Consider the following 72,089-nt stretch of genomic DNA (forward strand, 5'->3'; position numbering starts at 1 on the left):
ATTAAAGAGACGGAAAAAATTGACAAAAAGACCAAAATGATTTTTTAAGAAGCTATGTTACGACATGTTACAACAAAAATGCAACATAAAACATATAACATATAACAACATGTGACATGTAACATATAACATATAACATATCAACATTTTATGTACATGCAAAAAAGAAAGAGTCGGTTATATTACATTCTAGTTAAACAACATGATCTGTTATAATAGAATGCGACATACAACATATAGCAATATACTTTCATTTAGGACATATTACAATAAATAGACTTTAAATTCTAATTAAATAAAATCCTATTTTCAAATTTTTTTCAACATTTTTTTTCTAATTTTAATTGACTAGCCTTTATGTATTTTATGTAAAAATGTTTATTTTCGAACATGTTCTTCATTTGCGAACATGCTCTTTTTTCTCGAGCATGAAAATGTTCATGGTTTTCGAACATGATCTTTTTTTTTTACTTTTTTTTAATACTATTAAAAACATAATAAATAATAGAATAACTTAGTTCTATTTGTTTAAATCAGTCAAATAAAAGCAGTATCAATAGACATTTATTGTTTCAAAAATCTTATATTTTCGAACATAATGATCACATGTTATCCAACAAAAAAACAAAATGCTTTTTTGAGAAGCTCATTATTATGTCATGTTACAACAAAAGGCAATATGTAGTATTATGCATATGGCTAGATGTATGCATATGTGCGAGGAGTTCAGTGGAGTGATACTAAGTGACTTGGGAGTCTTGTAACAATCCTCGGGACGCGTATGGATAGGTGTGGAAGATAGTATTGGGTCCGTATTACTGAAAACATAAGATCAATACTCTGGTCAAGGAAGGGTTTCATGATGTAGTATTCTCTGGTGTCTTTAGTTTCTTTTCATTTATGCTTTCGATGTTTCCGTTGTAATCTTGAATGATTTGTTAAATGATAATGTCTTAATCAACTCTAGTTCTATTTTGAATGTTTGCTATTATGAGGTTGTAGGTGTATGTTACAACTCCTTGGTTTTGTTTGAAGGATTCAGATTCTCTAATGTCGGGTGAGGTCCGGTGTAGTTGTTAGGAACCATGAGGTGAAGTTGTTGGGCTGTCTTGGAAAAATTGATTGGTTATGAAGTCAGTGGAGTTTAGTCGATCCAATTTAAACCAATACCTACAAAAAAAACAAGTAAGTTTTAAAAAAAAATAATAATAAAGAACGAAAGTTCTAAATTAACGTCGAAACCTTTACCACATTCAATTTATACCGACAAATACATAAAAATAAATACGTAGGAAATTAGTTTTCATTAAGTTAACGAACTAAAGTTATTATTTGTGACGCAACTCATACGTAAAAAACGTATATAAAATTAAGCACAAAACTGTAGAAAAAAATTTATGCCAAAATATAGACAAACTCAAATATAATACGTTTTTTATGTTAACAAACAAAAATTGTTATATGCGGTCCGACTCATACGTAGGAAACATAAAAAAATATGTCAAAACATAGACAAACTTGAATTTATACCGACGTGTGCATAAAAAAGGTAAGTTTTTTTTTATTTAAAAAGATTTAACGAACGGAAGTTATAAATTCACGTTAAAAAGTTGACCATCTTAAATTTATACAGACACATATATAAAAATAATAACATAATTTCTTTTTTTAGATTAATGAACGAAAATTATTTTGGAAAATCAAATTATATATTTTACGGAGGATAAACATGAAACTTAAAAAATAAATGAGTGAAAATAACATTTTACAAAATTCAAAGTGAAGGGTGAAAATGAAATTCTTAAAAGTAAAGGGTGGAAAAGCCACAGACTCTTAAACTTAAAATATAAAAAAAATTATATAAATGGTCCCTATGGTTTATCCATTGTCACACATTCAATCTCTACTACCTAAAAATGTCAAATTATCCTCATACTAACAGACTTAAACTATAAGTGTTAACAAAAATGACAATTCATGCAAGTTTTGAAAACCATGGGGATTATGTATGTCAAAACAAATTAGTAAGATTGAGTTTGTGACTTTTGGTAAACTATATGAATCATTTATATAATTTTATCGATAAATTTTAATAATTTCATTTATTTTAGATCATATTTCAAATCATAAGGAGTCAAAATAAAAAAAATTCAAAATGGTCAAATCATAAGGAGTGAAAATAGAAATTTTCAAAATGAATATATCGTGTAAAATGGATGATTTTAAATTCACCATTAAAATGTGTAAATCATCTAGAGTTCGGGAAAGTTTTAAGAAACCATCTAATTTTAGAAAGTCAAATAATGATCATTTTTATATAAAGTTTTCTTTTTATTTTAGTATGTTAACATTTTAACTGTATTCATGAAAAACTATTTTCTTTATGATTGATATTGACATGGACATCGACATGTTAACTGTTAACTGAAATTATTCAAAACACTCCAACATCTAGATCTTATGAATTTAAGTAAGACGAATGGCCCATTTCATCGTTTAACTTAAATAGACAAAATGGGTCTTATTATTTCTAGTTCATTAAGAACAATGGCTAATAATTGAATGTTTTTTCTACAAACTAAGAATCTAACAAATGAATCTAGTGCTTAGATTGATCCTATGGGGAAGAAAAAACCCTGACAAAAGCTACGATTCCTGGGTTGTAAATCAAAACATTTTTTTTATTATGATCTATTGATTATAATAGATCATACATCGTTAAACGAAATCAAATACGGAAGTTAGATCAAATTTTAATTTTTCGAGAAACATATATCGATTAATTGATGTAAATTTAAGGTGAGATGTAGAACAAATTAAAATCGAAAAGCAATGAAATGATTGAGTAAATAATGTACTGTGAGGCTCATTTGTGTTTTGATTTGAGTTTCAACCACTATATGTGTGTGTATTTTGTTTGATTATGTGTGTAAGATCGATTTTAGTTTAGATGTGTGAAAATGGATTAGAAAGTCTAATATTGATTTTTTTTTTCAGAAACTGATGACAACAGACGGTGGTTACTATGGGTGGTGGCGAAGGAGGGCGACCAAAGAAGGGAGAGGAAAGGGGGTAGGGTAGGTAATATATGGATGAGGTTTTATTTATTTATTTTATCTTAAATTATTTAAAGGAAAAAAATTAAATTAAATATGGTAAAAATATCATTTTACATTAGTCAGGAACAACCAAATAGAAAATTTAAACTAGGACAACAATGTAAAAAACGTCAGAAAGAAAAATCAAGAATTTGATAAACCATATAGAGTGTGAAGTATCTATGACTTTTGTAAAATACAAAAAACATGAAAAATAAAATAAAAGATAAAAATAGGATATTAAAATAAAGTTAGATTTCATGTTACTTTTTATATGATTGTATATAGTATGGTATGCATTTGATTAACGATTTTCTTGCAAAACACATGTCTTGTGTCGATTTCACTTTAAACACCATCGATAGCTCTCTTGTGAACTTCACTCATCAGTTTTAGCACAAAAAACTACTGACTATATTATCATTTGTTTAGAGTTGAGACTTTCATCTTAGAAGTTGGAAGAACTTGTAGGATGGAAGATAATTCGCTTTATGCGCCTCTGCAAGCTAATCTACCCCATGAAACAAACGAAAATGTTACTTCATTGGCCAAAGCTAGAGTGTTAAGTAAATTCACATTCTGGTGGCTAAATTCATTGATGTAAAAAGGAAAAACAAATTTCTAGATGATAAATACATCCCAAAGTTACAAAAATGTTCGGTTGGTTTGAAAGAATGAGATAAGCCATTTAAACATTATGTTTGTTGTATACAACTAGAAAACTAGATGAAATTAAATTGATAAATGAAGAAAAAAAATTATAACACCCAAAAATCATGGCAAAATTTTTATTTTTAAAACCATTCCAAAATCCATAAATTACACAAAAACATAGTTTCCAAAAACCATAATCATGAATCAAAGTATCCCAAAATCATAAGTCCATAAGAATCTAAGATGATGTGCACAATCATGCCTTCGACTTGTCCATGTCCTATGATGTACCTAAAACCATAAAATCAAACTGTAAGACAAAGTTTAATGAGTCCCCCCCCCCTTCCAAAAAAAATACCCCACACCACAAAACATATACAAACATGCATGTTGGGTCTGCAGTCTCTCGACTGGATTACCCCTTGCCTATAGTCTCCTGATTGGATTGCCTATAGCCTACAGTCTCCCAACTTGATTGTCTCTGGCCCACCGTCTCCCGACTGGATTACCCCTAGGTTTATTAGCCTAGCGCACAAAGCAAGACCACCTAAACCCACTCGTACTATGTCGACATATGCAACAGATATAAACACATAACCAACAAATAAAAGTAATCATATAAATCCATTAGTATAACATTTAACCATCATATCATCATCCTATATACCAGGATACATAACCTAGTGGGCCGTCATTGGTGCCTTTGACTCACGAGTACAGTAAGTACAACTCACCTCACAATCTGAACGATAGCTAAACTGATCACTGCTCCAAACAATGGCTTTACGGGTCACCTGTACAACACGCAGCGACCAAACCTCATTCTACTACTTAAAATACCCCAAAATGACCTAGGGTCAAACTTGGTCAAATTTAACGGTCAATGGTCAAAAGTCAAAAGTTAAAAGTCAACCGCCAGTTGGTCCCTACCCCTTGACCATCCTTGGCCACACTGTGGCAAGGAAACGACAAAACAAACTAGCCCTAGCCCAATCGCCACGTCGTGACAACCTAGGGCCATGTCGTGGGCACTGGTCCCTAACAACTTAATGGGTTAAGTCATTTCTACGATTATAAGGGCTCCAAAGGTTAGATCTGGTCCATTTTATGGTCTAAACAGTTAAAGTTTCCAACTTTATCCCCTTAGACTCTCCAAGAGATAAAGATCTCAACTCTTATGTCCAAAAATGGCAAAAACACAACTTGGATTAATCATTAAGCACTTAATCTTGAAGACCTTTTGTCCAACGATCCTAAAAAGGTTTCTAGCACCATTACAAACATAAAAATCTATGTTTTTCAGAAATGCATGTCTTGAACTCCTATTAGGTCAAAATGAGGGTTAATGGCCAAAAATCCATGCATGACACCAAAACTCATTTCTAATCCAAATCTGAAGCACCAAATACTCCAAATGGCTTGAAGATTCACTAACTTGCAAAATCTATGAGATCTCACCACTAAAACCCATCAATACATGAAGAAAAAGGACAAAATCTAAAGATCTAGCAACTTAGCAAGGAAAAAGGTTGGGTCTTGGACACTCACCAAGGTCCAGAAGATGTGCTAGCTGATGTAGATGATGCTTGCAAGGTAACTACCACACCAAGCGCTTCTTTCTCCTTCAAAGATCACTAAAACACCAAGAATGAGTTCACAAAATGCAAATGGAGGCTAGGGTTAGGGTTTTTGAGCTTGAGAGGCTGAATAATCATAAAACCCTAGCCTTAATGTTATTTAAATAGGGCCCAAACCCCAAACATTAGGGTTTCTTTGCAAAAACACCTACCATGTTGTGGCGGGTCATTTAAACCCGCGATCCAAAACAATACCGCCACACTGTGGCCACCCCAAAAATAAAAGTTAATATTTAAAAATTGACTCATACCTAGAACTAGTGTTATAGGAAATATGACTTTTATGGGTAAAGACTTGTAAGTACATTGCCTATATTGGTAAAAAGAATAAAGTATGTTACTATTTCTTGCAATTTGCTTAAAATTATTTTAATAAAACTAATTTATAATAATAAAATAATCTTCCATTCCATCAAGAAATTAACAAAAAAAAAGCCCTTTCCCCTATGGATAGAAATCAGAATTCACATTCCATTGTATGATAATGCTCCATTCCATTATGTGTTGGATTATTATTATTATAGTTGTGCAAGATGGATCGAATTGGAGTTTGGGACAACGACATCTATTTTGTTTAGGAATAGCACTTTTGAAAAGAAGAAATATACTTGTACTTGATGAAGCCACAACTTCAATGCAATTGACACTATTATTCATAAAACAATTTCGGGAAGAATTTCAAGATTGCATAGAAATTACAATCGCACACAAAATCCCAACTATTATTGACTGCTTTTATTATGAAGGATGGTGAGCTTTTGACTTTTTTCCTATATATATGTTTCTTGTCTGATGGAATGGAATGGACCCCTCCATGTTGAAGGAATATAATTCCATTACTTTGTGATTCTATTCCATCTAAGCAAAACGACTGATTTGATTACCGTGTTTGTAAATTACAGGAAAGGTGATGGAGTATGATAAACACTCAAGATTGATGAATGAACTAGATTTTTTATTTACACAGCTTGTTAATGAATATTGGTCACAACATAAAACCTCATGATCAGATTGTTAGGTAAGATCAAATAATAATAATAATAATAATAATAATAATAATAATAATAATAATAATAATAATAATAATAGGATTAATTTAGCAATGATCATATCATTGAGAAATTTAGAGTTATCACCATTGTATTTACCTTTCAACGAATGAGAATGAGGTGGTATGCTTTTTTTCTGCAATTTCGGATTTGGGTCTAGAAACTTGATTTCGATATGATTTTAGGGTTTTAAATCGTTGAAATCATAAATAATAAAAGGTTGTTTCCGTTTCGATTGTGAGATTATTTTTATGAGATTTATATAAGAATCTATGTAAGGATTTGGAATTGTAAGAATTTATGTTGTGTTGTGGTTTGTGGTTAGATAGATTTAGATCTATAATAAAATCTTGTTTGGTTCGTAAATACATCAAAATAATTTGAATGTATATAAAATAAAACACAAAATTAACTTTTTTTTTTTTTTTAAAAGTCTTTTGCCAAACATCTTTTAGCTTTATCTTTTCTCCTAAAAGGGCTTTTAACCTTTCAAACCTAACCCATAGACCCCCTAAATTAATCTATTATATAGCTAAATCAAGATTGGGCCCCAAACCACATATGGGCCTTAGGCTGTGGCCCAGATTGTCCACCCTTACGGGCCGGGCGTGCCATGTCACCTTATATCTGGGTCGGCCTTGCCTCCAAGATGACGATTCCATGACATGCTGGATGAAGTTGAGGTGGCTTCACCCATTAACTTGTGACATATGCTTTGGTATTTGTACACTGGAAGTGGGTTAGGAAAGATTTGATTATTTGTATTGTAGATTGAAAAAAATAAAAATAAAAAACCCAATGCATAGAAAATCTTTGTTTGTCAAGAGAGGTAGAGATATTTAGAAGTTTCGAAAATCTTAAATTTTCCAACCAAAAAAAAAAGAAAGAAAGATAGTTATCATGTGTTATATGTTCGAAAATACAGTTATGTTGGTGAATATTCTTTTAAATAATGAAATTTAATATTCATTTCTAGAACGAGGTTGGATTCTATGACTCACATATCTCAAATCACATAAAAATCGATTACTCGTGAATATTGCAAAACACATGTCTTTTGTCGATTTCATTCTGCATAATTGCTTTTGGCTTTTGTGGAATTCATTATTGATTTAGCTGCTATGGTGGTCCGATCTCTGTAGCTATAAACACCACCGATTTTGTTATCTGAACTTCAGTCCACACATCAGTTTTACAACAAAACTACCTACTACTCTATTCTCCTTTCCACATACCTTCATCGGAGAATCTCCTTTCTACAGACCTTCATCGGAGAAGAACTTGCATAATGGTAGATGGTTCACTTTATGCGCCTCTGCAAGCTAATCCACCACCAGACGAAGATGTTACGCCGATGGCCAACGCCGGAGTGTTAAGCATATTCACATTCTGGTGGCTAAATCCGTTGATGAGCAAAGGGAAAAGTCAAGTTCTCGACGATAAAGACATCCCAAAGTTACGAAAGGAAGACACAGCAGAAGATTGTTATTCCAGTTTCATGGAGACGCTGGAGAAACGGCGAGCAAAGAGTGTTTCCGGTGGTCATGGTGATTCCGATCCGCCGGTCTTATCGACGTTGTTCGCTTGGCAACGGAAAGAGCTCGTAATCACTGGTATTTTTGCGCTGATAAAAGTGCTCGCGTTGGCTTCAGGTCCTTTGATTCTTCGAGCTTTCATTCAACTTGTTCAAGGGAATGAAAGTTTCGAGAACGAAGGGTATTTTCTGACGTTAGGGTTATTTCTAGCCAAATGTCTAGAATCGATATCGGAGAGACAACTAAAGTTTCGGAGTAGAGTCATCGGACTCCAAGTCAAATCCATGTTATGTGCAGCGATTTATAAGAAGCAACTCCGGCTATCAAACGATGCTAAATTGATTTACTCCTCCGGTCAAATCATGAATTACGCCACCGTTGATGCTACTAGAATCGGCGAGGTTCCATTTTGGTTTCATAACATATGGACAATCGCTCTTCAGATATGTCTAGGGATTTTCATAATCTATTATTCAATCGGAATAGCAACGATCGCAGCTTTATTGGTAATAGTATTAACAGTCGTTGTAAACATTCCGCTGGGGAAATTACAGCATAAGTACATAACGAAACTCATGGGGGCGCAAGACCGGCGGTTGAAGGCCATAACAGAGGCGATTTCAAACATGAAGGTTCTCAAGTTGTACGCTTGGGAGACGCATTTCCGGGAGGCGGCCGAAGAGTTAAGAAAAGAAGAGATGAAATGGTTATCGGCTGTTATGATGCAAAGAGGGTTTTTCATGCTTATGTTTTGGTCGTCTCCGGCGATTGTAGCAGTGGTGACGTTTTGGACTTGTTACTTGTTGGGAATCGAGCTTAATGCGAGTAACGTGTTTACGTTTCTGGCAACGATTCGGATCATTCAGGAGCCGATTCAGGCTATTTCTGATGTTGCAGCTGTGTTTATTGAAGGAAGGGTTGCGTTGACTCGTGTTGTTGAGTTTTTACAGGCGCCGGAGTTGCAGAGAGAGGGGAAGAATCATGGAAACATGGAAGATCGAGCTGTAGTAATCAATTGTGAATCGATTTCATGGAATGATGATTCTTCGAAACCGACACTTGTCGATGTAAAACTTGAAGTTTTGACCGGAAAAAAAGTGGCTATCTGCGGTGAAGTCGGCTCTGGTAAATCGACTCTTATCTCCGCCGTTCTTGGAGAGGTTCCGAATATAAAAGGCACAGTACGATCTCTTCTTACCTTTTCATCTGAGATTAATTCGTGTATTTTTAATTTGAATTAATTATTATTTTATTAAATAGGTTCAAAACATAACGATTACATATTATATTTACGATCAATTAATTAATTAATATCCATTTTATATATAGATCATTACATCTAATATATAACTAGTCAATGAAACGAAACAGAATCTGCATAAACGTGGATTAAAATTGTCAATTTTTTATATAATTTTGATGGTAAGAAAAATAAAAAAACATCAAATCTCATTTATAACAACTTTTTTCATAACATATTCTCCAACCCAGCATTATTTTTTTTTTTTTTTATAAAAAAATAATATAACATCTAATTTGATTTTATATTATTCCTTTATATACCAAATTGATATAGGAAATGGTGTTGACTAAAAATAAAAACCTTTGAGTGGATCCATAAATGATGATCCCAAAAAATAACGGCACAGTCCAAATCTTTGATTCCCACTAAACGGTGGTGGGTGGCTGTTATAATCACATGTAGGAGAAATAGAATATTACTTTAAAAAAGAAATAGACATAGTTTTGAAATGAGGCTAATAATTGATGTGTTTTGTTAAAAAGTTATGATATGTATTTTTTAATTTAAATAATAAACTAAATATTGTAAATGTTTTGTCAAAACACATAATAAAAAATATCAATAGTTAAATTGTAAATTTTGTTTTTAGTTTTACAAAAGAATTACACATGTATTGTAACATTTGTACCTTTAATTTCTTATAATATTGTTAATTATTAAATGTTTATTGATATAAGGATAAATTTTATAACATGTAAATAAATATTTATTTATATGTGGTTAATTGCATTATAAAACGGGAAATTAAGTGAACATACAACTCTAGATGAGTTTATTTATTTATTATTATTTTTTCCTTTTTTATTAAGAAAATAATTATATTTTTAGTTTTGACATAAGTAATTTTTCTCGTGAATGTTCCAATTTGAACTTGATTTTTAAATTTTGGAGTTATTTTTTTACAATTTGCTTTAAAGAAATATTTTTACGTATGTTTGAAATGTCCGGTTCGAAATAAAATGTTTGATTTAAGTCCTAATATCATATATTAACTTTTTGTTGTTAAATTATAGTAAAAATGGTTTTTTTTTTTCTTGAAATTCTAAAATTGTTCATTAAATTTTAGACTTTTTATTGAAATTTTGAAGTTTGTGTTCAAAGTCTAAAACTTCAATAATATACAATCTATTTTTTGTAAAAAAGGTGATTTTTTTTTGGTCCGTACTTTTCTATTTTGGACTTTTACTTTTCTATTTTGAACTTAATGGTTATTAAAGAAAAAAAAATGGTTCTTTTTTTAAATACTCAATGTACTATTTTCTAAAAAGAATTACTAAATTATTTTTATGTCAATTAAAAGCTATTATATTTTCTGATTTTGGGATATAGATTAATATTTTACAACCAGATAATACAAGAAAACCGAATGTATAGTCTGGATGGAGTTACAGAAATTAAAATGCAGAACAATACTTACAAATTCTGAAAATATATAATGCCATATACTTATTTTAATTCCACATAGGATACTGCAACATTAATTTTTATAAAGAACATGTACTGATTTTTACGGATATAAAAAAATAACATCATAATTTTTTTAAACGCAAAACAATTAAAAATTACTTGTTGAAAATTTTTAGTATATCACAATAAAGTTGAAGGTGTTAAATTTTGTCCCCGACAATGGCTTAAGATATGTAGCTGAAGTTTTGCTATGTAATCAAAATTTGATCTTCAGATTGAAGTGAACGGGAAGGTGGCATACGTTTCGCAAACGGCATGGATCCAAACAGGGACAATTCGAGACAATATACTGTTCGGAAATTTGATGGATGAGGAGAAGTATCAATATGTAATAACCAAATGCTCACTGGTGAAGGATATCGAGATGTTCTCATTTGGCGATCAAACAATCATCGGAGAAAGAGGCGTAAATCTCAGTGGTGGACAGAAGCAACGAGTTCAGCTTGCTCGAGCATTATATCAAGATGCCGATATATACCTCTTGGATGATCCATTTAGCGCGGTTGATGCACATACTGCATCAAGTTTGTTCAAAGTAAGCATCATTTTCACTTCTCTCTTCAATCTGCAACGAAAATGTAAATCGTTGAACACGTTTTATTTCTAGGAATTCATAATGGAAGCTTTATCGAGCAAGACGGTGTTACTTGTTACTCACCAAGTCGATTTCCTGCCTGCTTTTGACGATATCCTGGTAAGCTAGCTAACGAGTCCTAAACCCTAATTTGTCGTTTTAGGGTTTTTGTTCTCTTCTATTCTTAATCGGCTTTGAATTTGTTAACAGTTAATGGAGGACGGGAAGATTGTTGAAACAGGAACCTATGATCAATTGCTTGAATCTAGTAAAGAGTTCCAAAACCTTGTGATTGCACTTAGCGAAAATTCTGGTTCAGATAATCACACAGCCGATGGATCTAAACAAAAATCTGAGTCCCCAATTCAAGAAATTGAAAAAATTAAGTCGATAAAAGAGATAGAACAGTCAGTAGGGGAACAACTGATTAAGAAAGAAGAACGAGAATCAGGGGACACAGGTTTAAGACCATACAAACAATATCTTACTCAGAGCAATGGAGTCATCTTCTTCTCTTTGTCAGTTTTATTACATTTGCTCTACATAATCGGACAGTTCTCACAGAATCTGTGGTTGGCTAAGGAAGTGCAGAATGTAAGTATAAGCCAGATGGAGTTGTTGTTGGTATACATGATCCTTGGTATTGTGATGATGGTCTTTTTACTTGGGAGATCTTGTTTTATTTATAAGTTAACTATAAACACATCAATTGCAATGTTTAACAAGTTGATTACATGTCTTTACCGAGCACCAATGTCCTTCTATGACTCAACACCTGTGGGAAGGATCATTAGCAGGGTAACTCTTTTTTACCTAAACTCATACATATATATTATTAATTTATCGTGCTTGAATGATTTGCAAGAAACTTATGTATCTATTCTTGTTAGGTGTCCTCGGATCTTAGCATTGTGGATCTTGAATTGGCAACAAAGCTTACGTTTACCGTAGGCACAACAATGAACACGTACTTTAGCCTTGGAATCTTGGCAGTCCTAACTTGGCCTATCTTGGTCATTATCATTCCAACGGTTTATGTTACCATACTTCTGCAGGTAAAAAAAAACAGTGTTCCTAGAGTTGAGGCAAATTTGTAGAAAGTTAGGACCTAATTGGAATAATTTTTGTCTAATGTTAACTCTCCAATTTGTTTACACAGAAATTCTATTATGCATCTGCAAATGAGTTGATGCGATTAGATGGCACAAGTAAGTCATTAGTCACTAGCCATCTTGCACAATCCATTGCTGGAGTGGTTACCATTAGAGCTTTTGGCGAAGAAGACCGTTTCTTTGTAGAACATTTGAACCTTATTGACAACAATGCAAGTCCATTTTTTCATAGTTTTTCAGCAAACGAGTGGTTGATCCAACGTCTAGAAATGCTATGTGCGCTTGTTGTTTCTAGCTTTGCACTAGCCATAACTTTGCTTCCGTTTCAAGCGTCTGACTCAGGTTAGTGATATCAAAGTATAATCTTAGTGCTAAACTCTAACATATATAGAGGCAGAATGAGATGAGACTGTGTCTAGCAGATGTGGAATAGTAATGAGAACTATGATGCTTCTTTAACAACAAACATTGTAATCACAGGACTCATTGGAATGGCTCTCTCCTATGGGCTCTCATTGAATGTTTTTGTTGTTCTTTCCGTCCAATTCCAATGTCAGCTATCGAATTTGATAGTTTCGGTTGAGAGACTAGAGCAATACATGCATATCCTTAGTGAAGCCCCGGAAATCATAGAAGACAACCGACCCCCAAGCAATTGGCCAAGTTCTGGTAGAGTCGATATCCAAAACCTAAAAGTACGTACAATTTTCAAACTTTTTTTCCATGTTTGTTTGGTTCAATGGAATGGAATGGACATAGGAATGGAATAAGCAAGGTGATGAAAATGGTTATTGCTTTTTGTGATCAAGTTTGTTTGGTCTTTAGGAATGAAATGAATTCTCTTATGATTTAGAAGTAATTAAATAAATAGAAGGAATCGTCTATTCCATTCCATCACACAATCGACAACTCCATCATTTCAAATTCCTAATTTTATGACTTATTTGATTATTTATACAATGTAGATAAGATATCAACCGAATTCCCCATTGGTTCTTCAAGGAATTAGTTGTGTATTTGAAGGAGGAAACAAAATTGGAATTGTTGGAAGGACAGGGAGTGGAAAAACAACTTTAATCAGTGCTTTGTTTCGCCTAGTTGAACCTACAGAGGGAAGAATCATTATAGATGAATTAGATATTACCACAATTGGACTCCATGACCTTCGATCAAATTTTGGTATTATTCCACAAGAACCAACTTTATTCAATGGATCCATTCGATATAATCTTGATCCTCTTGGAGAACATAGTGATCAAGAACTATGGCAGGTAAATTAAAACACTTGATAGTCAAAATTATTGTCAAATTGTAACACTTGTTGTCTTTTTCTAGGTTCTTGAAAAATGTCAACTTCGAGATGCAATTCAAGACAAAAAAGATGGTTTGGACTCGATGGGTAAGATTTAAGAATATTGACTTATTGGTTTAGTGTCTGTTTTGTTTTGTTTGGTATGATGGAATGGAATGAACAAGGTAATGGAATGCTACTGTTTCTTACAATTTGCTTAAAATTACTTAAATAAAAGTAATTTTAAAATAATAAAATATCATTCCATTCCATTCCATTAAGAAATTAAAATAAAAAACATCCTTCCCCCATGGATCGAAAATCAGAATTGACATTCCATTCCGTGTTGGATTATTCTTATTACAGTTGTGCAAGATGGATCAAATTGGAGTTTAGGACAACGACAATTGTTCTGTTTAGGAAGAGCTCTTTTGAAAAGAAGAAAGATACTTGTACTTGATGAAGCCACAGCTTCAATCGATAATGCAACCGATACAATTATTCAGAAAACTATTCGGGAAGAATTTCAAGATTGCACAGTTATAACAGTTGCACACAGAATCCCAACTGTTATTGACTGCTCAATGGTACTTGTTATGAAGGATGGTAAGTTTTTTTTTCCTATGTATGCTTCTTATCTGATGGAATGGGTCCTTCCACTCTAGAAGGAATATGATTCCTTACATTTTGTTAATTTTAATTTGTGCAACTTTTAATATTTTACCTTGTTTGTAAATTACAGGAAAGGTGATGGAGTATGATGAACCCTCGAAATTGATGAGCCAACCAGATTCTTTATTTGCACAGCTTGTTAATGAATATTGGTCGCAACATAAAACCACATGATCAGATTATTAGGTAAGATCAGATCGTTACATTAATAATAATAATGAGATTAGTTTGTGATCATCATTTTGAAATTGAGAGTTATCACCATGTAATTTACATTTCATTTCTGTAAATCTCGTGCTTCTTCATTCTCAACGAATGGGGTTGTCTGATTTTTGCTGAAATTTTTTATTTTGGTTTAGAAACTTGATTTCGATATGATTTTAGGGTTTGAAATCATTGAAATCATAAATAATAAAGGTTGTTTCTGTTTCAATTGTGAGATTATTTTTATAGGATTTAGAGTCTATGAAAGGATCTGGAATTGTAATTTACAATCTGTTGTGTGTTTGGTTGGATATATTTACAATGGAATTGAAATTCATTCTACAATAAAATCTTGTTTCGTTTGTAGATTTATCTTTTGTAAATTTATCAAAAGATTTGGAATGTATATCAAATACATCACAAAATTAATCTTATTTATATCTTTTTGACAAAAAAAATTCTTGTTTATAAACTAATTATAGAATTATAGATATAAATTATAAATAATTGGTAACACAATTAAATTACTTTTTGTTGATAATTGTTGGAAAAAGTAACTTTCTTTACCGAAAAGTATTTTTTAAACTATTAACAATATTATATAAAATTACAAACGGTAAAAACTATATACGCGTTTCTAAGCCAACCAATACAATCAGTTGTTCTAAAACGTGGCGCTTATTCAAAATCCATATAAATGAATTGTAATATAGTATCGAAATCACAAATTTTTGAAGGATTTTAAGATTGGAAAATAATAGAATTTCATAAAGATCATATCGTGTAAATTGTGGGAATAACAATCTAGTTGAATCCTTTCTTCTTAGTTGCTAGAAAAGTTTTTGTTTTGCCCAACAAATCCAATATGTAGTTGTATCGAAAGATTGCACATGAACATTCTACCAACGAGCACTTAAGCACCAAAGGATTACTTAACATGTAGGAAAAATGATTTATAGACTCGATCTAACCCCTCAATTCTCTATAGAACCCAAGTTAACAAACTATTTTTTATTAATGTTATCACATGATGACATGTCCTCATGATACCACACCTATTTATCATTTTCATATTTAGAATTAAAACATTTTATACATCCAAAAAATTTAACTAATTGGTGTTATGTACCACCCCTTGGTCGCCGATTTCAATTTCAATCCCCCCCCCCCCCCCCCCCCCCCACCCCACCACCATCACCACCCAAAATACCCATGATCTTCTTCCAGAATGTATAGTAGGTTAAATCTTTGGGCAAACAACACATCACTTATTCAAACTTCATTGCAAAAAGAGGTAATCAGAGGATAAAACCATTCATTCATTCGTCCCCAAAATTACTAAGGAAAAATTTCATTTTTCAACAACCAAAAACCATTCACATTCATTTATTCGTTCACAAGATAATCAGAGTATAAAAGTATTCTTAAAACATCAATGTAAGTTCGTAAAATAGATAGTGCAGAAAACTCCAAAGGATGCAATGCGATCAAGTCAGGCCATTCCCTTTGGAACCGAAGTACCTGAAACGTTTAAACATAAAATCATAAGAACAAAACTTAGTGAGTTCCCCAAAATACAATATACCATACATAACATAACGATTCTATTTCAACTCTTAGTGAATGTTATGGGCCAAATCATAGTCTTATAATCACCTCCTGCCGTGGGCCAAATCATGGTCTTTCCTTGCAATGCTAAGGGCTAAATCGTGGTCTTACATACAAGTGTCAGGGGTAAGATCTTGGTTGAAAGGGCACACCTTATGATTTGATGAGTTAAACACTACATGCTGGCCACCAGCGCCAGCGTCGGCACCACCACCAACACCAACACCAACACCGAATCTTATCAGCATCAGTGTGAACCAATGACCTTGGTGATCTTATGTATATTAGGCAGTTATACGTATATATATATATATAATAGATATTTGATCAGTCATCTTAGTGATTAGGATCAAACATTTACTTAGATAGATATACATCCCTTAATTAGTGGGATTTCAGTTATTGTAATCGTATATAATCAACATTAGGGTAAAACCCTAATGCATGTCTTGGTGGCCATCTTTATGACCACGTTCTCTTTGTGAGAACACTCTTTCTTAGTGAAAGTATCTTTGTGATTATACGTGTTCTTTAGTTTTTCTGTTTAATCTTTGCTTTGCTTTGTTTGATTCTTTGCTATTCATATTTGAGTGTATCTGATTGATACAAATATTTAATTGGTATCAAAGTGGGTTTTATGATACATTCAAGTTATCAGAGTAGTTTAGAACATCTATTCTAAGATCTGTTCATAAAAGGTTTGAAATTATTTTAAGGCATTTAACATTGTAATTAAGGAAAACAGATAAACCCTAAGGGATACCTATTATTTTCGAAAATAAGGAGTGGAGGCTAGGGTTTCAAGAACCCTAGCCATTTACGAAAATTTAAGCCTTTAGGGTTTAATTTCCATGAACCCTAATTTTGAACAATTCACTTTTATGCATAATCAAATAGAAAACTAAGGCTTTGATACCATTGTTGGGTTTTCTGGGCTAAAAAAGTTACATGTGAACTGAAAAACACTTAACCCTTAAGTTCACATGCAACCTAGTTTGGATTTATGTTTTCTCTATTGATAGTAATAAACAATGAATATCAAGAAACCCTTGAGAGAGGCTATGAAAAACGAAAATCACATAAAGATTAGAATTACATACCTCTTGATTATTTTAGCAAATAATCAATTTGATTCCTCTTGTAGTTCCTTGGAAAGCAAATACAAAAAGCTTGGATGCCTCTAATGGCTTGTAACCAAAACCCTAATAACTAGAAGAATTGAGGAGAGGGGAGGCTTAGAGCAAATTTTTGGCTCTTGAGAGTTAAAAGGAGTAGACAAAAATATGAGACCCTAGGGGTCCTATTTATAGCTAATGAGGAATCCTTGGATAACCCTAATTTGAATATAACAATAATATCTTGAATTAGGTAATTGTCCAATAGGATTAGTCTAGAAACCCTAAAATCCTTATCCAAAATCGGCCATGCTTAGAAGGTTCTAGAAACCCTGTTTTCTCAACTATTAAACAATTATAGCTTAATCCCTACACTTCCAATAAATTCTAATTAAACTGAACTTAATTCCAAGTAATTCTTAATTAATTATTACTATTTCTAATTAATATACTAATCATATAATATATTAATAAATCAGTTGTTATAATTTATTAATCATATAATAAATTAAACAATTAGTCTCTCTCTCAAAAAGTCATTCCATTCGGTTATTGGTTATGAGGGCAACCCAAAAAGGATTTTTCTTCTATTTCAAGAATATACCAATTTAGTTATATATTGACTTAGACACCTTAATCCAACAATATTTTGATCGTAAAAGTTAACGACTTTTCTAAGTGAGAGACTGTTGGAAATAATGTCCAAGGTCATAATTTTGGGTTGACCTCATAACCTAAATAATAATAAGGCAATAGAGATAAATTCATCCAACCTCTCATCCTCTCTCTCCATGGACGAAATTAATTCTAACCCCTCTCCTAGGGTTGTGAATTTTATATAAACCATAACTATGGTTTGTCTTCTTTGCTTTTGGTGTTGTGGGTCTGACTTCATTAGAGGGGTGCTACGATGGATCCTTCATCCATAGCAACGAACTGGAAGTTACGAGATCACAATCAAGCAATAGAGAGGTTAGTAGTTCTTTCTTTTATTGATTTTTAAAGTATGTTGCTATAACTAGTAAAACCTAGATTCTAGAATGCATGTACACTTATGTAAATCTCTTGATTGTTTCCGCTACGTTTAGATAATGTACTTGATGCTTAAGAAACCCAACATTAGTAACGATGGATTGCAGACATTGAGTCCGCACAGCTGACCAACTTCTGCCTCGAGGGGTCGAAAGTGAGATATGCAGTAGGGTGTTTGAGAGACAGAGCTAGAGACTGGTGGGAGTCTGTTGGTGACTCATTGGGAGCCTCGACTGTGGAGGCTATGACCTGGTCAGACTTTGTGACCAGATTCAGGGCGGAGTTTGCGCCAGCTGTAGAGCTTCAGCAGCTGGCCAGAGAGTTTTTGGACATGAGACAGACTACGGAGACTGTGGCGGAGATCACCGCCAAGTTCCGGGAGAGGGAATTGTTGGTGCCCCAGTATGCGGGAGATGAGGATATGAGGAGGACCCGCTATCATTACATGCTGCGAGCCGACATTCGGGAGCATGTTAGTTTTTCAGCTTGCCCTACCCTGGACTTCATGATTGCCAGGGCAAGGGAGAGGGAGATCGATCTGAAGAATGTCCAGAAGAGAAAGGTAGAGGAGGGGCAGACGACTGGGGCTTCGGGGAAGAAGCCCAAGGGATCAGATGGTAGGCCGAAAGGCCAGTCAGGACCAGGCCGCTGCAGGAAATGCGGCAGGCCACATGAGGGGGCGTGTAGACTGGGATCGTCGGGCTGCTATAAGTGCGGCAAGACGGGGCACTTCAGCAGGGATTGTACTGCCCATGCACCGGTTATTCAGACGTCTGAGTTGTTGTGTTTCCACCAATGTTTTAAAACCCGGGTCGACCCAGCCGGTTGAACCGGTTGGACCGTGACCCGGTGTAGAAGGCGGGTCAATTAAGACCGGTTTTTTGTAAAAATACGAACCGGATCGAACTGGCCGGGTTTTCCCTAAACCGCGGCTCGACCGCTTATATCGAACCGGTTAAAACCGGATTGACCCGTTTTAATAGGGTTTGGATAGTTGGATACAAGTATCGAACGCCAAAACAACAAGCCGTTTGCGGTTTCTTTAATGTTTTTCAATGTTTAAACTTTGTGGACATCAAATTATTGGTTTTATATGTTTATGGATTATGAATGAAAGTAAAAATATATAAAAATAGAAAAAAATCATAAACCGGGTTGACCCAGCGGTTCAACCGGTTGACCCATGAACCGGTCATCACACCGGGTCAACTAAAAACCCGGGTTTTAAAACATTGGTTTCCACTGCAACCAGAGGGGCCACAAGAAGGCCAACTTCCCCCAGTTGACAGCAGCAGCGTTAGTGAAAGCGCCAGTCCCAGCGGCCCTGCGGATTATTGATGGCCGGTAGGCCAAGATTGAGGCTCCAATGGTGAGGAGTCGAGCCTTCCAGTTGACTACCGAGGAGGCACGCGCTGCACCCGATGTGGTGACGGGTATGACTTCTTATTTATGCTATTATGATATGCTGTTGTGATTTTGATATGTTATGTATGTGCTCTGTTTAGGATCATTCCATGTGAATAGTATTCCAGTTCAGTTATTGTTTTATTCGGGTGCTACCCGATCATTTGTCTCTCTTGCGCTTAGCAAGAAGTTCCCTGAGTCTTCGGGCATGTTGGATTGCCCTCTAGAGGTCGAGATTGCGGAAGACCGGTCAATGCGAGCATCAGAGGTCTTCCGAGATTGTGTTTTAAGATTGTTCGAGGAGCGTTACCTGGTAGACCCGGTTCCTATTTCGTTGAGAGGGAACAAGGTGATTATAGGTATGGATTGGTTGAGCCCCAATGGGGCAGTGATAGATTGCGCACAACAGTTGGTTCGGATCAGGACCCCAAGTGTGGGAGAGTTGGTAGTTCAGGGCGAGAGGCCACAACAAGGACCAGCGGTATGTTCAGCAGCGAGGGTTAGGCGTTACCTTCAGCAGGGTTGCGCGGGATATGTCGCTTATGTTATGGACACCCGGGAGGCGGGTAAGGCGACAGTAGGCAATGTGACCGTAGTGCGAGAGTTTACGGATGTATTCCCTGAGGATTTGCTAGGGATACCTCCGGAAAGGCAGGTGGAGTTCAGGATCGACCTAGTCCCTGGTGCGGCTCCGATAGCCAAGGCAACGTATCGGTTGGCTCCTCCTGAGATGTAGGAGTTGTCTACACAGCTGTAGGAGCTGTTAGACAAGGGATTCATTAGACCGAGTAGCTCTCCCTGGGGAGCCCCGATTCTGTTTGTGAGAAAGAAGGATGGGTCGCATCGGATGTGTATAGCTTACCGGGAGTTGAACAAGGTAACGATGAAGAACTGTTACCCACTCCCGATGATTGATGACCTCTTTGACCAGCTACAAGGAGCATCTTGGTTCTCTAAGATTGATATGCGTTCAGGATATCATCAGATGAGGGTCAGCGTGGAGGATGTACAGAAGACTGTGTTTCGGACGCGCTATGGCCACTACGAGTTTGTGGTGATGCCCTTCGGGCTCACCAATGCTCCTGCCGCATTCATGGACCTCATGAACCGCGTGTGTAGACCAATGTTAGACCGGTCTGTGATAGTGTTTATTGATGATATCTTGGTTTACTCCAAGACGCAAGAGGAGCACGAGGAGCATCTACGAGAGGTTCTAGAGACTTTGAGGAGGGAGAACTTGTATGCTAAGTTCTCCAAGTGTGAGTTCTGGTTGCGCGAGGTGCAGTTCCTTGGACATCTCGTCAACCAGAACGAGATTTCAGTGGACCCGACCAAAGTGGAGGCCGTGATGAGATGGGAGGTTCCGAAGTCTCCATCTGAGATTCGGAGTTTCCTAGGATTAGTCGGCTACTATCGGAGATTCATCCAGGATTTCTCCAAGTGGAGGCCAAAGCTTGGATTTTATCACCAAGCTTCCCAGGACCGCGCGGGGAGTGGATTCGATCTGGGTCATCGTTGACCGATTGACCAAGAGCGCCCATTTTATCTCGATTCAGGAGAGCATCTTGGCTGAGAAGTTGGCCGACATCTATATCCGGGAGGTGGTGGCGCGGCACGGTGTGCCAGTTTCTATGATTTCAGACAGGGATGTGCGGTTCACTTCCAGGTTTTGGAGGAAGTTTCATGACGAGTTGGGTGCTCGTCTGCATTTTAGCACCGCCTTTCACCCACAGACGGATGGTCAGAGCGAGCGGACCATCCAGACCCTGGAGGATATGCTGCGAGCATGCGTATTAGACTTCGGAGGTAGTTGGGATACATACCTTCCATTGGCAGAGTTCTCCTACAACAATAGTTATCATGCAAGCATTGATCGTCCTCCCTTCGAGATGCTATATGGGAGGAAGTGCAGGACCCCGATATGTTGGGGCGAGGTTGGCCAGAGGGTAATGGGGAGCACTAAGGTAGTGCTCAAGATGATAGAGAAGATTCGGTAGGTCCGGAGCAGGCTTCGGACTGCTCAGAGTCGGCATAAAAGCTATGCCGATAAGCATCGATCAGACCTGGAGTTCCAGGTCGGGGATATGGTTCTCCTGAAGGTGTCGCCATGGAAAGGCGTTATCTGATTCAGGAAGCGGGGCAAGTTGGGCCCCAGGTACATTGGACCGTTCAGGGTTATAGCCCGGGTGGGCAAGGTGGCGTATAGGTTGGATTTGCCAGCCGAACTCAGTCAGATACACAACACTTTCCATGTTTCTCAATTGCGAAAGTGCCTGGTGGACGCCTCAGCAGTGGTACCCTTGGAGGACATTCAGGTTGATGACAACCTGAACTACATTGAGCGACCGGTGACAATCCTTGACCGGAAGTCGAAGGATTTGAGGAACAAAAGAGTGGAAATCGTGAAGGTGCAATGGCAGCACCGGAAGGGGTCGGAGTGGACTTGGGAGCCGGTGGACGAGATGATGGAGCATTACCTCGATCTGTTTCAGGATCAAGCAGTAGACTTCGAGGACGAAGTGTACAATAAGTAGGGGAGATTTGTAGCACCTGGTTCTTGGTATGTATTCTTTTATTAATTCTTTAAAATGTTTTGCATTTTGGCCTTGGACTCGGCGAGTTGAAGGACCAACTCGTCGAGTAGAAGTGGGATGAGACGCGGGGTTTAAGCTGTGGACTCGACGAGTCAAGTCTCGGACTCGGCGAGTAGGCCCTGTCTGGACAAAAACCCTAACCCGAGGGTTTGCACCCTATTTAAACACCTTAACTCTGCCTCCTTCGTCCCATTTGCTCCCAGAAGACCCCCATAGCAAACCCTAGCCGTTATTGAAGCTATCTAAGGCATTTGGAGTGATTTTGGTGATTTTGTGACCCAAGGAAGGAAGGAACAGCTTGAAGGATCAAGAGGAGGCTAGAAGGATCCGATTTTGAGCATCATTTGCAGTCTACAGAAGGTATAAAGTCTATAACTTGTTTTTTCTTTTGATAGATCCCATTTTGTGGAGTTCTAGGGCTTTTCTAAGCCATTTTGGTCACTAGCCATGATTGCAAGCATGGTTTGGGGTTGATGTTTCGGATCTAGGTCCTTAGAGGGGTTACAAGGCAGAAAGGAGTGGCTCTTGCGCTCAAAGAAGGCCCCATTCATTGTAAGAGCTTGTTTTAGAACCTTTTGAGCTCAAAGTCCCATGCAAGCACGTAAAGGTTGTAACTTTACGTGCTAGATCGATTGTAGAAGCATAGATCTATCTTTTGATCAAGGGTTGTACATCATAAATCGAAGATTTAGTGAGAGGATGTGACCAACTCGACGAGTCCATTCTTGGACTCGGAGAGTCCAAGGCAATCTTCTTAAGGATAAAGATGAACTTGACGAGTTGTTCATCAACTCAGCGAGTTGAGGACAGAACTTGTTCATCCGATGAAGGTGAACTCGACGAGTTGTTCATCAACTCGGCGAGTCGGATGAGTTTTCATGTGATGTTCATACGAGAGAAGGACTCGTCGAGTTGACGGCCCAACTCGACGAGTGGGGTCATGGATGAGGACGAGTAAAGGGTGAGGGACTCGACGAGTTGACGGCCCAACTCGGCGAGTCGGTTCAACTTGAAGTTGACTTTGACTTGGACTTGATTGGGGGTAGAATAGTCATTCTACCGTAAGAGTAAATGTTAGTTTCTGACTAAGTGTTTTTGGGGATTGTAGCCGGAGGGTTTTCGGAGCAGCAATAGATAGAGACTTCCCACACGGATTATCAGCAGCTACTTGTTCGAGGTGAGTTACCTTCCAGTAGCGGTGGGTCTACGGCCACAATACCGGCCCACCAGTAGGAGTCATATGTTAGATGATTGTCTTTGTGATATTCATCTAGGTTTGCTACTACCTGGTATGTTATATGATGACATGATATGTTATATGTGATAGTGTAACGCCTGCAGATCCGGGCTAGTCAATTTAGAGGCAATAGGGGTCGAAAACGACTTTTCGACAAAAAGATTATTTAGAATAAATAATCTTAACCAAGTTGTAGAATATGTCACAGGGTTTCCGTACATATAAAGAACGCCGAAATCCGAGTTATAACGAAGAAGTTATGACCCGTCGAAGTTTCGCGTCGGAACCGGCACGGCGCCGAGAAGCGTAAATAGTAAATTTATGATAGAGCGAGATTTAGATTTAGCGCTCTAAACGAAAGTCGTAGAATATGTTAAACTAAGAACTTCGATAAAAAGAACGCCCAAATCTGACTTCGTATGAAGAAGTTACGATTTTTCGAAGTTTCGGATTAGCAGTGTACAGTCTGAAATTCGAATATTAGATCGAGCGATTTTTAGCCGACACAACCTAAACGAGAATTGAAGATCTCATTATTAGTAGTGTAACAATAAAAAGACAGACGAAAATGGACATCGGATGAAGAAGTTATGAGATTTTAACGGACCAATCCTGTCCCGACCTGTTAAAAATATAACTTTAAAAATAAAGTCAAAATTAGCCGACGGAGTCTAAACGAAAGTTGTAGAGTACGTCTCCACCTACGCGTGGATATAAATAACGTCAAAAACGGAGTTCGTATGAACGAGTTACAAATTATAATAGCATATTTACGTATTAAAATAAAGTATAAATCATATATACGTACACATATATATACATATGTATATATCATTAGAAAGGTATCGACGATGCGGTCATTATAAGACTAATGTTGAGTTCTTTCGACATTAGTTTAGTGCAAATATCATTAAATCTATTTAAAATAGTATTATAAAGGGGTGTTTAGTTGTTTATATAACTATAAGGTCATTAAGTAATTATGGAGGGTAGTTTTTGTAAATTCAATTACTATAAATAAGAGGCTTGGGCTCTCATATTTCTTGCACCATTCTCTTGATTCAAGAGTCTTTCTCTCCTTATCCCCCGAGCATTTCGGTCCCTCGTGATTCGACTTCTCTTTCTGTAGTTTTAGTATAGTAAGGTGAGCGCTGAAGCGCTGCACGAATCTTTCTTAGAAAGATTCAGCGACGAAGTTCTGCCCCTACAGAGCCCGACTCCTAGTTAAAATCCCCTTGTAAGTAAGTTATGCTTATCCTATTTTAAATATAGTTTATATTTAAAATTAGTATTGTTATTATAAATTTATAATAAATATTTGAGCTATTATTATGAATTATATAAGTGTCGTTATAATATCTTTTTAACTACTCGCGGTACGGGGAATCTGGTTTAAAGGGCCGCATAGGGTTGTTGGATTTCAGAAGTGCTATATGCCAAAATGGTCCTGCCCTCCGGTGTTTTATGTCTGGCCCCTGTCTGTACATAGTGGTTGGAAAGTATTGTTTAAACGCTTATATAATAATAATAATAATAAGACTAATAATTAGTCACGGTAAATCTTAGACTAAAATCTAGTGGTAATAATACTAGGTTTCGTCGAAGGAAATTATTTTAAAGTAAACGAAGCGCTGTCCGAGTACCGAGTCACCACCTTCTCAAGTGAGTGCATGGTCCCTTTCATCTTACACATAGATATGAAGTATTTTAATATAAATTACGTGTTATGTGTGCATATTGTCTTAATACTTGCTGTCTATGCTGGTGAAAGATTTTTATACATGTTTTAAATGATTTAAACTGTATAAAGTATTTTATATCTACAAAATATGTTGCGTAAAACATGGGTAGATGAATGATGAGGGATAAAAGCTGAAATAGAGGAACATTAGTAGTACGGACCTAGTGCCCTATAGGTAATACATTGGCAGCAGTGGACCAAGTACCCTATAGATGAGCACTGGCAGCTGCGCCACAACCCGTAGATGTTTTAGATCTACGGTAAACGTCCTAGCAGCTGCGCTCTAAGGACAGTATCAACAGCTGTGCCTAATAGGGAGCCTTATGACCATGACAGTGGCGTTAAAAGGTCAATACCGGCAGAAGCGCCTCATAGGAAATGTCCCAATTCTGGCAGCTGTGCCTAAGTGACAAGATTAGCAGCTGCGCTTGACCAAAGTGTCATTGGCAACAATGGACTTCATGTTGTTTCCTTAGGATGATCCTTAGGAATGAATGAATGAGAAATAGCTGATTCTTAGGGTAGATCCTTAAGAATAAAGAAGATAATGGGGATGGGTAATTGGGTTGATTATTTGATTGTTTAAACATAATAATTATATTATTGTGGGTTGAAAACCCTATGTACTCACCAGGTTTCCTAACCTGACCCACTCAGTTTATTTATATCACAGGTGTTGATATGAAGTGACACTACACTGAGAGATTTAAAGAGATGTAGATCACTAGTGTAAATAATTGTAAGTTCTGTTTATGCTTATGTTTCTGTATTAACGATGACATCCCAAACGTTTTAAAATGAAATAAATACGTTTCTTCGAAAATGTTTTAATAACGTATTTACCATGTTTTTCTGGGAACAAATTCCGCAACATTTTTATAAAATGAAGTACTCTGATTTTTATAAAGCATAAACAACATCGGTCTTTTCTGGCCGTGAAAATGGGGATGTCACAGATAGTAGTAGAGTTCGGTTGTTAGGACCGAAGGGTAGGTCAGACACCCCAGATATGTCTGACAGTACGTGATGATATGTTTATATGCTGGCATGATATGTTATATGTGATAGTGGTAGAAGGAGGGGAATAGTCCCCAAGTTCGGTTGTTAGGACTGAAGGGTAGTTCGGACACCCCATATATGTCTGATAGTATGTTTATGTTATGATATATGTGATAATAGCAGTAAGGGGTGGAATAGTCCCTGAGGGTCGGTTGTTAGGACCGACGGGTAGGTCAGCACCCCAGAATGGCTTGACATGGGTTGGACGGCACCCCCAGAATGCCCGCATGGGTAGGACGGCACCCCAGAATGCCCGCATGGGTAGGTCGGCACCCCAGAATGGTCGTACGGGTAGGTCAGCACCCCAGAATGGCTGTACCGGGTAGGTCGGGCACCCTAGAATTGTCTGGCAGTATGTATGCTATGTGATTGAATGGTATGTGGTACGCTGGGGGAACTCACTAAGCTTCGTGCTTACAGTTTACAGTTTTGGTTTAAGGTATCTCTTCAGCAAAGGGGAAGGAGCTGGCGCGGTAGCGGCACATCATACACACACTCTTTGTTTTCCGCACTATGAGTTATCATGGGATTTGTACTCTGACATTATTATGTTTTTACAATTCGTTTTTCAGATACGAGAGACGTTTTTATTAAATGATATGATCGGATGATATTTTGTTACAAATGTTTTGCAAATCATTTAATCAAAAATGAAATTTTTGGACGTGAAAATTGGGTCGTTACAAGACTAGTGTTAAAACATGGAAACACGAGGACACTAGGATCAAAAAAACATTACTTAACCTTTTTGTGGTAGGCGAACTACTTTTCAAGTTTGTTGAAAACGAGGCTTTTATGGAATACACCAACACACTTAATGCTAAGGTCGTTTTGCCATCTAGACATACGATATCCCAGAATGTTTCCAAGTTTTACATTGAAGAAAGAACCAAAATGCTTCAATTTTTAAGTAACCCAAAGACTGCTATACATTTGACAATGGACACTTGGACGTCTTCTTGTCAAAGGACTACTTACATGGTGGTCACCGCTCACTTCATAAATGAGAATTGGATAATACACAAGAGAATTATAAACTTTAGGGAGATAGATAGCCATAAGGGAGAGGATATGGGCCTAGAATTACTCAATTGTATTCATGGATGGAGAATAAAAAATGTCATGACCATTACCTAGGACAACGCCGCTACAAACGACAGGCAATTGACTTTTTGGTCAAAAAGTTGTCCAATCTTTACGATGTTGGAAAGCATTTTATAGTTAGGTGTATGACCCACATTTTAAACCTTATTGTAAAGGATGGACTAAAATACCAAAACTATCATGTTGAGTGTATCAAAAAGGTGGTACGGTATATTAGATTGTCACCATAAAAAATAAACAAGTTCAAGAAGACGATGAAAGATTGTGGCTTACAAACGAAGAAGTTTCTATGTGGTGACACCTGTACCCGATGGAACTCGACTTTCGAGTTATTGAAGTCCGCATACCAGTTACAAGAAGCATTTATGGAATTTGGCGTAAGAGGTAATATTTACTTTTAAGTTATATTTCAGCTTTCCAACAATATTTTTAAAATTTTGTAATATGTGAAAAATTTTAAACAACCATAAATCATTCGTTTTAAGTCGGATTGATATGCGGTTTTTTCCAATGTTTAATTTACAGTTTGTAGATGAATTTAGACTATAATTTTGTTGATTTTGGTATTATATTCAATGAGTTACAGTCTTTCAAAGTTGAGCTATCAAAGCTGAAAATTTTCGACTTTTCAGCAACATTTTTACAATTTTGTAATCTGTGGAATTTTTTAAACAACTATAACTCATTCGTTGTAAGTCGGATTGACACGTGGTTTTTTCCAATGTTTAATTTAAAGTTTGTAGATGAATTTGTACTATAATTTTGTTGATTTTGGCATTATATTCAATGAGTTACAATCTTTCAAAGCTGAGCTATCAAAGCTGAAAAATTTCAGCTTTTCAGCAACATTTTTAAAATTTTGTAGTCTGTGGAATTTTTTAAACAACCATAACTCATTTGTTTTAAGACGGATTGACATATGGTTTTTTTCAACGTTTAATTTACAGTTTATAGATAAATTTAGACTATAATTTTGGTTGATTTTTGTATTATATTCAACGAGTTACAGTCTTTCAAAGTTGAGCTATCAAAGCTGAAATATTTCAGCTTTTTAGCTATTATTTTAGACTATTATTCTGAATTTTATGTATCTTTGATAGATAAATCATATGAAAGGGATCTTGGTAGAGTACAAGAAAATTATGACTTTGAAATTGTAACCGAAATAGTGAAGATCTTTGAAAAATTCAAGACAAAAATAGAGCTTGTTTCGGCTACATCAAAACCTTTGGTAAATCTTTTTATCCGAGAGTCATAGATGTGGACGTACATCTAAGAAAGTGGTCAACCAAACCAATGTTTCTCGAAATGGTAAAAGACATGAAGACGAAATACGGAAAATATTGGGGTGCATACAACAAGATGAACGATTTTATGTACTTTGTGGTTTTACTTAATCCTACCACCAAATCACCTTTTTTGTTACATGCTTTTAAAAAATGATCGGGTACATGGAACCGTCATTGACCCCCGCGGGCATAGACATAAAAGCACGTCAAATGGTTCGAGATGTTGAGAATAGGATGAAAAATTTATTTATGACCTACTTGGAACGATTTGACAACGGTAGATCATCTCAATAAGAAGCGAGTCAAATAGTCATTGATGTTGATGATGATAACGATTTTTTCGGTGATTTTTTTGTACGGGAGGTAGCAACTCGGATCCAACAGATAACGAGTTCTAAACTTATTTGAAAGAGAATATAGTTAATTATAAAAAAAATTAATTCTCGGGTGGTGGAGAGTAAACGCGATTAGGTTCCCGACAATTGCTCGGATGGCGAAAGGTGATTACTTTTTTTAGTCTTTCATAGTTTCTTTATAAATTAATGTTGTTACAATTTAATTCTTTGTTGTTAGACATATTGGCGATACAAATATCAAGTGTGGCGTCCGAGTCCGCGTTTAGCACATGTGGTAGAGTTGTAAGTGAGTATCAGACTAGTTTATCGACGTTGATAGTTGAAGCTTTGTTATGCACCCAAGATTGGGTGAGAAAGTCAACAAATCCGATAATTGACAATGTTGATGACATCTTGAACGATGATGATATAGCTTTGGGTAAAAAAATTACAATCTTTGTTCTTTTTTATACAATTATTACTTTTTATTAAATACTAACAACATTTTCATTTGTGTTTATGTAGAGATTGCACAAGCTTTAAACATGTTAGATATGGATAACAATGATATTGAGAAGAGGCCAATGGAAGAATAGATTATGAGTTTATTAAGTTTGTTAATTTGATTGATTTTAAAGTTTAAACTATGATTTTTGGTGTTACGGTAATACTTTTGTATGTTTGTCTTATGATTGTTAATTTTTGTTGGTGAACTTGATTTATATGTTAGTTGCTTTTATTTGGAAAATTAAATTTGCAAGTTATAATATTATACATCAAGGTAGATTAGTTATGCATGAAACGGAAACGTAATCATTTTTACAAGTTGTATCGTATCAAAACTCAACAACATATTTGTTTTAACGAGTTCTATCAAACGAAAAACCTTATTTTAACGACTTGTACTCTATGCAATTAAAGTTGTATCGGTCCAAACGGGTCCAAGAACCGGAAAACCCGGACCTGGACCCGGAACCGGACACGGACACGACTCATCCGGTCCGGTCCATGGTCCACAAAATTCTCCATAACCGGTCTGGTCCAAGAGCCGGTTCGGTCCAAATGCTCATCCCTAACCCACATGGCGTGCTGTTTGCCCACTGAGACTTCGGATAGACTCCAGGGTTGCTGATAACCCATGGGGCGAGTTGTTTGTCCACCGAGACTTCGAGTAGTCTCTAGGGTTGCTGATAACCCATAACTGTTTATTGTAACGTGTTGTGTGTGGTATTTTGTGGAATTCACTAAGTTTTGTGCTTACGATTTGTGGTTTAAATGGTTTCAAGTTTTCTTATAATGAAGGAGGGTCACGGTTCGATTGCATCACATCAATGAGAGACTTGTGCACGTGATAACTTTTGACGATACTCTGATAAATGTGTTAAGATTAAATGGTCCTATTTAAAATTTTGTAGTTGTGATTTGAATAAACACTTAGATTTTTAATTGAAAACTTTTGGTTGAAATTTGAAGCGTTACAAAATCGCCGCGTTTTGTGATTAGGTGAGAGAAATTGACTGTTTGAATGGTCACTTTTTTCAAATTTCATTTTTTTATTTAATAACTATATATATACATATATTTTTTTTACTAAACCCCACTCACATTTCTTTATATTTTACATTTTTCTTTCAAAAGCTCTCAATATGTTTTCTTCCGAAAAGCCTACCGACGTCAAAAAATATTATGATAATCGGTTTTAATTTCTTGTTTTTTTCTAAGTTTTTAATTGTTTTTTTTTAGTTTAGGTTTAAGACTTTTAGTTTTTTTTTCTAAGTTTTTAGTTTTTTTTTTTAAATCATGTTATGTTTTTTAAGTAACGTAATGTAACAGATTTTAATTTTAATTAATGAAATGTTATGTTTTTTTTATGAAATTAAAGTTTTTATTTAAATTAAATTTTTTAAAAATAAAGTGTGGCACAATTTTTTGGATGTGGCAAAGAAACACACTTTTATGGTAAAAAATGATGTGACGTTTATGTGTCAGTAAATGGAATAGTTTCGATGACACCACTTCCTCCGATCTAATAGTACATGTTTTTGGTACTAGTAGCGATACCCATGATACTGGCACCCATAATTTATTTAGAGAAATGTCGTCCTATATATTTAAAAGGTATTGTAGTATTTATCCTCTCACGCATGTAAATCGTCACATTATTTAGACTACTAGGTGTAGGCAACATGTTATCACATGTTACCACACCCAAAAGGTGTCATGTCAGCATCTTACTCAGACATGGTGTTATAACACCCAAGGTGGAAATGGGCAACATCTAATAACATGTGATAACACAAATTATTTTTTATTTTATTTTATATTTTTTTTGATGTTTTTTCTATATTTCGAATTTGTTTTTTTTATTTATTTATATTTGAAAAGTAAAAAATAAAATTTTAATAAATCTTAATTAAAAACAACATTAAAAAATTACAACAAAACACAAAAACATTTAAAAACCTACAAAAAACAAAAAAATAAAAAAAAAGATGATAAAACCTACATTTTTTGCCCTAAAACTATTCATCTTCATCTTCGTGACCAACATAGATGTAATCCGCCAAGTTTTCACGGAGTTGCTTGTGTTTTCGCTGATCTTGAATATCAACCACTTTATGTAAATATTCTGATGTCCCTAGTTGAAATTGCACATGTCTTGGTTCCGTAGGAGAATACGTTGCAATATTGTGTCCTTTATCTTCAACAACCATGTTATGCATTATGATACATGCATACATGATATATCGTAGAGTATCTAACTCATTAGGTCTCGCCGCATGTTCAACAATGTGCCATTTTGATTTCAAAACCCCAAAAGCACGTTCAACGTCCTTACGTGCTCCTTCTTGTCGTCTCTTGAAATATTTGTCCCTTGGATCTATTAGGTGTCGAAACGCCTTCACAAACGTAAAATATTGTGGATATATTCCGTCTGTAAGGTAATAGCCGAACTTATATTCATTTCCATTCACTGTGAAAGGAGCATCCGTGGCTTTTCCTGACAAAAGATCGTCAAATATTGGTTTTTGATCGAGAACGTTGACGTCGTTGTTAGAACCCCGCAACCCCGAAAAAAGCATGCCAAATCGTCAACACCTCTTGTCAATAAATACAAACTTTCTCGTGCGGTCTTCTCAGACATTCTCATATAATCGTTAACAGAATCGGGTGACTCTCCCATTGTCATAAGTTTAATTGCAGCAACACATTTTTGCAACCCTGTGAAGCCTCGTTTGCCTCTAGCATCATATCTCATTTGGAAAAATTCATATCTAAATAAATATTAAACACGTAAAAATTATATTTATTTTTATCTAAAAGTAACATTTTATAAATTATAAAAGTTGAAACAAACGATACCTAAATATATAGTAAACAAACGATACCTAATTAAATATTAAACATGTAAATTTGTATTCATTTTATCTAAAAGTGACATTTTGTAAATTATAAAAGTTGAATCAAACGATACCTTGCTTCCATAGCGTTGACTATCATTTCGAAGACATTTTTTCGCAAACAAAATCTTCTTTTGAAATCGCTTGGCTGGTAGACATAATTTTCCGCAAAGTAATCGTTAACTAGCCACCGATGCCCTTCCCCACGATCTCTATTTAACGCCACACGTCGCGTGAGTAGTGGAGCTGGATCTGGCTGTAGTAGCATGTCTGTGTAATACTGATACATCATACTCACGAACAAATCGTCTTCGTCGTTATCATCATTGTACGGATGAGCCGGATCAAATTCATTTATAGTTGGTTGATTTTTGTGTTTGTGTTTTGAGTGATATAGAAATAGAGATAGATATAGAGAAATATGTGTAGTAAAAAGAATGATGTATATATATATATATATATATATATATATATATATATATATATATATATATATATATATATATATATATATAATGAAAATGTAATTGGTAATTTTTTTTATTATTAAAGTTACCGTTTTTAAACGGTTGAATTTGCAAACGGTCCGATTTTTCACGCGTTACAAGATGTTACCACCATCACACGCCATAACATAACATCTAATAACGGGAGGGGGGCGGTGTTCCCCCGTTATGATGCCGTTATGGCATTGCCACATCAGATAACGCCATTCCGGCGTTACCCACACCCGCTCCTCTTAAAGATAATAAGATGTCGTTAGCACGGGGGATTTTAAATACATCCGATTTTAAAGTCAAAAAACCATTTTAAAGGTCAAAAAACCACGTTGACTTTTAAGTAACCCAATTTGATGGGATTATAGATAATATTCAATTATGTTTGTACCAGACACAGTAAAGTAATCGGTGTTGTTATACAAATTTATTAAAACTTTCATTTATAACCCTCTAACATATACTAAATTTATAATTTATACCTTTAACTCTTAACTAAATATTTTATATTAGGAATTAACATATAATACCTCAATTTCATTTTGTATACCTTTGAATAATTACATAATCAATTTTATTTTGTATAATTACATATTCAATTTTATTATAGGGATTTTCATATAATATTTCAATTTTAAATTTTTCTTTAAAATTTAATATTAACGATATCAATTGGGCTGCAAAACGTACCTAACGAACATGCATATATATTTGTTCATTTCACCTTAAATTGTAAATAAATATCACGAACAATTAAACGAACAATAAAAAACTTAAAATGATGTTTTTTCACAACAATAATAAATTAAATTATAATTTTTATTTACCACCGTTTTGTCAAACACTGTCATATTCTGATTTTATTAATTATCAGCGACATCAACTACATGAATATTACAGTTATTACGTGGTGCATTCGGTGGAATATACATACATTAAGTCGAGCATTATATAATATTTCTCATCCAACAGAACGTTCTGATATGTTGTGATGCCAAAGTGGCAAAACTGTAGGCATTGGATGTGATTCTTGTAAATCAACTTTTACATAACAGACATTATGAATGAAGACGAGAACAATAGATCTATGATGTGAGATTTCTTGCGGACCATGCCAAAACAGAAAACAGGTCAATGAATCGTGTTTGTCTAAAGACGATTACACTACACTTATTAGCAATGAGGAATCATGTATTCGACATAATCAACCAATAATCATTTTGTACAGAACCCAATCCAATGGAACTCAACGATTGATGTATGTTGTTTATATAATCCTGAAAAATCATTGCATATCGTCCCCAGTTTTCTAATAACTCATTATATAGTTTTGAGCGGATTTGACACCAATAATTTTGACTATAATCGTAGGAGACAACTATTGCCCGAAATCCACAATTTCCATCTCCCTCTACATCTTCAGTGTTTGTAACATATGGATGAAATTCATTTGGAATTTCACATACTGTTAGGCATACCTGGGTGTCACAACTAGCATTTTTAGCTAGGAAATTATATTTTCATATAAACATCATCCATTGTAAAAGTATGTACTCTAAGTGAATACAATACTCTATCCTCGTTCAAAATACACCTCATATGTTCAACTAAGGGTTGGAAACCTTAGTAATCCCGGTCCAAGTTCCTTATGAACTAAAATTCTCCTATTGGGCCTAGAAGCCCTAAGTGGGCTCTAAATAGACCACATTCATAAAACCTTAGTATTTTGGGCCATGTGGGCCTAAAATAATCCATCTTACCTCTAATGAGCCTTGTTGGGCCATAAAAGATTTCATTTGCCCCAATGGGCCGAAAATTTATTTTTGGGCTTCATAAATTCGAGTATGGGCCCAAGATGATTCCTTTCCTCTCTCCTTAGCCCAAATCGGCCCATGTTTAATAAAAAAAAAGAAGAAAAGAGATAAGAATTGTGAAGGAAATAAAAACAAAAATTGGAAATTATGGGAAATTTGTGAGGATGCCACCTTCTTATTGCATGGTGGACATCCATGCAATGTTACCTCACTTCTCTCCTCTCTCTCTCTTCTTAATCTCGGCCTAAGGCCATTCTCCCTCACCAAAAATCATTCATGTTTCCTTTCACTCCCAAAAACCTCAAGAACTCTTCCATTTTCTCCTTAAACCCGTGAGTGGGTGTGTGTGCACAAGAAAGTTCATCAAACTCACATGCTAGGTAAGTTACTTCACCCTCAAGTTGTATAAATTCATCTATGATCAAATCCTCCTAGAAACATCACAAATCTCTTGATTATCCTACTAGAAACATCATAGTTTTGAGGATCCTCTCAAGAAGCAAGCTAGGCCGAAATCTCTCACTTTCTTCATCAAAAACCGAAACCTTCAAACAAGGTGAGCTTCATACTCCCTATTTTTCTGTTTTATAAGTTTTGGGGGGGGGGGGGGAATACAAGTGAAAGTGTAGATCTATATGTGTTTTGTATGCCTTGTATGATTTCTATGCTCATATGTGTGTTTATGATGTTGGATCTAGCCATAAACCCCTAAAAATCGAGATATACTTTATGTTAAATGATACTAGCATCAATTATATTTCTACATACAAAGTATTTCAAGAAAAATAGCTAAGTGGCTTAGTAACATCTTCTTTGGGCTAAAAACTCAATTTTTGGACACAAAATGTTAAAAATATAAAGTTAAAGGGCCCAAAATGACATATTACGAATTCTGATGGATGAGGAGTGTCAAAACAGTTTCAATAAAATATTTTCTGGAAATATACTCATTTGGAGGATTAAAAATATAAATTTCAAGCTTAATGGGCTAAAAATGACAATTTCGGCCCAATAGGGCCCAATATGCGAAATTTTCTGTTTTGAAGGGTCAAAACTGTGTTTTTCTGTAAAACAGTGGACTACTAGTGTTCCAAGTCCTTTTCTAAGGTTTAAAATGCTTTTCAAAATTTAAAAGGACCAAAGTTGCAAAAATTTTCCAATTTGGGCCAAAATTGTAAAGACTGCGAAAAAGAGGGGTTACAACCGAGAAAACTGTATTTTCAGGGACTAAAACTGTTTTCAACTAAAAATGTGTTGAAAAATATCAATTCCAATAAGTTTTGATGTTAAAATGCCAAGAAAAATAGTTTAAGGACTAAATCGGAAATTTATTTATGCAAAGGGTTGAAAAAGTAAATTTACAAAATAAAGAGGGGCTGAAAACAGAAAAATTTCAAGGCTAATTCAATACACCCATCGTGATCAAATATTGGCACCGTGACTACCGACGAAATACAATACACAACAATACCAAAAATCGTTGTTAAACGAATTGATTCGGTCTCGAATCAATAACAACCCGAAACTACTAACACGACGATAACTCGATTCACTCAAGTAACATTTGTGAATTCAATACACACGTGAGAGTGCACAGACGTCGACGCACCATCTTTGGGCCCCAAAGTGTAAAATCTTGTTTGTTGGGCCTAGCTAGCCCAATGACCTGATCTTTAGGCCCGAAGACTTCAACCTTACGAGTTGTTGGGTCTTACATGATCTAACACAGCGTAAAAGGACTTTCAATGGCTTTTATACTATTGGTCCCCAAGGGTCCTTTGGTACTGCTAGTAAAGTCGGTTATTTTAATGCGAGTCGGGTCAAGGGCCCTTCACACTCTTTTTTTATCCCCAACCGGCTAACGGAGTTATCGAGGTCTTCGTGCCCTCTTTCTCTTCGGATGTGGGACTACTAGAAGTCAGGGCGGTTGGATTACGTGAATAGTACGGACGACGCCTACGGGATCGTTAGTATAGTTGTAAACTGGTCGTTTGCGTAACGCGTGTTTATAGCAATTCACCATGCGCAATAATCCGACGTTGCCTGGAATCAATGACTTCACACGCCGCGATGGTACAACCACTACATGGAATTCAAAGTGTTAGGAAAACATCGGGTTTTCCTAGGGTTTTTCAATACATACGGTTTCGAAACGTGTACAAGTTAATGAACAATTTTTACAACTATAGAAACAAACAAGCATACTTATGGATCTTCACAAACTTTTTCATAAACTCTTTTCAGAAAATATCGGATTTTCTGGTAGTTTTTCAAAACAATACAAAACATTGCTTTTCAAATACTACTTATGAACTCACCAACATTTCATATGTTGACGTTTTTCAAAATACTTGTATTCTCAGGTAACAGATAAAGTGATGGAAGGATTGTACTCTACGATGTTTTGCTGTGTGTTAATTAGTATCGAACAATCTACTTTTGAGAATGTAATGTTTTGAGACAATGTAATGGATGTAAACACTATCAGTTGTAATATTCAAATGTTGGTGATGAATGATGTTATGATTCATGTATATTCATTGTGATGGTATTCAATTGAGTCACAACAGCCCCCGGACGTTCCGCCGTCTGGTTCGGGGGTGTGACACTGGGTGCCTGACCTACCTCTACCAGACATATCTAGGTGCCCGACCTACCCTGTTGAGCATACTGGGGTGCTCAACCTACACTTGTCAGACATACCGGGGTGTCCGACCTACCCCTCCGGTTTATCTCAACCAGTTCCGGGGACTATTTCACCCTCTACCACTACCATATAATAACATATCATAAACATACTACTAGGCATGCATGGGTACTGTCTACCCTTTTGGTATCTCTTAACCGGTATCCGAAGACTATTTCACCCCTACTACTACTAACACATATATCATAGCATCCTAGCACATAAATCATATCAGATATTGGCAAACCAGACAATTATCACAAAGACAATCATCTCAAACATAATCAACTACTGGTTGGGCTGACATTGGTGCCTTAGACCCACCTCTACTGGAAGGTAACTCACCTCTCTCAGTTGAAATGAGCTGCAAATGGTCAACTTCGAGTTTTCCATCTCAACTTAAAGGTTTCATTTTCCAGCTCCTACTCATCAAGTTTTCCATCTCAACTCGTCGAGTAGAGAATTCCCTACACGTCATGTTGAGGCCATCAACTCGACGAGTTACAAGTCAAAAAAGATCATTTTTATGCAAAATTCAAATACATGGGAGTCGAGGCGTTACAGAACTGATATGGTGACCGATTCCCGTTTCAATTGGTTTAACGGTTTGATCGTCAATTCAACCGGGTATCTAAATTTTTCTTGTTTTTCTTTAATTTCCTGCACACATAAACACACGATTTCAAACATTACAATACACAGAAAAACAAGTCCAAACATTAAAAATATACATAAAAATAAGTTGTAGATCACACCAAATACATTAAAAATATATATAACCATAAGTTTTACATCAATTCACATTCATAAAAAAATATAGTATTGAATCAAAGTATAGTTTTAACTGAATATACACGCTTCATAACATTTATCATGTGATTTTATTCAATTTAAAAGAAGTCTAAATAAATATGAAAAGACCACCTAAATTCCTTATGCAAAATACTTTATTTTCGTGTGTTGTTATTCAACTTAAGCGGTTAAACCGGCTCAATTTAATTGATTTAATAATTTTTTCTTTGTAAAAATCAACCGGTTCATTCCAGTCCAAAAATATGCATAAAACCGTTAGTTGAATCGATTACTTACCAGTTTCCCTATCATTCGGCCGATTCAAACTATTTTTTAAAACATTGAGAATAAAATCTATCGTCGCTTGTTCATCAACTCTCAAACATTATGCTTTGATCTTTAAATGTATTTTTTATTAAATATATAGTATTTAGAAATAAATAAAAAATAATAATTAGAAAATTATTAAATATAAATTTACAGCTAACATGATACTTTATTTCTATATTACTTGTGTCTATTTCTTTTAGTTACTCATTTTTGTTTTTGATAATTTTATACGTGCCTATCAATTATTATTAAGCATTATAACTTTTTCACTAATTGAAGAAAATAGAAACATTATAATTAAAAAAAAGGCGTGGGAAGGAAAGGTTGAGGAAGGGAGGGAGATGTCATCTCAACTTGGGGTTTTAAGTCAAAGTGGTTTTGCTTTTTGTAAAATGGTTTTGACTTTGTGTAATTCGGGTGTGATCAGCAACACCCGACCCAACAACCTCCTATAATACACACCCTTTCTTCTTTTTCCCTTTCCATTTCATTCAATTCTAAAGAGAGAGAAAGATAGAATGGGATCCGATGTAGAATCCGACCCGATCTCCATACCAAAGCTCCAGCTCTTCTCCATGGCACTACCACGCCTCCCTGAACCATCTGGTATGCTAACGCCACCGCTTCAAACCTCAGCTTCCGTTCCCTTCCGGTGGGAAGAACAGCCAGGTAAGCCCCGACCTTGCACCAACCTCATCCTCCACCCCACCACCACCACCGCCAACAGATGCCTGGAGCTTCCTCCAAGACTAGCAATGGTAGAATCCAACATTATTACCAAAACACCCTCACCCACCACCGTCCTCGACGGTCCAGGAGATACCGGTGGCGCTGGCAATGGCAAATCCATATTTTCATCGTCTTCCTTCAGATTCGCGAGGGAACGACGTCGCAAAGGGCAAAGACAAGGTTCATTTGACAGTAACTGTAACGGTGAGATATTGCGCACCCCTACAGAATATAGCAATCATTTTCCATTCAAGCATGGACAAAAATATAAGCCAATTTTCAATTATACTTTTTAGCACCTACTTACCTGATACAAGCATAAAAAAGAAGAAATCAAATGGAAATTATATGTATTACATATTCTACACTTAAAAGGATAATAATGATCATGCCATAAATGACATTAAACAGAACCCACCTGCTTCTAGTCACTTGAATGGATGTATAAGTAATGAATTCGATAAGTCTTCATTTTAACAACATAAAATCATAACAATGTTTTCTTATACCTTCTTTATAAAATAATAGCAATGTACTTTCGATAAATACATAACAATTTTTCAATAAAGACAAAAAAAGAAAGTACAATAAATGGATTAAATTTATTGGAGCATAATGTCTTAATAAGAATAAAAATAACAGTACAAAGTACGATTATTTACCAGAACTTTTGCGCTTCCGAAGTATGAGCTGGTGAGAATGAGGATTCATCTAAATAGTAGATCACTAGATTGTTTACATTTTAACACCAAATATCTTAATAAATAAAGTAAAAAAAATATATGATTAACAGATAAGGTTTGTATACATACCGGAAGGTTTAAGACACAATTCCAAAAGAACCCTAAAACACAACATGTTCTGCTACATAACTTATTGTCTGTAAGTGATGATTTCAAATCAAAAAGGTAGATCCAATTGTGGTTTTTCAGATTATTAATAAAAATATGTTTTAAAGGTTACATGTTTAGGCTGACCATTTCTACTTCCAATAAATATAAAACTTTATGACTTGTTAAATGGGTTGACAGTTCTGTTTAGGACAACCTTCTACATTTTACAACCAATAAATTAAAATGCTTTAAAATATTACTACATGGACAAAAAAAGCAAAAAAAGTCATTTTTAATAGAGCTATCTATACTAAGGGACTAAAAATGAAACTTACTTTTACAAAAAAATTTCAACTAAAACCTTCACAATGTGATTAACAATCCTTTACAACAAGAATTAAGTGATATGTTTTTTACTTCATCATGGATGGGTTAAAGTGGCCAAATGTTTTGCTATCTAAAATCATTGCTCCACATGACAACAAGATCATGAAATGAAAAACAATTTTAGTGTTTGACAAACTCATTTTCATTAAAAATAATTTGATTTAGAGAAGCATGCAAGGAATTGTTGTAGAAAACATAATTTTTTAGGTAAATGTAAAAGTACCTAAGTACTCATTACTTTAATCCAATAATTATTTGAGAAGTGCTTTTGAAATCGCAAATTCAAACACCCTTAATACGAGACTAACTGATTTTAGTTTCTAATTTTTTTTTTTGTTTTTGTTTTTGTTTTTGTTTTTTTTTTTTTTTTTTTTTTTTTTTTTTTTTTTTTTTTTTAAGTTTTAGGTTTAAATCTTCTAGTTTTTTTTTCCTAAGTTTCTAGAATTTTTTAAATATAATGTTATGTTTTTTTTTAAGTAATGTAATGTAATGGATTTTAATTTTTAATTAATGAAATGTTATGATTTTTTTATGAAAGTTAAAGTTTTTATTTAAATTAAATTTTTTAAAAATAAAGTGCGACTACTTCTTAGGTGTGACAACGAACCATACTTTTATGATATAAAGTGACGTGTCATTTATGTGGTAGTGAATGAAATATGGTTTCGATGACACCGTTCCCTCAAACCTTTTGGTACTAGCATAGGCACCCATGATATTGAATACTGAAGTTCATAATTTAGAGAAGGCATCATTTATTCCTATCCCTTTTATATTTATCACTACCCCTGATGATTATTTTTTAATAATTAGGTTATCATGACATATCCCTTACTAGTTAATTAATATTATTTTTAATAATTAGGTTATAATTACATACTTTTACGAGCATATTTATAATTAATTATTCATAAATTCTATTTACTAAGATATTAGTTATTTTATTTATTAAATAGATAATTTATAATACTATTTTTATAAAAGATATATAAATATTTTTATTCATTTAAAAAAAAAAGTTAAAACACGACACAACAATAATAAAATAATATTTTTACATAACAAATAAGAACACGAAACAATAATAATAAAATAAAAGATATGTAAATATTTTTATTCATTAAAAAAAAGATAAAACCCGACACAACGTAACAAATAATAAAAAAAAGTTCAAATATAAAATAATATTTTGAGAAATACAAGACCTAAGTTGATTGTATAAATCAAAACGCGGCAAATATATAGTTTGTCATGTAGATGCAGACAAACTTTTACATACATTCCAATATACTGTGATAGGAGGCATTGGATAATTTCCTTTCAAAAATACTGACATATAATGAATACTGTTTACAAGTGCCAACGTAATGAATATCGATTTTTTAATAGAAGTATCTTTATCTCGAGCAAATACGTTGATTCCAAATAATTTAAACATCTCTATATACAAAAAATAAAAACAAATAATTTAATATTTTTAAAATTAAAAAAACATGTATTAACAAAAATTAAAGATGTACAATTTTTAAAGTTTGTGTAATCTATTAAAAAACATCAAAAATTAATTATATACAATTTTTAAAGTTTACGTAATCTATTAAAAAAACACCAAAAATTAATTATGTACAATTTTTAAAGTTTAAGTGACCTATTAAAAAAACACCAAAAATTAATTATGTACAATTTTTAAAATGTATGTAATTTTATCATAAAAAAAGTCTGACGTTCTTTTGTTAAAATAAATAAACATATATGCAGAAATTATATAAATATAAATATAAGGGTAAACAATGTCATTTTTTATAAATAGAGAGGTTATTAATGTAAATGTAAAAAAAGAAAAAGAAAAAACTGTTCGCATAGTTGGAGAAGCTTGTCTTGAGGATTTGTTTTTCTAACAAAAACAAATTGATTTTTCCGTGACATTTATTCAAAAGCTGCAATACCACCTAAAAATAATGATTAAAGGGCATAGGATTATTCAAAATAAGGTAGGAATAACAATACCCTATTTTGAATAATCTTATGCCTTTAATTATTATTTTTTAGGTGGTATTGTAGCTTTTGAATAAATGTCACGGAAAAATCAATTTGCTTTTGTTAGAAAAACAAATCCTCAAGACAAGCTTCTCGAACTATGCGAACAGTTTTTTCTTTTTCTTTTTTTACATTTACATTAATAACCTCTCTATTTATAAAAAATGACATTGTTTACCCTTATATTTATATTTATATAATTTCTGCATATATGTTTATTTATTTTAACAAAAGAACGTCAGACTTTTTTTATGATAAAATTACATACATTTTAAAAATTATACATAATTAATTTTTGGTGTTTTTTTAATAGGTCACTTAAACTTTAAAAATTGTACATAATTAATTTTTGATGTTTTTTTAATAGATTACGTAAACTTTAAAAATTGTATATAATTAATTTTTGATGTTTTTTAATAGATTACACAAACTTTAAAAATTGTACATCTTTAATTTTTGTTAATACATGTTTTTTTAATTTTAAAAATATTAAATTATTTGTTTTTATTTTTTGTATATAGAGATGTTTAAATTATTTGGAATCAACGTATTTGCTCGAGATAAAGATACTTCTATTAAAAAATCGATATTTATTACGTTGGCACTTGTAAACAGTATTCATTATATGTCGGTATTTTTGAAAGGAAATTATCCAATGCCTCCTATCACAGTATATTGGAATGTCTGTAAAAGTTTGTCTGCATCTACATGACAAACTATATATTTGCCGCGTTTTGATTTATACAATCAACTTAGGTCTCGTACTTCTCAAAATATTATTTTATATTTGAACTTTTTTTTTATTATTTGTTACGTTGTGTCGGGTTTTATCTTTTTTTTAATGAATAAAAATATTTACATATCTTTTATTTTATTATTATTGTTTTGTGTTCTTATTTGTTATGTAAAAATATTATTTTATTATTGTTGTGTCGTGTTTTAACCTTTTTTTTTAAATGAATAAAAATATTTATATATCTTTTATAAAAATAGTATTATAAATTATCTATTTAATAAATAAAATAACTAATATCTTAGTAAATAGAATTTATGAATAATTAATTATAAATATGCTAGTAAAGTATGTAATTATAACCTAATTATTAAAAATAATATTAATTAACTAGTAAGGGATATGTCATGATAAATAATCATATCATTAAGAATACAAACATTATTACATTTACGCACATAAATCATCATATCATTAAGAATACAAACATTATTACATTCACACACGATACATAGTGTTTTGGACACCGCGTGAGATTTTGCGCAGCCCTACAGAATATAACAATCATTTTCCATTCAAACATGGACAAAAATATAAGCCAATTTTGAATTATAATATACCTCACACTTTTAAAACCACTAAAATAACATAAGTATCTTTGTTTTCTGCTTGTCTTTTTCACATTGGTTCCGACTTCCGACTGACATAATTACCTACTCAGATTATGATCTTTCAGTGCTAATGTTTCAATTTTAAATGCATCGATGCCTGTACACGTACGTAACTCGACTCATCGGTTTTAGAACATAACTACCGACTCTATTCTTATTTGTTCATAGCTTCATCGGAAAAGAACTTGCATAATGGAAGATGGTTCACTTTATGAACCTCTGCAAGCTAATCCACCATCTGAAACGAACGAAAATGTTACTCCGATGGCAAACGCCGGAACGTTAAGTAAGTTCACATTCTGGTGGCTGAATCCGTTGCTAATCAAAGGCAAAAGTAAAGTTCTTGATGACAAAGACATCCCAAAGTTACGAAAAGAAGACACAGCAGAAGAATGTTATTCCAGATTCATGGAGACGATGAAGAAACGAAGAGAAAAAAGCGTTTCCGGTGATCGTAGTTGTTCGGATCCGGCGATTTTCTCAACGTTGTTCGTTTGGCAATCGAAAAAGCTCGTAATCACTGGGTTTTTTGCGCTGATAAAAGTCCTCGCTATGGCTTCAGGTCCTTTGATTCTTCGAGCGTTCATTCGATTTTGTCAAGGGAAGCAGAGTTTCGAACACGAAGGGTATTTTCTGACGTTAGGGTTATTTCTAGCGAAATGTCTGGAATCGATATCGGAGAGGCAACTGAAGTTTCGGAATAGAGTCATCGGACTCCAAGTGAAATCGATGTTAAGTGCAGCGATTTATCAGAAGCAACTCCGGCTATCAAACGATGCTAAACTGAGTTACTCCCCCGGTCAAATCATGAACTACGCCACCGTCGACACTACCAGAATCGGCGAGTTTCCGTTTTGGTTTCATCAGATATGGACGATCGGTCTTCAGATCAGTTTAGGGATTCTCATAATCTATTATTCAGTCGGAGTAGCCACGATTGCAGCTTTGTTAGTGATAATATCAACGGTGGTCGGAAACATTCCGTTGGGTAAGTTGCAGCATAAGCACCTAACGAAGCTCATGGCGGCGCAAGACCGGCGGCTGAAGGCCATAACAGAGTCGATTTCAAACATGAAGGTTTTAAAGCTGTACGCTTGGGAGACGCATTTCCGTGATGCAGCCGGAAAGTTAAGAAACGAAGAGATGAAATGGTTATCGGCGGTTATCTCTCAAAGAGGGTTTCTCATACTTATGTTTTGGTCGTCTCCGGCGATTGTATCGGTGGTGACGTTTTGGACGTGTTATTTGTTGGGAATCGAGCTTGATGCGAGTAACGTGTTTACGTTTCTGGCAACGATTCGGATCATTCAAGAGCCGATTCAGAACATTTCTGATGTTGCGGCGGTGTTTATTGAAGCAAGGGTTGCGTTAAGTCGTGTTGTTGAGTTTTTACAGGCGCCGGAGTTGCAGAAGGAAAGGAAGAATCATGTAAAGGTGGAGGATCGATCTTTGATAATCAAGTGTGAGTCGATTTCGTGGATTGATGATTCTTCAAAACCGACTCTGGGTGATGTAAATCTTGAAGTTTTGATCGGAAAAAAAGTGGCGATATGCGGCGAGGTTGGGTCTGGTAAATCGACTCTTATATCCGCCATTCTTGGAGAGGTTCCCAACATAAAAGGAACAGTAAGTTTTTAATTTTTTGCTGTTAATATCCTAAACAAACTTATTGTGCTATGGCAAAAATAGTATTTTATTTATGTTGAAGAGTTCCATACAAATAGATAAATGCTTTTTAAATATATAAAATTATCTAAAATTTAAAAGCAAAAAACTTTATGTTTTTGGATTGTAAAATTACACAAATAGCTACTGATGAAGTAATTTTGTCTTTAATCTTATACTGCTTTAATCTTATGCTGTTGAAAGAAGTTGATTTTTAATTTGAATTTTTTCTCATAAGCTAAAAGTTAAAAACTTTTATCGACACATTATAATTTTTTTCTTTTTTCTAATTTTTGGTGCAACCATTTTCTTAACAACATTTTTTGTTATAACCATAGATTCATTTTCCAGCCCATGGTGCAAGAAGGTGTTGGGTTGTACTGATTTAACAACAAATTTGAACTAAAAAAAAAGAGTTTTGGTATTAGGGTCTTAGATGGGGTTTAACCCTAAACATTATGTGTTATTAGTTTGTTATTTGATTTTCGATTTTTAGGTTGAAGTTAATGGGAAGGTGGCATATGTTTCACAAACGGCATGGATCCAAACAGGGACAATTCAAGACAATATTCTATTTGGAAAGTTGATGGATGAGGAGAAATATCAAGAAGTAGTAACAAAATGCTCACTTGCAAAAGATATCGATATGTTCCCATTTGGCAATCAAACAATCATTGGAGAAAGAGGCGTAAATCTAAGTGGTGGACAGAAGCAACGAGTTCAACTTGCCCGGGCATTATATCAAGATGCGGATATATACCTCTTGGATGATCCATTTAGCGCGGTTGATGCACATACTGCAGCCAGTTTGTTCAAAGTAATCATCCTTCATACTTTTTTATTCAATATGTGAAAAAAAATGTTATTGTTGGTGGGTCCCATATTGACTACACAAGGGCCCATCAATCTCTATATATTTTGGGGTCTTCTATCTCTTTCTCAAAAGTTTGTTTGGAGAGAAAACCTAGGACTTTACATATCTAATTGTTAACATGCTTCTTCTTTTCCTAGGAATACATCATGGAAGCTTTATCGAGTAAGACGGTGTTACTTGTGACTCACCAAGTCGATTTCCTGCCTGCTTTTGATGATATTCTGGTGAGCTACTTATAAACTAGGATTTCTTCTATATGTGAAATGGCTTTTAGTATTTATTTGATTGGATGGAATATAATATAAAATAAATGGAATGGTCGAAGTAATGAAATAAACAATTTAAGTGAATAAATGATTATGTTTGGTTGGTATTAAAGGAATGAAATGAACTTTAACATAGAATGTTGATACAAGATATAGTTTTAAAATATTCTACAAGTTATTTAATTAAAGCTAGTAGTTATTAACCTTTTAAAAACTAAAAAAAACTAAAAATAGTAAAAACTCATTAAACCCTAAATAAGATTATAACAAAAAGAAGTTTCTAGTTAATTAGAAAATAAATTATAATACTACTAAAATCTTGGAAATTAAGAAAAACTATTTGTTTCATTTAAAAATTTATGTATAAAAATGAGTTTCATTATAAATTTTCATTCTATTGGGGGATGAATGGAGAAAACACTCTCTCCCTAAGGAAGGATCTAACCTTAGCACCAAAAATACCATCAAAATGATGATTTTTAACACCATATCTTTTTCCAGCTCCAACCAAACATTAAAAACATCACGTAAGAATATTATATTCAATATTTTAAAAATAAAATACCGTATTTTGTTAACACTATACTATTTTATTAACAAACTAGTCTAACTAGATTACAAAGGTCGATTAAAAGGAAAAATTCAGTAGGAAGGAGTAAACATAAATGATTTATAAAACAATATTTTCCAATAGGATTTTATAAAGTACAATGCTATAAAAGGATTGCTTTTAAAAGTAAAAAGCTATATTTGATTGTTTCTTTTGTAAATTTTCTAGAAAACTATAAAAATGGTCAAAAAAATATTATAAAGTAAAGATGCTTGTAAAAGTAAAATTCTATATTTGATCGTTTATAAGATTAATTTTCTAGAAAACTTTCAAAAATCATAAAAAAAAGCATCTTTTAAGTTTTAACTAAAAATGTTATAAAATGATTGTTTCTAAAAGCACAATACTATATTTGATACTTTTATTTTCTCAATAATTTACTCATTTAAAACTATCAATTGATATTTTAATGATTCCGTTGACAGTTAATGGCAGATGGGAAGATCATTCAAACAGGAACATATGATCAATTGCTTAATACATGTAAAGAGTTCCAAAACCTCGTGATTGCACTCAGCAATACTTCTGGTTCAGATAATCAAGCAACTAATGATTCTCAACAATTATCAAAATCCCCAAATCAAGAAATTAAACAAATCAACCCTAAAGAAAAGATGGAATCAAATCATTCGTTAGGAGAACAACTGATTAAGAAAGAAGAACGAGAAGCAGGGGACACTGGTTTAAAACCCTACAAACAATATCTTAGCCAGAGCAATGGATTCTTCTACTTCGCTATGTCAGTTTTGTCACATTTCTCATACATCATCGGATATTTTCTTCAGAATCTATGGTTGGCTAAGGAAGTACAAGGTGGAAGCGTAAACCAGAGGAACATGTTGGTTGTATACATGATGTTGGGTTTTGTGATGATGTTCTTTTTATTCGGTAGATCTTATTTTATCGTTAAATTAGGGGTTAAAACATCGATTGCAATGTTTTCCAAGTTGATTACATCTCTTTTCCGAGCTCCCATGGCCTTCTATGATTCGACACCTGTGGGAAGAATCATTAGCCGGGTAATTAGTCTTTTTACCTAAATTGTACATATTACCATTTTGACCTCACATATGGGTGGGGCATACCTTTTCTTTTTTCCTTACATAAAACGCTCCAAAAAGAACTTATGATCCAATGAGCTACAAGAAGCTTAGGAATCTACTTTTGTTAGGTGTCATCGGATCTCAGCATTGTGGATCTTGAATTGGCAATGAAGTTTACAGTTGGCATAGGCACAACGATGAACACATACTTTAGCTTTGGAATCTTGACATTCCTAACTTGGCATATCTTGTTCATTATCATTCCAACGGTTTATGTCACAATACTTCTACAGGTAAAAAAAAAACCGGATTCCTAGACTTCTATATACATATGCATGTAATAGTAATACCTAACAAATAAACCATGACAAATTTGTAAAAAGTTAAGATTTAATGCGTAAAACCTAATTTTCTCCGACTTTCTATTTCTACGTTAAGTGAAAAAGAAACACTCATGTAGTCTTTATTTTTTCACATAGAAATTCTACTATGCATCTGCGAAGGAGTTGATGCGATTAGATGGTACAAGTAAGTCATTAGTAGCAAGCCATCTTGCACAATCCATTGCTGGAGTGGTTACCATTAGAGCTTTTGGTGAAGAAGACCGTTTCTTTTTAGAACATTTGCACCTTATTGACAACAACTCAAGTCCATTTTTTCATAGTTTTTCAGCAAACGAATGGTTAATCCAACGTCTAGAAATGCTATGTGCTCTTATCGTTTCAAGCTCTGCTTTAGCCATAACTTTGCTTCCGTTTCAAGCTTCTGACTCAGGTTAGTGATTTCAAACTATGTAAACTCAAGAAGTACAAGAAGACTGTTGGATACGTATAAAGATGCAGATGAGACCTTGTTTAATTAGCCAATGTGACCCTAACAAAAACGTTGATGTCTTGTAATCATAGGAATTATTGGAATGGCACTTTCCTATGGGCTCTCATTGAATATTTTCCTAGTTGTTTCCGTTCAATTCCAATGTCAACTATCAAATTTGATAGTTTCGGTTGAAAGACTAGAGCAATACATGCATATCCCTAGTGAAGCCCCGGAAATCATAGAAGAAAATCGACCTTCAAGAAACTGGCCAAGTATTGGTAGAATTGTTATCCAAAACCTAAAGGTACGTAAGAATTTCATTATGTTGTTCACCATAAATAACCTTTCAAGATTTATCGACTATTTGGTTTTTTTTGTACAATGTAGATAAGATATCAACCGAATTCCCCATTAGTTCTTCAAGGAATCAACTGTGTATTTGAAGGGGGACATAAAATTGGAATTGTTGGAAGGACAGGGAGTGGAAAGACGACTTTAATTAGTGCTTTGTTTCGATTAGTAGAACCTACAGAAGGAAGAATCATTATAGATGAAGTAGATACTACTTCAATTGGACTCCATGACCTTCGATCAAATTTTGGTATTATTCCACAAGAACCAACTTTATTCAGTGGATCCATTCGATATAATCTTGATCCTCTTGGAGAGCATAGTGATCAAGAACTATGGAAGGTAACATATTTCAGTTGGACACATGCATGCTAATTAAAATTATTAACAAATGGTAACACACTTATTGTCTTCTAGGTTCTAGAAAAATGCCAACTTCAAGAGGTGATTCAAGATAAAAAAGAGGGGTTGGATTCGTTAGGTAAGAAAGAAACATGCATGTTTTGTTTAGTATCATGGAATGGGATTACATTTTATTATAATGTTTGTGTTGAAGGAACGGAATGAGCCAACCATTCAAACATGTTATATGTAGAATTAGAAAACCAAATAAAAAAATTGGTACTTTATGGAAATAAATTTTATTCAAGTCAAAATACACCGTTGAATAAATTGCATACAAAAATATTTCGTATCATTTGAAATCCATGAAATATGTATTTCATAGTTAAAAAAACTTTATTAATCAATTTAAGAAATTGCTAAAAAAATTATTTCACATTAAATACCATAAAATCTTCAAATAGAATTATAAACTAAAAATTAGCTTTACTTATTCTTGGAAAATAACAAGAAAACTATTGAATTGAAGTTTTGGTACTTTTTAAAAATATTATTGATTTATTGTTCAAGATTATATAAATAAAATTAATTAATAATAGTTAACCTTTGGGCTTATATCATTCCATTCCATCAAGGTATGACATAAAAACACCCGTCTCCCATGGAATGAAAATCAGCAAAGGAAACAGAATCACATTCCATGAGTACTCCATTATATTCCTAAGTAGCAACCACACGTGGATTTTTTTTATTCAATCCTAATGCTCCATTTCACTTCCTCTTCGATTAATGCGTACACCAAACACTACATTATGCTTTTACAATTTGTTAGATTAAAGATTTGGAGGTTGTATAATTGTAAATACAGTTGTGCAAGATGGATCGAATTGGAGTTTGGGACAACGACAACTGTTCTGTTTAGGAAGAGCTCTTTTGAAAAGGCGAAAGATACTTGTACTTGATGAAGCCACAGCTTCAATCGATAATGCAACTGACACAATTATTCAAAAAACTATTCGAGAAGAATTTCAAGATTGCACAGTAATTACAGTTGCACACAGAATACCAACCGTTATAGACTGCTCAATGGTACTTGTTATGAAGGATGGTGAGTTTTTCACCTTTTTGTTAATTTTCATTCTTTAGCGGGAGTGCTTTTTTTTTTCTTCAGCTGGAATGGAAAGAAAAATTGAAGCATAAGTTTTTTAATTTATTATGCAACTTTTAATATTTAATCAAATTACAAATTTTAGCCATTTCTAACCCAACATGGTTTCTTACACCATTTTAGTATTGGTAAATAATAAAACACTAAATTTAGTGTTTACGATTCATTAAACATATTTAGTGCTTTTTTTTTTAATGTTTGGTCTCTTCAAATTTAGAAATTATGAATTATTACTTTCTTTAATTGCATAATGATATTTTAAATGTAATAATAATATTAATAATAGTAATAATTTTATGATTCAAACTCATTAAAAAAATTATACGCAAATTATGTTAAAAGCATTCTGATTTGAGCACTTTTGTGGTTTAATCACCAATACACTAACTTTTTCCGATCAAACCTTTCAACATTTTTCATATTAAGAATTTTGACTTGCCAGCATTGCCCGAAGTTTATATATATATATATATATATATATATATATATATATATATATATATATATATATATATATATATATATATATATATATATAAAATTTTTAATAATATGATAATTAATTTGAAGTTAATTATATACGAATAATTAATTTTGTTTATAGTTGTCAAATATCAAAGTTTATAAAGTTTATATACAAAATGTGAGTAAAATTTGTTAAAAAAAACTAATATTATTATAAATCCATGTATGTTAGAAGTAATAATTAGATCAAGATTACTCTTTTATGTTAAAAATAGTCTAATGGATTGGCTATCAATCAATGTTTATATAAAAATTTACATCATTTTGATGTAAAAATATGGTTATTGCTTCTACTTTACAGGAAAGGTGATGGAATATGAGAAGCCCACAACATTGATGAACGAACCAGCTTCATTATTTGCACAACTCGTTAACGAATACTGGTCACAACATAAAACCTCAACATCCGATAAGATCGCTTGAGACCTCATAAGATGCAATGCCAATAAATAATAAGATTTATTGTACATGATTTTCAAATCAAGTGAGACCTCATAAGATGCAATGTAATTCAATAATGAGATTACTTCTCAATGATTATTCAAACAATTAAGAGTAATTGCTCTCAATTTTTATGCCGACACTATGCTTCTTCATTTTAAGCTTCTATCACAACGAATGAAATGGTTTGATTCATTAAGATTTTGGATTTTCTATTAGAGATTTGATTTTGAGGACATAGGGTTCGAACTTAAATTTTTTTATGAATGTTGTTGGACTCATTATGGGGTTGGAGTTTGAGGTGTTTGGAGATAGAGGTTGTGTAGGAAAAATATTAGGCAGATTGAGATGATTAGTAATGTATATTTTAATATTTTGAGATGATTAGTAATGTATATTGGGGGAGTAGTAAAAGTAGGATGATGGTGGAGAATTGGATTCCTTATGGATCTCGTAATTTCACTTTCCGAACTAATATTTCCACCCTATGTCTGAGTTACTGAAATTCAGATTAAGATAATCCAAAAGGACACGTATCTATCTAGGCACAGAAACACAAGCCAAATCGCCAGAACTCTCTGAGTATGTTTAAGAAGAAGAAGAGCTAAGAAGGTTCTATTTACAACTCAAAAGAGGAGCCGTATATATGCATCACAGATTAGGGTTTAATCTTCTAAATTAGTTAGGAGAATCTCAAATTTAATGGCTTAATCAATGGTTTTAATGAAACTAATTCAAATTTCTGAAGACCTTTTGGGGTGTTACCCCAAACCTTGCCAGGGCTCTGCCCCTTGAACCTCGCTAGAGGCGCTACCCTTAGGACCTTGCAAGGGGGCGCAACCTCCTTGATCCCTACCATTCTGTCGTACAAGCTTATAACTCGATCTTATATATGCATGCATTCCACATTCACTAAACATATAATATATAATATATAGTACAAATGATAAGCCCCTTAGCTCACATGTTAGTTCTAATTACCCAAATATCAGGTGACACTAAAATCACCAACAATCCTCCCCTATTTTAGTGTAACCCATGAACTAACATAAAATTCCCTAAACAAATCAAACCAATACATAAATGAAAATGTCGAAATGATTGAATTCTCATCTTAGTATCAAAAAATTCAAATACTCGAGAATCAAGGTGTTCTAAGAATTGAACCCGTTAACTTAACTGAATATCTGGAAGTAATTACATACTAGTTTATTGAACTTTCTAGAGAAATACAACTTGATACTATTATAAATTTGTGTATCCTAATCCTCTCATGACTGTATCAAGGCCAAGTCCCTAACCTCTTGAAATGCGGCTACACTTCACAATTACGTAAGTAACTCCTTTACTTCATGTATCTGTACATACATTTTATCAAAATAAATTATTAAGAAGTTAAACTTCAACCTGGTCAACTTGTAGAACCGAACACATACATGGGACGTATACTTTATGTGTTCCAGTCTATAAGTGTGAGCTTTACACATTGAATTCAACTCATAATGTCATATTAGAAGGGAATTGGGTGTCTCACCATTATGTTAGGGTACAAAGTCATGCTTGGATGTGGTGTTTTAGGCTTTCCTCTTTGTATGTGTAAATGGGTTGAGTTTTTCCTATAAATAGGAAGTGAGTGACTCCCATTACGTAAGTGAATCCATTTGGAGTGTTAGACTAGAGAGAGAAATTTGTACAAACCCATTTGTATATTCTTTCTAGATCTAATAAGAGCTTACAAAGATTTATTTACTCTATGTGTTCTTGATTTTACATGATGATTCACTAGATCTTTCTAATTCTGCACATGCCATCATAATCAACACCACTACAATTGGTATAAGAGCGGGTGTTCTTGATTTGATCAAGAATTGATCCTTGATGGCTTTCTTGATTTGGTGATTAATTTTATGATCTTGGATCTTCGTGGTTTAGAGATTTTTTGGATTCTAGAAATCGAATTCATCTTTGATTCTATTCATAATTCGATTTTCTTCACTAGCATTCAAGTGATTTTTGCTTTCTCTCTCTAGAAAACCCATTCAAAATCACTTTCTCTCTCTAGAAATCTTCAAGTTTTTGTGATCATGGTGGGTTTGACATATGATTCTTGGATTGTGATCGTTGAAGATGTCAAATACAAGGTCAATGAAGATCAATTTCATGGGTTGGTGTTAAGCAAATTGATTTCATGGGGTAATTTGGTTTCTTATGGAGGTTTGAAAGATGATCATGGAAGCTTGGTATTTCAACCAATTTGTAAGATTGCATGGTTGAATAAAATTGCCTTGTCCATATTAGTCCGTAGTAGAAATCAAAAGGAAGGAGAAGAAAGAGATTTGTTCAATAAGAAATACATTTCTCTAATTGAAAACCCAAATGATCTTCGTGCTCTTAAGTTTCTAGAAGTTGTTGACAATGGAGTTCAATGTGATGTTCTTGATGTTCTTGAAGTTCATGATAAGAAGGTTCAAGTTGATTTTCAAGATGAAAAGGTTTTTTGCTCGATTGGAGTTCAAACCGATGATATTTTGTGTTCATGTGATTCGTTTGAAGGAATGATTCCTTATCGGAAGCCGGTGGTTCAAGAAATTCACAAGTATCAAACTCCAAAAGATTTGATTCAAACTCAAAATGTTCATGTTGTTGAAAGTGGGTTTGTTCATGGATTCAAGTCTTCAAGATGCAAAAAGATGAGAAACAAAAAGAAGAAGAAGAAGATCAATCGCAAAAACAAGCGGGTTTATTCACAAAAATCGTCAAATGTTGTTGTGAAATCAAAATCCGTGAAACAAATTTGGGTTCCAAAGTAACAATCTCCAAATGTTGCATTGAATTTGAAGTCAAAACCCAAAAGTGTTGGTGGTTCTTTTGAAGATGTTCTAGGATCGACGAAGAACACGAAGAATAAGTTGTACATCTCGCATGGTGGGTGGTACAATGTTCGATTTGGAGATTTTCTCATTCCGACAAAAGAACCAAGATCTTCTAAATTCGATTCGTTTGTTGAAAATGGATCTCGATTCATCAAGAAGGTAACTCAAATTCTCAAATGGATTCCAAAACATCCATGATTTCGATTCGTGTTTTACGTTTTTCATTTTTGATCGATTTGCCTCATTGGATCAAATCCGTTTCAAACCCCATTGATTGATCCAATTATTTTTGTTTAGATCAAGCACAAACCAAATTCAAAATCATTTGATTAAATAATTTTTCTTGAAAACAATTTTTGAGCTTAATGTTCAAATTCGTTTATTGTTCATACAAGTTTTGTTTTCAAAGCAAAACCAACCTTAAGCCCAATCCAACAATTTTTAATTGTTACTGTTCATTTTTTGTATGAGCCCACAAATCGTTAAATACGTTTGATTCTACAAATTGTTGTTCGTCAGTCGACATGTACATATGCATCTCTTACTTGTACTATTGGATTATCATATTTCTTCTTAATCCGTTTTTTTAGTTCTCATTCTTGTCTTATTTTTTTTAATCGATTGATGATCGATTGACAATCTGAAAACGGGAGTTGATTTCATATGATTTCGTATATGATGAAATTGATTGTATTCAAATTCCAGTGAAGAAATCAGCTGATTGATTATTTTGATTGTGGAAGATGTGCTTGTGAATCGATTTGTTAAATTGAGTTTAATCTCAAAAGATCGATAATGATCAAGCAGTTGTCGATCCATTCTTTGAGTTTGATCAAATTGATCAAGAAACTCAATTTTTTGTGAAGAACATGGTTAGAACAGTTGTTTGAACACTCTTTGATCTGAAATTCTGGGTTAGATTTATCAATATCGTGTTTGTTGACTTCCGATTTCAAAAAGTCAAACTCAGAAAAGGAAAGTCAAACTTGATCTTCAATTGATGAATCGCTAAATTGAAGGCTGAAATTGTTTGATACAAGTTGAACATGGGCTGTGGATGTCGAAATGTTGTTCAATTTGGTGGTTAATTTCGAATTTACTTGGATTGAAATTCTTGGTGCCGATGACAGTTCATACGCTTTTTGTTTGATTCTTCAAATTCATTTCGAAATCTAGTATTGAGTTTAAAGGATGTTAAGAATCGACTGGAAAGGCATTGTTATCGGGTTCAAAAAGCGAAGCCATGGTGCACTGGATACAGTTTGATATGTGCATAAAGTGATTTCGCATTTATGGTCATAATGGTGTTTTGGTTTGGTTTTGTGGGTCAATATCAATTTCGCATATGAGGTTGTATAGATTGGGGTTAAAGATGCGAAGGCTTTGCTTCTATGATGTTGATTGGGTTTGGAATTGAAAGTTTATGTTGATGAACGAACCTTGGATTGTGAATGAAATGCGAATGATGACAATTTTGTGGTTGATGGTCAAACAAGATTCGCATATGAGTGAATCAAAATCGAGTTCGCATCTGGGTCTCAAAATGGTTCACATATAAGGATGTGATATGGGTAGTTTGTATCTAGTACCAATTTGGAAGTCAAACAGGAAGTTCGTTCGCAATCTGTGATGTTTTGAAGATGTTCGCATCTGGAAGCAAAGTGGAGAAGAAACAGATTATGTCAATTCGCATCCCTGAACTTTCAAAGAAACACTTTCGCAAATGGGGTCATAAAATGACAAAAATACAGAATTTCCATTTCACACACCCGCAGTTTCGTAATATTGGCAGTTTATACCTAACTTCGCAAATGGGTAATAAAAGCTGAGAAATTGCAGAATTTCCAGTTCTGGTCCCTGCAGTTTGTGCGAATTTACATTTTCTACCAAGTTTCGCAAATGGGGGAGAATTTCGCATATTTGACTATTTTGGTGCAATAGGTCCCTGCAAGTTTCAGAAAGTGACAATTTCTACCCGGTTTTTGAAAAATCTTGCAACTTTCACTCAAAAAGTCAAAAATTTTCATAAATTGGAAAATTTTTGTGGCTTTTTCGTGATTGTTTTTCCATGCAAGATTTTTGGTGATTCATTTTTGGTACACATCAAGGGGGAGTACTGTATTGTTCATTCCTCGAGCGCTTCTCACCCTTAGTGGGTTTTATAATCATTTTTTGATTATAAAAAGAGGGAGAATGATGGGTATTCGAAGCTTCTCGGGTTTGTCGAATATTCATTTGCGGATTTGAAGACCGGTGTTACTTCGAGGGGGAGTTTGGTCTTGATCGCGCTAGCTCGTTGGAGATTGAAGCTGGACATCCAATCCTAACTTTGAGGGGGAGAATGTTAGGGTACAAAGTCATGCTTGGATGTGGTGTTTTAGGCTTTCCTCTTTGTATGTGTAAATGGGTTGAGTCTTTCCTATAAATAGGAAGTGAGTGACTCCCATTATGTAAGTGAATCCATTTGGAGTGTTAGACTAGAGAGAGAAATTTGTACAAACCCATTTGTATATTCTTTCTAGATCTAATAAGAGCTTACAAAGATTTATTTACTCTATGTGTTCTTGATTTTACATGATGATTCACTAGATCTTTCTAATTCCGCACATGCCATCATAATCAACACCACTACACATTACATAATTTAATGGACTTTAGTCCCATATCAACAACAAACTTGTGCACTAAGTCTCTTGTTAGATCTTTAGTCAACTGATCTGCCAAATTTTGTTGCAGTTTCACAAACTCTACTGAAATCACACCATTCATGGTTAGTTCACTAATCATACTATGTCTAACACCTAAGTGTCTAGACTTGCCATTATAAACGTGGTTGTAAGCTTTAGCCAAGGCGACCACATTATCACAATATATATATATATATATACATATATATATATATATATATATATATATATATATATATATATATATATATATATATATGGGTGTTATCAGCTTTGACCATAAAGGAATCTCATAGACTAAATTCCTTAGCCATTCTGCTTCTTTACCGGCAACAACTAATGAAACAAACTCAGATTCCATTGTCGAGTTTGTAATGCAAGATTGTTTCTTGGAAGTGTACGAAATGACACCTCCCCAAGCAAGAACACCCAACCAGTAGTTGAGGAATGGTCCTCCACCTTGGTTATCCAAATTCCATCTAAATGACATTCTAAAAAAGAGGGCATCTCAATTAACTCAAACCATAATCCGTGGTTCCCTTGACATAATTAAAATCTCTACTAACCGCTTGCCAATGTTGAGCAATAGGATTGCTAGTGTCCCTGCTCAACTTTTCCATAACATAAGTAATATCATGCCTGATACTCGTCATTGCGTACATCAAGCTACCAATAGCCTTAGAGTATTCTAATTATGAAATAGGAATGCCAGTATTAGGCAGTAATTTCACACTTGAATCCATAGAAGTACTCACAAGAGAACAATCACTAAAATTGAACTTTTTGAGAATTTTCTCAACATAATGACCTTGAGTCATCACTAAGCCCTTGTTCACCCTCTTAATCCTTATATCAAAAAATTACATCAGCTGATCAACCTCTCCTAAGTCTTTCATGGAGAATTTTAATGACAACAATTGCTTTGTTTCATCTATTTGATCTTGTTCGGTACCAAAAATCAACATGTCATCTACATATAAGAAAATGATCATTCCTGTACTAGTAGCATCATTAAATATACTATAAACACATTTTCACATTGGTTTAACTTGAAAGTAGAAGACAAAATAACCTCATCAAACTTTTGATACCATTCTTTAGGTGCTTCTTTCAATCCATACAAATATTTTACCAGTTTAAATACCATATGCTCTTCAATATGCATAACGAAACCTTCTGGTTGTTTCATGTAAACTTCTTCATTAAGTTCACCACTTAAAAAGGTTTTTTTAACATCCATTTGATGGATACTTTCCAAGGAAAGCAACAATCTAATAGTTTAAATACGCGCAACCGGAGCATACGTATCAAAATAGTCAAGACCGGGTTTTACCTAACACCTTGAATGACCAACCAGAATGTGAACTTATCAATAGTCCCATTTACATTTATTTTCTTTTTGAATATCAATTTGCAACCAAGTAGCTTAGAACCCGGTGTCAAATCAGACAATACCCAAGTGTTGTTCCAAAAGACAACATCTCGAGACTCCATGGCCTCTTGATATGTCTTAAGATCATCCTCAATACTATATCAATAAGATTAGGGTTTAATCTTCAAAATTAGTTTGAGAATCTTGAATTTAATGGCTTAATCAGCAGGACCAACTCTAGGGGCTCTGCCCCTTGGACCTTGCTAGGGGCGCTGCTCCTAGGACCCTATAATGGGGTGTTGTTAGGACGAAAAACGAGATGACGAGTGAGGAATTTGAAGAACAATCATGAATCAATCACCATAAAGTTGCAAGTAATTTGTCAATGTTTTTGTATATCATTAATTTCGAAATATGACATACAAAGAAACCTTTTTGAGGAAAAAGCTTACCTAACAAGCTAAGATAATGACTATATATAGGGAAAATAAAACATTTTCCAAAGATACAAAACCCTATCAAGACTAAAAAGTCTTCAATAATTAACAGAAATGCCAAATCAGTTTCAATATCTCAAATACTCAACAATCTCCCCTAGATGTTGAAACTGATGAAGATCACGATTTTCAATCTTCTTGGCATATCTCCCCCTAAATTGTGAGACTCATCAAAACGTGGGATCTTCAAAGGGATAAATCAGATCTAAAAAAATTATCATCTTTAAGGCACAAAGATCTGAAAATATGAACTCCCTCTTGAACAATGAACACTCCCCCTTGTATCTTCAACAAATACCATGGAGAGAATCCAGAAAGTTAAGAAGAATCACTAATAACCTACTATATCACAAAGAGCAAGTTCGCTAATATGGATCTCCAAAATCCATCAGATTTGAACAAACAATGAAATAAATTCTTTATGGATTTTCAGGATTTTGAGGTTTAGACAAAAAGAAAAGAATAAGAAACAAATATTAGAAGGGTTTGGAAAGAATTAGACCAAGAAAAAGATAAGAAATAAAAATATTTTGGGTAGAAAGGATTAAAGTGGTAAAACCCATGAAATTGGAAGGAATTTTAGGAATTGGGTTTAATATGCTAAGTTGTATAAACTCTAGGGACTGAACAGGAACACTTTGCTCATCTTCCATTTGATTCAGTGAAATACGATTCTTTGACTTAAGAAAGTCACAATTGATTATGATAAAAAAATGCCAATTGCAGTTAAGTTCATAAACGAAACCTTAGTAAGCTAATAGTTATGATCTCTATTGACATTGTAATGAGATGAAAAGATCAGAAATCACTTGAATCAATTCCAATTTTGATTTTATTTCGATCACAAAAGACTGAATGAAGAACTTGTTGGAATAGGTGTCTAAGCCCATAACTATAATTAGTATGTACTTGACCCGAGAGTAGCATGGTCCATTTGGGTTGCCTTCACCAGAGCAATTTGATAGGATGCACTTTTGAGAAGATTTTATTTATGATTTATTAATATATTATAAGTTCTAATATATTAATATGAAATCATATGATTTAACTAGTATTGATCAATAATTAATTTAGTGATCAAAATAGACTAATTAAATTAATGGGGACTAATTGTGTGAATTAGTTATATATGGTTTGGGCTTATGATACATCATGGACTAAGTTTATCAAAGAATCCATAAAGAGTTAGCCCACATGAATCATGGATCATGGATAATAAGCCCAAGGGTATGGATTAAGGTTTTACCATGACTCTTAGAATCCTATAATATATATATATATATATATATATATATATATATATATGTCACCCTATAGCTAAAATTGGTTACTCTAGTGTGTTCTTGGAGTTCCACAACTGATTTTGAGTGCATATAATCTCTCTCAAAAGTCCTCCTTTGTTCATGGTGTTTGTGAACCATTTGAGGCATCACACTTGAGGTGCTAAGTTCTTAAAGGCCAAAACTACAAGCAACAACAAGAGGTAATTCTATAACTCAATTTTTATGTTGTTTATGTCAATTGAATGCTAGTTGTAGGCTTAATGCTTTGGAAACAATATTGTATGTATAATTAGAGAAAACATAGATCCAAAGCATTTAGGGTTGTATGTGCACCATAGGATGTTGTAGTATATAAAACCCAACAGTGGTATCAGAGCCTATGATTGTTTTCTATTATACTTGATGCTTATTAGTTTTCAGAGTTGAAAAAAATCGATTTTCTAGCTTCTGACTGATGAACTCACCGAGTCCATTGGCTGACTCGATGAGTCCACTCAGTAATAGACCAACTCGACGAGTCAGGTTCATGCACTCGTCTAGTTGATGGCTCTGGCTACAGATTTTCGAGTTTTTGGCCAGAATTGGATTAGGATCATTACCACAAACTGTATTTTGAAACATGAAATCTGTTTTCTTGATATGGTAGTGATCATGCTTATCGAATTAAGAGATAAGTGTCAAAATTTTCAAGATTTGTATTAGTTTATATGATTAGACTAGTTTCTTGCAAATTGTTGATATGAATTATCTTGACTTATGAGTTTAACTAGATCATAGATAAATTAATTTTCTATTTATTAAAAATAATGATCTAAATGTTCTTTAAAGTCCTCCATAACTTGTCCTCAAGTTATGGAACATGAAAAGTTTTTCCATAAAAACCACATTAAACTGATAAGCTATGGAAATCAAAGGTTTTTCAAGAGTTACAAAACTTGCCCTCAAGTTTTGGTATTTGAAAAGTCTCAAATTAAGAAACTCTTGTAATTAAAAAGGTGTAACTCTTGGGTTCATAAATTAAAACATTAATTAAATAGTTTTAGTTCAAATTGCACCTTATGGACTTTATTAAATTAGTTAAAGTGTTTAATTAAAAGAGAATTAATAATTCCATAATGACATGGTTTAAGTTTAATTAAATTAAGAGTATAATTTATTAATAGATTAAACCATCTAGTACTTTAAAAGTTAGAATACACCCTTATACTGTATAAAATTAAAAGTTTAATAATTATATATATATATATATATATATATATATATATATATATATATATATATATATATATAAGTTAAAAGTCAGTCTTACCGTTTGTAGGCCTGATTCACGAAGCCGGTCTATAAGGGGGTATAAGGTTACTGCCTATAAAATGGCAGTTTAATGAGTGTCCATTCTCACCCACCGCTTCCTTGACTGGTGGAGGGTCGTTAACCAAACGGGTAGATTGCTTATTTTAATAGATAACAACATAGTTTTCATATGTATTTGCATTGTAAGGATAAGTTTTCTGCAATTTTTTATAAATAAAGATTTTTTTTGAAATTTATCTTATTTTAAGTTTCCTTACAATGACATTTGTGAAAATTGCTGCTTTTATGTTTCCATTGGTAGCAATATGGAAAATGGATTTGATTCTTTCGTTTGTGGTAGTGTCAAGATTTACCAAATAAGGAAAGATTCTCATCACCCAAATTTCAGTTAGATAGAAACTTAGAATCATGCAACTTGTATTGTGTGATGTATGAGAACTTCATCTTTGGGAAATTAAGACTAATTCCTTGTTCACATGTATATGTGAGTCAAGTGAAGGACTAGGGGATCGGGTACACTTGGTTGTGCGCTGATCAGGTCCACCATAAAGAACGATAAAACTATTAGTTATGGTTTACTAAAGTTTAGTAAATATGGTTATACTCACAAGATTAAGTGCAATTATGAATCATTGAAAAAGTTTCAATGTATGGCAAAACAAATAAGAAGAATCAAATTTGGTAGAAAGATAAAAGTTTCTCCAATCTGAGAAGAAAGGAGAGTACTTGAGTATCGTGTTTTATGATTATCTTAAGGATTATGAAACCATATCACAATTGATTCTCTAAGGACATCTTAGTGCATTTGTATGGCTAAAAGGAGGAATCGTGAATTGTTGAAATGGTTAAATCAAGAAGATAAATCATACTTTGTTCCAAAATCAAGTCTTAGAGTCACACTCCAAGATTGAGCCTTGAGTGACATAATCATAAGAAAGGATTATAACACTTATCAAATGTAGAGTAAAATGTTTTCTACTCTTGTACATTTGAAATTGGTAAGTTGTGATGTTTTGGATAAAACAAAGACCAACTAAGACCAATTATGTGAGGTGTTTATCTTGATAAGAAACCGCACTAACTCTTGAATATTTGTTTGTCAAAGAATGATTCTTGACAAGGGAATCTTATATTTCAAGAGGTCAGTGGGAGTCTTAAAGATCTTAAAGAGTTTCAAGAACTAATCAAGAGTAAAACCAATTGTTAATCACTAGCACACGACTTGAGGTTTGTAACCTATCGTGTTGACATATTCTTGTTTCCGTGCCATTCTAGTTGGTTGACGATGTTTGTGAGTTCTATGAGTACTCAATTGTTTGCATGACAACCTGGAAGCAATGGTAGGCCCTTATGCTGCCAGGTGGCAAGAAATTAAGATTGAACAAGTTCACTCAATATGAGTTTGGGTTTGTCACTAACCATGTATTGTGATTATGGTTTTGACAAATTCACATGGATAGGAACACATACACCATAAAAATCTAAGTTTCATAAGGTTTCTCTCCAATTCATGAAAATGATTGTAAGGGAAATGCTTTCACTAAGTAGATTTTTAAGGAGATAACAATTGTGATATTTGCATCCTCAAATTCGATTATGATTACGGCATCCCTCTTCATAGTTCGAATTATGAGAAATGGCAAAGGTCTAAACATTTGGGACTTATTGTTGTAAGTTCTAAAATTGTTTAGACACACATGTGAGTAATTTAAGGAAAGGTGTATGAGTTTGAGAAGCCTAGATAAAGTCTTATCGAAGTATCTCGTATCAGAAATCTGAAGTTTGGTAAGAAAGTCAATAAGTATTGATTTCTAGAAGTCCAACTGATTTCTGGGTACAGGTCAAAGCTAGTGGGAGCATAAGTGTTATGCTAGTAAGATAGTAATTATTATGCTAGTGGGAGCATAATTATTATGGTATGTGTTGTAAGTTAGCAATGTTAATTATAGAAAACACAAGTTTCAATTCACAAAGTTGCAGGGTTTGAAAAGTTGTTTTGCTATAATTAAAGGAGAGGAATTCATACTTCATTTCAAATCTAAAAGCTTAGATTGAGATTTTAATCAAATTTAGTTAAGTTCATACATGAATGTTAAGTTGAAATGATTCAACATAAGGAAATTCTATATATGGAAATATTATAGTAAGAGACTGGTAAAGTATCATGTCTTTATGTGGAACATTATATATCGTATCCCATATGCTTCGGGTATAGGATTGATTACATATGCTATAACATTAATCTGTTCTATTTTTCCAAATGCCTAGGGCATTAAGAGGGAAAACGGACTAGAACGAAATATGACTAAAACGGTTAAGCAATTGTCGAGGATAATTTGAGGTTTGGCAAAGATTGGTTGCTTATGGACAGTTGGAAGTATATTCTGAATTTTTGGAAGGACCATATTGACATACTATGAGAAGAGGTAAATCTCGTTTAGAAGTGATATGTGCATATTTATATACATATTTATACAACATAAATTAATATTTTTATTACTTTTATGCCCTTATATGAACAAAAGACACTTAATTGCAATGAATTATGTTGTAGGGACTAAAAGACATGCTTGGAGCAAAAAGGAAGTTGGAAGTTGGATTAAAGAAGTTGGAAGATGGAAGTTTGAACCAAAGCTAAAAAATGAAGAAAAATATACCTACCACATCGTGGTAATCTCACCACGACGTGGTGACTTGAAGAATCCCGATCAGCTTCGATGACTTGGAGATCACGGGATAAGCATGATGACCACAACGTGGTGGACTCACCACGACGTGGTGCCCTGATTTCGGGAAAAGTATATATAGAACACATAAACCTCCGAATGGGAACTTTTGGCTCTAGAGAAATCGACACTTTTGGAGGCAAAACACTGGAATTGAGCATTGGAAGCAAGGATTTCATTCACAACCATTGGAAGGAAGAGCATTAAGGCAATTGAACTTACACTTTGATTTTTCTTTGATTTAGCCATGTCTAACACTTGGAATTTAGTATTTGTGATTTTATTTGCTGAAATCATGAGCTAAACACTCATGACTTTCGTTTAGCTTAGGATGAGTTGAATATTGTTAGTTGATTTTATGGTTTGGATTTAGATATTTTGTTATTTATTGATTTAGCTTATTAAAGAACCTCAAGTACTTTTGATAACTGCTTTCCTCTACTTATTGCTGAATTTGATTAAGTTAGTATGACTATCTCTCTTAATTAGATTTGAATCTTATGATCTTGTGATTTGCAAATCTGTAGGACTAGAGTTTTGAATAAAATATAGGGTTAAGTAGAAAGTGGGTAAAAGAGTGTAGGGGCTAATATATGACGAAAAATCATATATGAAACTGAATCAACAAACTAAATTGATCAATTAATTTTAAGTCTAATCAATTCGAACTGAACACTAGTAAGCTGGTAAGTTTGTCCGCCTGTTCACCGAATAAATAAGCTAGTTTGGTAAAGGTTTAAATTAGTGAATACTACTTTGGTCATCTTAGGAATCGGTAACTAAAGAAACTAAATACATTGCACTTCCATAAATCAACTACAATAACAATGAATCCGAAGCTAAATGAAAGTCTCTTTCTCACCTTGGTACATTCATACTTGTCTACTTGCTTAGTTTTAGTGTTAGTTTAATTAAGTGAATTTTGAGTTAGTTGGTAATTAAGTATCTAGTCTTGAAAAACTAGGAAAACATATACCTTTTTCTTATTTGATTAATAGTTATTTAAATAGTAAATTAAAGTAATTTAAACACCGTTCCTTGTGTTCGACACTCGTTCTTACCATTGCTATACTATTGCACGATTAGGTACACTGCCTAGTGTGTTTAATAGTATAGTGAAGGGAATAACTTTTATAAATATAAAACTTGAATAAAAATATAAACACATTCAACACACATTAAGTTTTTGGTGCCGTTGCCGGGGAACGGTTCCGTTTTAGTTACTTTTATCTGCTATTTTAGGATTATTTGCTCTTTATTTGTTTTAATTTAATTTAGATTTTTTCCCCTCTTTTTGACTCACCACGTCGTGGTAATTTGTACCATGCCGTGGCATCATAACAGTAGAATCTTATTTTTGATTTTTTTAATTTTATTTATTATGTATTTTCAAAATCTCGATGCTCTTGATGCTTTTCTTGAGGAAGTAGTATAGGAAATTGAGCAAGAAGATGAGGAGTATGACTCAGATGATTATTTGAAGAAATTTGGAAGATGGTTAGATAACATCTTGCCCAATAAACAAGAGCAATCTGAGTTACAAGAGTTAGAGTTAAAAGATGAAGAATTTAATCTAGAAAGAGATTTGGAGGAGCTAGAAAGATTGCTAGAAGAGAGATCAGATGAAAAACAAGAACAAGCTGAATTGCAGGAACCAACCTGTGGTTTGACCATTACCACGACATGACCCCATGTATTTCCAGTTTGTGTTTCAAAGCATGGGGTGACGATTCCAAATTTGGAGAAAGTTCTAAAGCACGATCCATTTTTGATTAGTATCCAACCGATTCCAACCCATGTCAAGATTCTTGGGTTACATAAATTCAAGTTCGTTTGGCAAAATTTCGAAGCAAAGAGCCAAATTTTACAAATTTGTCCAAGGAAAATATTCAATGCAGCGGATGGATTGACATTGAGTTTATTGGAAGTTTATTAAGTTGGGAGTCCAGCTCAAGACTCGCACAAAAAGAAGCGCTTGCGGGAGGCAACCCGTCATCGGAGTTTGCTTTTCTTTTTCCTTTTATTTGTTTTAGCTTTATTTAGGTTTTTATTCTCTCATTTCTCTTATTTGTCCATGAATTCAACGTCGGAATGGAATAAAACGAGTGTGAGATGGAGTAGTTATATAAATTTTTGACTAAATTGGACATTTTAATAAAAATTAATCACCACGACGTGGTAATTTTACAGAACCCGTAAAAAACTTATCAAGGTGTCACCACGAAGTGGTGAAATACCCACGCCGTGGTGTCGGAATAATTGCAGTTAAAATAGGGTTTTTAAACCCCAGTCAAAACAATTCTTACTTTTCACCGCTCAGCCTCTCTCTCGCCGTGTTACATCTCCATGAAGAACACCCTTTCTTGAAATGTGTTTCCTACTTTTATTACCTTTTTCTTTGTCTTAGTTCCAGGTTATATTATCGAGTCCGAGTAAGGGTAAATTTGGCAAAAGAGTGTTCGTTGTAGTGAAGGCTTAGAGTACGTCGAGAGAAGCACAATTAGCGAACGTTTTTGCGGGTGTTTAATTGAGTCATAAAGTGAAGGATCTTGTCATATAGATTTATGCATGAGTTGGTGTCACATTTAGTTCGCGTATCAGTTCAAATTAACAACAAAATATCAGTTTTTGGCACCACCACGACATGGTAATCTCCACCACACCATGTTGTCGCAGTATTAAATCCAAAAAAAGTGTTCTGTTACCTTTACCACCTCAAGGAAACATCTATGAGGTGGGAAAGATTAAACATGCTAAAAATGTTTGAAAACTTACCAAAAATCGTGTAAAGGGGCCATTTTTGACAAAATAAACAAAAAGTAAGGTTCTTATGTAACTCACGGTTTTGAGAGGACCAAAAGAGTCATTTTTAAATCAAAATGGATCTGTATGATATTCATGGTCTTAAAGGGGACAAAAGTTCAAATTTTCATAAATGGTCTTCTATATGGGCCTTCACGGTTTTAATGGGCCAAATATGCCAATTTTCAGAAAAGACGGGTCTTAATTATGCAACTCACGGTTATTAAGGGTAAAAAAGGATTAATTTTGCTAAACATGATTAGCTGCAATATTTGAGACCCTACAAGGACTAAAAATGTAAACATTTTCATAAATGGGCCATAATTGGACTTCTCATGGCTTTGGGCCAAAAATTCATACTTTTGGACTTTTATGGGCTTAAATGTCATTCTCAACAAAGTTGTGCCAAAAATGTAAATTTTTGATAGAGGGATTAAAAATGTGAATTTATTCAAATTTGGGCCAAAAAGATGGATTTATCTATAATGGGCCGAAAATGCACAATTTTATAAAAATCAAGCCAAAAATGATATTTCTGACAAAAGTGAGTTACAATATTATTTTACAAAAAAGTGGTATTTTATGTCATTTTGGTAAATAATTGAACTAAAACAAGCAATAAAATAACAAACGGGCTAATTTTTCCATTCTCATGTTATTAGGCCTTAGTGACCCATTTATATGTTTGATAGGTCCTGAATACTTTTTACATGTTTATTGGGCCTTGTTGACCCATTTTACATGCTCGACGGACCTTGGATATTCCTTGTGTGATTATTGTATGGAAAGCCTCAATTCAAAACATGGAGTTTGCAGAAGATTGTTGATGTGAAGGTTTATGCTCCTATTGCGACTGAAAACTTCATAAACATCAAATTCAAAGGATTCAGAGGAACAAGTCGTGTTGAATACGATTTTACACTTGCTAATCTACCATGCATGAATCCATGCGATTAGATTTTTTTGTTTCAGATTTTGTCAAAAGATGAGTCGAAGTACGATCTAATCATAACTCATCTGAAGAGGATGCTTGCTTGTTACATTCATGAGATCGCAAATATGGATGTGGAAATAGCATATGTTCTTAAAAATAAGCTGATTCAGAAACATGAGGAGGAATCAAAGGAATGTCAACAAGATGAAGCTAGGAAAAATCTGAAAGGACAATTGGAGCGTGGTGTACCAAAAGAAGATTGATCAAAAAGTTCAGAGGTGTATGTTCTTCTTGCCAGACAAAAACTTACACTCAACATCAGCTCTAAACTATATCATGGATTTAACCGCAGCTTGTAAAGCGAACGATGTTGCTGATCAGTAATGCTTCTCGGATATGATCAAGTGGTACATAGTAGTTCGAAGCACCCTTCTGAATTTAATGCCAAATGGTGCAGAAAAGACAACAACCATAGAAGAACTCCTTCCTTATTTGACATAATGGGGGAGATTGTTGGGTTTTAAATGTATTGTGTCAAATTTATGTACTAGAATAGTCTTATTTACCGGTTTGGGCTGTCCATTCATGACTTTGTGTTCTAGGGTTAGACTATTTAATGTGCATGCATGTAACAATTAGGGTTGATCGTTTTGTAGCCCTACCTAGCTCTTACAGAGAAGTTCTCATTGAACTCTTCTAGAGCTTTTATAATCAAAGCATTCGACACTATCTTGATCATTATTCTTGTCATTTAATTCGCGTTATACACTATAAAATCTATCGATCTTAGTAATTATTGTTTCAACACAAAGGCACGGTGTTCCTCTCTTCATTATATGAGATATGGACAACTATTTTACATCTCATTTTTGGAGAGTTGCGAGATAAATTATGGACGAGATTGTGTTTGAGCACCTCTTACCACCCACAAACCAATGACCAAAGTGAAAGAACCATTCAAACTTTGGAAGACATGTAGAGGTCGTGTGTTTTGGAATTTAAGGGTAGTTGGGACAAGCACCTTCCTTTAATAGAATTCTCTTACAATAACAATTATCATTCAACTATTAAAATGGATCGGTATGAGGCTTTGTATGGAAAGAAGTGTAGATCCCCTTCATGCTGACTTCAAGCAGGAGAGAAACTGTTTGTTTGGCCAAGTCTAATTCAAGAAATTACAGATAAATTAGAAATAGTTGGTGAAAGAATGTTGGCAGATCAAAATCGACAAAACAGTTACGTAAATCTTAAGAACCGTCCGATGACTTTTGAAGTGGGTAATTAAGTCTTGCTTAAGGTACTCCATTGGAGAGGTGTAATACGTTTAGAGAAGAGAAGGAAACTGATCCCTCCATATATTGGACCCTTGAATGTGTTGGAGTGTGTAGGAAATCAAGCTAATCAAATTGAGTTGCCATAAGAATTAGAGGGTATTCATAATGTGCTCCATGTATTCTATTTGAGGAAATGGCTTGGTGATAAAGTAGACTTATTTCCCCTCGAAGAAATACATATAGATGAAAATAAAAGACTGATCATGGAACCGAAAGCAATCATGGCTAAAGAGACAAAGAAATTGGGAAGAAAAATGATTAACTTGGTGCTCATGAAATGGAAGCACGCATCGAGATTAAACCTTACCTAGGAGACTGAAGCGGAGATGACAAGTCACTATTTGCACCACACACACACACACACACACACATATATATATATATATATATATATATATATATATATATATATATAAATTAAAAAAGAATAATGGGTTTTAGAAAGGGAGTAAAATGTTTTAGAGGTAAAAAAATACAAAATTTCGCAATACTTTGGAAATGGGGACTGTAGTGGTGTTGATTATGATGACAAATGCGGAATATGAAATGATTTAGTGAATCATACAAGAATCATGAACATGAAGAACGCAAGAGTAAATAAATCTCGTTTAAGCTCTCATTAGTTTTTAGAAAGAGAGCAAATGAGTTTGGAATAATTCTCTCTCTAAACTAATGTCACTCACTTCCTTATAAATGAAAGACAACTTATTACACATATACAAAGGAGTAAGCACATATGACAACCAAGGGTGACTTTGCACCCTAACATTATCCCCCTCAAAGTTAGGATTGGATGTCCCGACTTCAATATTCAACGAGCTCGTGTCATGAAGACCAACTCCCCCTCGAAGTAATATCAGTCTTTAAATCCGCAAATGAATACCCGAGAAGCTTTGAATACCCACTCTACATTCTCCCCCTTTTTATAATCAACAAGTGATTATAAAACCCACTAAGGTTGAGAAGCCCCCGAAGAATAATCTCCACAAATCTTCCCGTTGACGTGTGCCAAAAATAAAACTGCGAAAAACTTGCATGAAAAAACAATCACGAAAAAGTCTTGAAAATTTTCCAATTTTTGTGAAATTTTTTGACTTTTGGGTGAGAGTTGCAAAAAATTCAAAAATCCGGGTAAAAACTGTCAATATCAGAATTCTACAGGGACCCGTTTCGCCAAACACAATCTCAGATGCAAAAGTTTGCCCCAATTGCGAAACTGGGATAAAATGTTAATTCGCATTAACTGCAGGGACCAGATACGTAAATTATCCATGTTTTAATTTTCAGCCCAATTTAGAAATTGGGTAAATTCTGCCAATACTTCGAAACTTCAGGGATTCAATACGAAACTTCTTCACACTTCACAAGATTTGTCCCCATTTCGAATGTGGGTATGTTTTGTTACTTCTTAAAAAGATCAGTGATTCGAATCGACATGTTTCGTTTCTTCTACATCTGCACTTTGAAATCAGATACCATCAGGGGCCATGTCGATACCCATGTCAAACCCAGTCGATCTTCCCATTTCGAAGCCTTTAATTTCTAAACATCTCATACGATCCCAATTGACCCATTTCGAAATCACCCACTTCAATTTCCATCATTCAAATAGAACCTCTCATAGCGAAGTGGATGTCGACTGACTTCACTATGGATCAATAGAGTGTATGGATGATTTCACAAGCTTTCTCTATTGACTTTTCATTCGTCTGCGATTATAGAAACCTTCTTCAACCGATTTTCAAATCACAACAAAAAATCGAATTTTTAATTCCAAATCAAACGAGTCGAAATCAACATTAACTCCAAGTCGGCTCCAACTCCAAACAACAACAATTTCATTGTACCTGATGTCAAAGTATTCTACCCCCTAAGAATTGGTAACATAATCGAAATTCGACTCCAGGATATACTAAAATCAAAATCAGTCAAAGATTGAAACCGAACAATAGAATAAAAAAATTGACTTCAAACAACGTGATTCTATTCCAATCAAAATCGAAATTGTATTTGACTTGCATCCTCCCGCAATTTGTTCACTTATGCGAACACTCAGTCCCAACAATTGAAGATGAGTTTGACTTCAAGGATTTTCGATTTCGATTCATGAATAACCTGCAAGAAATGAATCTCGACAACAAATAA

At 34.0% G+C, this 72,089-nt stretch overlaps 3 protein-coding genes across 3 annotated transcripts; 2 read left to right on the plus strand and 1 right to left on the minus strand.

The window, feature by feature from the left end:
* Positions 1–7,605: 7,605 nt before the first annotated feature.
* Positions 7,606–14,831, plus strand: LOC145057025 (ABC transporter C family member 10-like). Its single transcript, XM_079004776.1, has 11 exons — positions 7,606–9,154; positions 10,958–11,278; positions 11,351–11,437; positions 11,528–12,115; positions 12,208–12,372; positions 12,477–12,771; positions 12,910–13,124; positions 13,395–13,700; positions 13,765–13,828; positions 14,087–14,326; positions 14,463–14,831. The coding sequence occupies exons 1-11, from the start codon at positions 7,727–7,729 to the stop codon at positions 14,564–14,566; spliced, it is 3,813 nt and encodes a 1,270-aa protein (XP_078860902.1). The 5' UTR covers positions 7,606–7,726; the 3' UTR covers positions 14,567–14,831.
* A 16,805-nt stretch (positions 14,832–31,636) lies between these two features.
* LOC145060233 (uncharacterized) lies at positions 31,637–32,804 on the minus strand. Its single transcript, XM_079007938.1, has 3 exons — positions 32,590–32,804; positions 32,235–32,389; positions 31,637–32,115 (listed from the first exon to the last, which is right to left on the minus strand). The coding sequence occupies exons 1-3, from the start codon at positions 32,802–32,804 to the stop codon at positions 31,637–31,639; spliced, it is 849 nt and encodes a 282-aa protein (XP_078864064.1).
* An 11,213-nt stretch (positions 32,805–44,017) lies between these two features.
* On the plus strand, positions 44,018–52,286 carry LOC145057026 (ABC transporter C family member 10-like). Its single transcript, XM_079004777.1, has 11 exons — positions 44,018–45,650; positions 46,186–46,506; positions 46,701–46,787; positions 47,865–48,458; positions 48,611–48,775; positions 48,962–49,256; positions 49,388–49,602; positions 49,686–49,991; positions 50,067–50,130; positions 50,860–51,099; positions 51,986–52,286. Exons 1-11 carry the CDS (start codon positions 44,217–44,219, stop codon positions 52,105–52,107), a joined length of 3,843 nt encoding a protein of 1,280 aa, XP_078860903.1. The 5' UTR covers positions 44,018–44,216; the 3' UTR covers positions 52,108–52,286.
* The last annotated feature ends 19,803 nt before the right edge of the window (positions 52,287–72,089 follow it).

This window comes from Lactuca serriola, chromosome 6 (genome assembly GCF_051521515.1).
Source record: "Lactuca serriola cultivar US96UC23 chromosome 6, Lser_US96UC23_V15, whole genome shotgun sequence".
In the NCBI taxonomy this organism is placed as follows: domain Eukaryota; kingdom Viridiplantae; phylum Streptophyta; class Magnoliopsida; order Asterales; family Asteraceae; genus Lactuca; species Lactuca serriola.

What these genes read in the sequence shown, in the direction of transcription:
- LOC145057025 (XM_079004776.1), top strand. Translation starts at nt 7,727, where the DNA reads ATGGTAGATGGTTCACTTTATGCGCCTCTGCAAGCTAATCCACCACCA. An exon ending in ATGTTACCATACTTCTGCAG is followed by an intron (nt 12,373 to 12,476) that starts GTAAAAAAAAAC and finishes TTGTTTACACAG; the next exon opens with AAATTCTATTATGCATCTGC. An exon ending in GTGATCAAGAACTATGGCAG is followed by an intron (nt 13,701 to 13,764) that starts GTAAATTAAAAC and finishes GTCTTTTTCTAG; the next exon opens with GTTCTTGAAAAATGTCAACT.
- LOC145060233 (XM_079007938.1), bottom strand. Translation starts at nt 32,804, where the DNA reads ATGTATCAGTATTACACAGACATGCTACTACAGCCAGATCCAGCTCCA. An exon ending in GTCAACGCTATGGAAGCAAG is followed by an intron (nt 32,390 to 32,589) that starts GTATCGTTTGAT and finishes ATATTTATTTAG; the next exon opens with ATATGAATTTTTCCAAATGA. An exon ending in TGAGAAGACCGCACGAGAAA is followed by an intron (nt 32,116 to 32,234) that starts GTTTGTATTTAT and finishes ATCTTTTGTCAG; the next exon opens with GAAAAGCCACGGATGCTCCT.
- LOC145057026 (XM_079004777.1), top strand. Translation starts at nt 44,217, where the DNA reads ATGGAAGATGGTTCACTTTATGAACCTCTGCAAGCTAATCCACCATCT. An exon ending in CTGCTTTTGATGATATTCTG is followed by an intron (nt 46,788 to 47,864) that starts GTGAGCTACTTA and finishes TTCCGTTGACAG; the next exon opens with TTAATGGCAGATGGGAAGAT. An exon ending in GTTTCAAGCTTCTGACTCAG is followed by an intron (nt 49,257 to 49,387) that starts GTTAGTGATTTC and finishes TTGTAATCATAG; the next exon opens with GAATTATTGGAATGGCACTT.